Source organism: Acartia tonsa, chromosome 10 (genome assembly GCF_053477335.1).
Source record: "Acartia tonsa isolate MP-2025a chromosome 10, ASM5347733v1, whole genome shotgun sequence".
NCBI lineage: Eukaryota > Metazoa > Arthropoda > Copepoda > Calanoida > Acartiidae > Acartia > Acartia tonsa.
In genome coordinates, this window is record NC_137269.1 from 33,637,867 (window position 1) to 33,709,955 (window position 72,089).

General features: G+C 32.9%; 1 protein-coding gene across 1 annotated transcript; it reads right to left on the bottom strand.

Moving 5' to 3' along the window:
• Positions 1 to 3,998: 3,998 nt before the first annotated feature.
• LOC145330776 (protein amalgam-like) lies at positions 3,999 to 59,879 on the bottom strand. The gene is made up of 6 exons (XM_080175442.1): positions 59,814 to 59,879; positions 35,711 to 35,772; positions 20,606 to 20,655; positions 9,283 to 9,334; positions 8,081 to 8,143; positions 3,999 to 4,136 (listed from the first exon to the last, which is right to left on the bottom strand). Exons 1-6 carry the CDS (start codon positions 59,875 to 59,877, stop codon positions 3,999 to 4,001), a joined length of 429 nt encoding a protein of 142 aa, XP_080031568.1. The 5' UTR covers positions 59,878 to 59,879.
• Positions 59,880 to 72,089: the final 12,210 nt, after the last annotated feature.

Genomic DNA, 72,089 nt, shown 5'->3' on the forward strand with positions numbered 1-72,089 from the left:
TGCTTGAACTTTTTTGGTCTTAAAAGATCTGGAACCAAACGTAAAATTTTCATTAGAAGAAAATTGTGTATTTTACAGAAATCGGGTATGCTAAGAAAACCATCTACAATTACAACAAAAAATGGAGATTTGACTTCTTTTAAAGGCTAAACGTATAAATTATTACATACTGATTCCAAAATTATATAATACTTAAAAATAGCTTTAAAAATAAAGGGTCCAAGATGATTTGAAATGTAGTTTAGTTGACCTTAAAAATAGTTGTTTACAATGATGAAAAGGAACTTAATTCCATACCTCTGGTATAATTGCACATAAAATTCTTATTTTTCATAGTAAAAGCTAATCCTTTCGGCTATATTTCCAAAAACTTGTGTATATTACTAATCAATTGTTTAAAATTGTATTTTCCAAAATGTAAAAAACGATTTTTTGTCACTCATGGAACATAGTGCATAAGAGATAAAAAAGGAAACAATCACAATATCCAGTGGCGTGCGAAGCCCTTTGTCTAGGGGGGGGCGTTTTGAAGATTTTGTAAAATTTTGCCCCCCCCTAAATCAAAGTGCCCCGGGGGGGCACTTTGCTTTAGGGGGGGGCATTTTGATTATATATACTAATTTTAAATAAGGGCGTTTTAAGGGGTGGGATTATTTGATTATGGACCTTCTAGTCCTTATCCCTTCTTCCCCATCCCTTCCCCCCCCATCTCTTCTCCCCCATACCTTCTCCCCACCCTGCAATGACCAAAGGGAAGGGAGCTAGAAAGCATCTTTGAAAAAAAGTACAGAATATAATTTAACCTCCCCCCCCCCCCACCACAAAACATTTTTTATGGGTGGAAGGGGATGTTATAAAATCTCAGCAGGAAGGATGAATAACCCCATTAAAAAAATTTTATGGGGGGGGGGAGATAAAAACACTCATTGTGGAAATAATTTACCAAAAATTAACCTAATATGTAAAACTGATTTAAAATATTTCTTTATTGTATGACAACAAGGATGACAACATCTTTAAGTAGCAAAGCACAAAAAATCATTAATAAGAATACAGACAAGTAGATTTAAAGAGCATCTGTTGAAATAAATATATATTTTAGGTAGAAAAAGTCACAGATCCTTTTTCCTGCATATTTTGTGAAGACAGTCAAAGTAAATTACATACTGGATGCTCTAAACAGCGAGAAATTTTATTTTTTTTAATATTATAATCCAAAAAAAAATTTATCGTACCATAAAAACCAAAGATATAAAGAACTATGTAAAAAATAAGAAAAAATACTTGTCCTTTCATCTATAGATATAAAAATCTCTTAGAAATATGGAAAACTTTGGTGTATAGTCTCTTTTGTGGCAACACCTCTTACGGGTCATTTCCCCGCATGGTTAGGCAATTGGCCCCTCAGGAGCTATAAATAGGGGAAAAGCTACTGTGAAAATACGACGAAATGCACCTTAAGAGGCAATGTCACAAAAGGGAGTATACCCGAAATTTAAAAGATACAAAAATAGCCAAAAACGTCCTGAAAAGCAGTCTGACATCCATGAATTTTTCATAGTTAATTTTACTCCATAATGATAGGAATGTTAACATTAAGTTTTAGCCTTCACATTAAAAATCACATTTCCCCCTTAACATTACGTACTGACAGCCATAGTGAATTATATAGAAGCTAAAAAGTTATATCAACATATCCTACCCTCTTTAAATGGCACTTTAAAACTCTGTTAATTTTTCATTAAGTGGGAACACAGTAATAGTGTCTGACTGATTATGACGTAAAAAAAAAATTAGCCAATGAGAGGCCACTATAAATTTTACCATTGATCAATAACGGCCTCTCATTGGCTAATTTTTTTTGTTACGTCATAATCAGTCAGACACTATTACTGTGTTCATTAAGTGGTGTTTCCAAGGATTTATAAGGGCGGTGCGTGAATCGCTCCTAAAAATATTTACTCCCCCTTTGAACTAAAATCAATTAAAGACAACAAGAGTGGCGTATTTTATCAAGTTAGGAATATAGAGTGTAGTTAGTTTTAAGGGTTTTTAATGAAAATTCCCATAAAAAACATGTCTTTTTGTAAGGGTATGTAAACAAAAAAAATGATAAACTTATCCTGAAAATAATATGACATCATATATAGTTATTCATTTAGACAGACATACAGTGTTGAGAAAAAGGCTTAGATAAATATCAACGCTGTTTCTTTTTTATATAAAATAACTTTTTGATTAAATATTTGTTGTTTACAAATGTTACAAATATACAATACATGTGATAAAAAGCAGAAACCATTTGGAAGTGCGCGAAGCGCAATTTTTTTTCTTCAAAAATGCAGGGAAGGAGGGGTTTTTGGGCTATTTATTACACTAATCCCAAATAATTCATATAAAATTTTCTTATCTGTTGGCTCAACAACTTTGGGGACTTTAATGGAATTTTGATTGGTTGGTTCATTAAGTCGAGTTTCCATACATTTCATCCACTAATTGTAATCTATATAAGGGGTAATTTTGTGTATCATCATTGGGGATGTACAAAATTTCTTTGGTAAAAAGTTTATATTATACCAAATAAAATACTTCCTATTACCTGGTTTGTTATGTTCAGTGAAAAAAGATTATAACCTAATTTCTACACTAATTAAAAAATTTGGTAAGGTTAAATGAATAGTAACTGTCTGTTTGGCGCGAAGCTCAAAAATTTTTTATTTGAGTATTTCTTGATCTTTTTTTTGGAAACTGGGATAGTTTTGCTTTTTGTAGGGTAGGGGGCAAAAAGGGGCATTTTTGTTGATCAGGGGGGGGCAAAATGGGGCATTTTTCAACATTTAGTGGGGGGCAGGGGGGGCGGTGGCTAGGGGGGGGCAGGGGGGGGGCGTTTTGGTCGCTAGGGGGGGGCGATTGCCCCAAATGCCCCCTTCGGTTCGCACGCTACTGACAATATCAATTCAAATCAATAATAAGTTTTCATTTAAGCAATTACATTCTTTTCAAGTGAAAGTTACCTTATAAGTAACACCTTTATATATGTACATTTGTCAGCACTGTAAATTACCGAAGCAACAAAAAGTAACAATTGTATGCTCTATTCGTGGGATAAAGACACATAATTAACCTTTAACAGTTAGAGTAATAAGGTAGTGAACATTAACCCCCCCCCCCCCTCATGATGGGGGCCTACTGTTAGGATTGACGGACTAGATTTTCATATATCTCTTTAGTTTTTAATTTAAAATTTTTACTGAAAAATATATTGTAACTACTTTAATTACCTAAAAAGCTTAGTTATGGTTATTATCAGGTCTTAAGCTATTTACACAGATGGTAGGTAAAAACATCCCTAAGAGCCAAAGTCACTAATTCAAAAGTTTCAGCAAAACATTTATTGCAATGGTTTTTAGAAATAATTTTAGTAAAATCTTGACTATGTAATTTTTCACTTTTTTTGTAACTCTATTACTTTCCTTTTAATTCTAAATTGTTAAGGACGGAATTATTAATTAAAGTTTTTAACGCAAAGCCTCTTCTAATGTTATAGTGTGTACTTCATATTGATATGGTTTGTAAACAACTGATATAAACTTGCAATTCAAAGGGACAAATATTTAACAAATTTCTCACTAAACTACCTATTATCTTATTGGGGCGGGATTCTCCTTCGATTTAGGAAAATATCTGGAGAACCCAAGGGCATCATCTGCTTGTAATGGGATGTAATACTCTAATGCCCACTGGTGGATATTAGGTAAAGTAACATTTAACAGACAACCAACCCTTTGATTGCACGAACTTTGTCTGAGAAGTCCCAACAATTTATGGTAATGTGTTGCACCTGTTTATGGGTCAAGGTATTCTAGGCCTACTATAACTTTTTATGTCACTCACCTGACAAGCAGAGGAAGGGACAATTTTTAACGTCTTTAGTTAAGACACGGTGTCAGGCCAAGTTTCGAACCTATCGCCTCCCTGACGACGAACGGATGCTCTACTTATTGAGCCACGGTGCGAGTTATTTGACTACATACCTGGGGTGTATTTATGTTGATGTGAAATATCTTGGAAGATTTTGGAAAGGTACTGAGCTGACACTCGTATATACCACCATCATCTTCCCGCACTTTCTCTATCTAAAAAAAGGAGGATTATATCCATTTGTGGAATGGTTTGTAAAACGACATAATCAGGGATAAGGGATAGGAAACCTGGCCATAAATTAGGTCTCGACCTGGTTTTAAAGGGATCATGCAACTTTTACCATTTGCCTAATTTAATGACCTTACTGGCGGACGGCTCATATTGGCTACCGCTCTAAACCAATAGTGTTCTGTGATTTGGGCTTGTTTTGTATCAACCAATCACCAATTGGCGGAAATTTTAGAAGCAGACAATTCTAGAAAAAATAATGATTTGTCTGCTACGAAAAAATAAATATAAATGGTGTTAGATCACATTAGTTTAATTATTAAATCTGCTTAGAGTTAAACATTAAAAAAGGGCCATATAGAAAAAACAAAAATAACGGGATTATTTTTTTGGAAAGAAGGTAGCTACGAATTTTCATTTGGTAGTTTATAAATTAGATGTTGTATTTTGAATTTTAAAAATTTAATTTGGAATTGATACAACACCTTAACCCTAATTTTTGTACAATACAACACAGTACAGATATATCATTACATTATAGTATTAAGAACTTGATAGAATGTTACCCAAGTGCATATTTATTTATTTATTTTGAATTTTAATTAGCAATGAAATTTTCAAATAAAATTTTTACTCATTAATAAAAATGCAAATAATACAAACTAAAATCTGTCTGAGGGAAACCCAGCGATAGCTTTCTGGACAGTACAAATTACCAAAGTAAAAGATAAAAAAATTTTGGGAGAGAAAAAACTTCATTTTAACAAAAGCCATTAATATATAGGTTTATAAAAAGTTATGTTTTTTACTTTAAACTAGCTACCTGAATTTGATTCTATACTTTATCTACACACACACCCACACAGCTTTTTCATTAGCGTTTAGGACAAACCACTGCGCCATCCCAAAACTGGTTTATTAGGCCTAGGCTTGAAATAGGCCTGAAATAATATTTTCCTACGTTTCCCATCCCTCATCCCTGGACATAATGTACACAAAATCCTGATATGAAAGTAAGAGGATGTATGTCTCTCTGTGTGTCTTAATTAAAGGATCTAACAAGCCAATATAGCTTTCCAATTGAAGGTCAACTCTCCCTCTCCTTCCCTCAAATGCTCCAAGAAGCCCTAAGGAAGTAAAGCCGCTAGTTAATATAACCAAGAGTCCAATTTAAGGTCGAAACTTATCTATTAAAAAATAAGACTGTTATATTCCAAAATAAATTACCTATTTTGTATAACTTTCAATTTTTTCTTTTTATATAAGCTATATTTTTATCCTCCCTGAAGCAAAAAATACCCTATGTTCTAGTGGCGAATCTGATAGTATGATTTCATTTTAATTTAATGTGATGTTTTAATACTTTAGAATATTGAAAACATAAATTTTCGGATATATTTCCAATTTTTTCCCACCAAATATCCCCTTCTTACAAAAAAATAATAGATTTTACCAATCTAGATAAACAAAAATAGTTTAAAAACAAATTTTATCATCATTCACTCATAGAACAACTGAGATATTAAAGGATACGACAATGGACAATAATTTGATGTATACTAACATACGCCCTGTATATTAAAATAATGATTAATCAACCTAATTTGAAAGAAGCTTCATAAAATTGTTACTAATATAAAACAAATAGGGTAAGAGGGGTTCTTAGTAGTTAATTGACGCAAAAAGGGATTGTACCGAAAAATATTAATCTAATAGGCTCTGCTTTAGCAAATACTTAATAGAAATATTATTTCGGTTATTTGTAATAAAGTTTTCTTTTCTTTTGTTAAAAGAAGTTCAGCTACTCTACAACTATTTATGTAAGTTAGTAGTAACACTGTCAAAAACTTTCCTTTTGAATAACTTTATACAAACTACATTATAGGTTTATTCCCATAGATGATCAATCAAGTAAAATTATCCGTCTAACTTTACAAAGCTGACTTTTTTTATATTGTTCAATGGTCTTTCACACCAAAATGTGTAACTATTTTACGAATGAATTTGTTGGACAGTTCCTACATTGTATCCCTATTGGCATTATTAATGAATCAGTCATCTATACTTTGTAAATTTATTGATTGCATTCTGATCACAGCTTGTGTTAAAATAAAAAGTAGCTTATTTATTATGATTTTTCCTTCTCTATACGTCTACTTTTTGTTGCTGGTTGTTGTTGCTGCGCTTATAATGGAAAACAATTGTTCTTGTTTTGGATTCAATCAGATAGTTCTAAGAAGTTTAAACAAAGAGAAGGAAAAAATGTAAAATAATCGTATCTAATGCAGAAATAAAGAGATGCAGACAATCACAGAAAAATTGACAACATCACTTTTTTTAAAAACCTGCTGATCAACAAACAATTAGTATTTTCATGCTAGTATTTTGTTTTTGGTTAGGTTAAGTATGGGCCTAGGGAACCCTACCAGGTTTGATTCCTGCATGTTAGAGCTTCTTGTTTGGCTGATATTAAATTATATGTTTTTACCCTAAGGAGAGTAGTTTACACCTCCCCCACCCCAACCTCCCTTTAAAGTATATATTTAATTAGGGAGAGTAGAAAAACTCTACCCTTATAATGATAAAGATCTTTTTATCATCTTCAAGAAGAAAAAACTAATTTATCTAGCTGTTTGCAAGATCTTATTTGAACAAATAACAGACAGAGATACATTCCATATAAGGATTGAACTTTACTTTGAAAACTAATCCATTAACAACACTTTTTTCGTGTATTTTTTTTGTAAAGTTCTGTGTTAGCGTTTAGTCAAATCTGCTTATTAAGTCAAACTGTTCCCAAATTTGTCAATTTCAGTTATATGCATTTGGTCAAAATTAAGAACAGTTTGACTTAATAATAATTTAACTAAAATCTAAAATACGAGAAAAATATTTACATTTTAATCGCCCTTTATCCCTGTAATATTAAAAGTTACTATTTCACCAAGTTTAGTTAAAAACAGGAAACTGATAAATGCCTGTTTAGGGGAATTCCATAAATTTAGTTTTAAATATAAATAGAAGAAAGTAAAAAGAAAAATTGAAGATATTATATTGAATGTTTGGAATCTTCTATATTAGGGTGGGTCCATTTCCCCCTTTTTTAGATTTTACTGTTATCAAAAGTTTCAAAAGTGACTTGGCTCTTATGGCTGCCGGCGCGCGGGGGGTATAAAAAGTGCCCACCCCCTTATAAAACCAAGAATTTAAATTCCTTCAAACACAGGCATGTTGCATATCAAAATGACCGCATTGAAATGCTGATTACGAATTACGAAACCGTTTTGAAACATATTGCTCCTAGTTTGAATAAGATCTTATTAAGTACCTAAAAACAGCTGATTTAGTTAAAATTGTTAATTTTGGTAGGTTATTTGAAAATCATTTCAGACTGAATCAATATTTCTCAAAACGGTTTTCAGATCTGTAATCAGTATTTCAATGCAGTCATTTCAAGTTTCACAGGGTTCTATATTGGCCCAATAACCCTTGCTAATGTCTACTAATGTGAAATTCCAAAATCGACCCACTCTATTCTATATAAGGATTGTGTCTGTCAGTCTGATCTTGAATGTATACCCTAATTATTAAGTATATTCTATGTATGCAAAATTTAATATTCTTGAATCCAGGGAAGGATGGGACAATCCTTATAATAAAGTGACAGGATGTCTATGTCTGTTTGTATCGAAGGATCTCGTTCATCACTGAACCGATATGGTTCTCCTTTACAGGGTAGCTTCTCACAGGTATTTTTTTGGTTCAAACTTTTCAACTAATAATTTTAATCTATTGTTAGGAAATTTTATTTGTTATTATTGTGTATGCACTTAATTTTCTAGTTCATTATCCTATCCTTGAAGATATCTGTAAGAAGACATTCTTTAATAAAAGGCATAATACAGTAGCTTTGCTACTAAAGACTTACCCTTAGGATCCAAAGATTTTCTGAGGTATAAGACCTTATCCTTTTGTCCAATATGAATCTGTCCTGAAAAGAATAAACATGGATTTCTGTATATTTATACATGAAATTCTGTATATTTTGTATAAAATTTATTGATTTTTTCCTAATAATTATATTTCAAAATAAATTTGAAAGAGCATCATTATTAAAAGCGAAGCTTTTCTATAATCAGGGTCGGTCCGTCCGTACGTGCGTAACGGATAGCTTTTATCGTTAATTTAGGCATGTTAGAATTGTCCTCTAGATTTCAAATTTTGCATGGTGATTCCTTTAGTAGTTAGGTACGATTTAGAAAGCGTAGAAACTTTATAATCATTACCAAAATGTCCGTACGTCCATTTTAAACATGTTGATTTTTTTTACTTTTACATCAACAAATTTTTATGTGATCTAATCATCCGATTGATCTGATTTTTGGTATACTGATTCCTGGGACAACAAAGTATAATGTAATAAGCGAAGTAACTCTATAATCAAGTCCTTAAAATGTAAGTTTGTCCATAAACATTATCCTGTATCAAGCAGTTTTTCAACAAATTTACTTACAATTTTGCTTTGACACTTATACATTTATATTCTGATTATTCAGTTCTGACATTATACAAGTGTTAATGTCCATTTGTCCTACCGTTTCAGTGCTTCGCTTTTATGGATGTTGTCATCCTTGTTTTCGTGTAATTCTGTAGATTTGAGTATTGGGTTGTAGTCAAATGCTGTTATTAAGCCAAACTGTTCCTAATTATGGACAATTTTCATATATATATGGTTATGATTAAGAACACTTTGACCTAATAAGAGCATTTGACTACAACCCAACACACAACTTTATGGAATTACATGAAAAAATGACCTTCTTTATTGGTGTTGTGACTTTTTTACTTGACACCCCTCTTTGGCTGTTTTACAGGGGTGTATCAGGGGGTATTGAACTAGGAGCATTGGGCGTTGTATCCACACCACTTATTTTGCATTGGTGTTCCCAGTGCAGGGGGGGGGGGGAATTAATCTCCATGAATACAAAACACTTCTGCACGCTGATAACAACTCTTTTTGCGTAAATGAGTTCGAAGGAAGGGAGTACGGACTGAAGAACGACATACATACCCTACTTATAAAGAAGTTGCACTACTAAGAAATATAATCATGTAAATCTAAAATCTTACCTTATTTACAGTTAGAATCTTTGAATCCCGGGTTCTCACCCAAGACACGAATCTGAAACAAAAAATTTAAAAGTGAAAAACCCGGTAAATTTCATCGACATTCGGACAATTTGTCAGTCATATTTTTTGTATATATTGGTAAGTTTCTTTTGTCTAAGGCTCAAAATTTTAATAACTACTAAACCTATTGAGTTCTCCTATTTAGGAAAGCTAATATGGTTTGAGGCTATTTTCTGTCCTCTTTCTTACCTCCAAGAAAACAGATCTCCTAGTTCCAGTCAATAGTCTTACACATAAGATAGAAAAAATGATCAATCCGTAAATTGTTATTAAAAAAACCATTCTATTTGTTATGTTGGTCTATTCTATCCAGTGTGTTTTTATTCTGAATTGTATTTAGTAACTAACTATAATCAATTAATAGATTTTTTTTATTGAACCAACTTGTTTATTAAATATTTGTTTCATTTATTGCAAATTTACAGCAAAAAATTGCATTTTGTTTAAACACAATTTTTGCAGTTGTAAAAATTATGTCATCCAGTTTGAAATTAAGTGTGACAAGGAATGAAAAGTACCATTTCCATATTTGAGTAAACACAAGGATAATTTTGTTCATAACTAGGTAAATGCAAATACTTAAAAAGAATTTGCAAAATTTTTGATCAATAGGCTGGATGATATATAAAAAATAAGTATATTATAATATACTAGCGGCTTCGCCCCTAGCCTCTAGGGGCTTTGCCCTAAGAGATGATAAAAAAAGTTACGGTGAAATTCGTAAAAAAATAAGAAGGACCAAGGAAATCTTCTACAAAAAAAAAAAAAAAATTGGGGGGGGGATTTTTTTGTTTTTGGGGGGTTAACAGATAACAGAAAACAGAGATCTTAAGCTTCAGACGGACGGACGGACGGACAGACATCAATCTACTTTGTATTATAGATATATATATTTTGTTGAAGGTATTGTCAATTAGCGTTGTATATAGAATAACCATTAATAGGATTGGGTAATTTAACCCACTTACTTTTGACATAAATTAAAATTTTTTTTTCAATGGCTTAACAGAGGTTTTCTAACAGAATAAAATATTTTTGGTGTTATTTTGAATTTAAATGAATCATGATTTGAGTTTTAAAATCCATTAACACACAAGGAAGATATTTACATAATTTATTTTGATGTATGGGCAGAAGGACGTACTAACATACACAAAATAAAAAGTAGCTGCGCTACCAAAAATATATTCTAGGTATGTGTCTTATCATTCTACAGAAAACTTGTTAATTTTTGCACTAGAGTGGCCATGTTTAGAAATTTTTGCGATGCACAGAAAAAAATGGCATGTTCATTGTTCATGACAGAGAATATTGCATTCCATAGCATCAATATAATAAGAATAGTACATTCCATCCCCGTAATTATGGAATAACAAGACAATGTGTAAAATTATACCCAAATAACTATTTTTTGTTATGAATCATTTTATATGGAGGGGGGGGGGGGGCAATCACATGGTAGATAAAGGTTTTTACAGTAAAGCTTAATAGGCGTTTTTCTTTTAGAAATTTTTGATTTCAATTAGAACAATCCCCTCTTCCAACATCAACCGATCAGGGGGGGGGGGGAGGGGGATTGGGCCTGACAAACCTAGTAATAATGTATAACTTTTTATCTCTGCGACGTAACAAAAATCGAAAAGTGAGAGGGGAGGTGGGAAAGGAAACCCCTAAAAAAGAGATGGATTTTTGTTACGTCACAAAGATAAAAAGTTAGACACTATTATAAGGTTCGGCCTGACTCTTAAGGGTTAAAATTAAAAATAACCTAATAACTAAAAGATATGAAATATTTTCCTCACTCGTAATCCTTTACATCACCAATCAACTCGACAATATACAAACCCTTGAAAAGAATGTTTCTAAACTTTATCATATAAAATATCTAGTAGTGGTCAAGCATTGATTTGGATATTCTACTTTGTTCATATTTTTGTAATGGAATTTAAGGCATTTTGATTGCATGTACCAGGAAATACCTTATAAGATTACAGCGCCTTTAAAATGTATTAGAAATTTAATTTTCTCTTAAATTTTATTATTTGATTAAAAAACTTTAAACATTGTTACATTAGACTTAGATATTTGATTGCAGCAATCAGTTTCTGCCTTCCCATAAACCATTCATTTAAAGATAAAATATGAAAAAAAATATTTATGATGTTCAATTCAGGTAATATTATGTTAAGAAAAGGTTTAAACAGCACTGTAGTGAAAACAGGACTAGACAGGTTATTGTTATGGTATCAGAAGAGCCAAAAACATATTTTTTTTCTCAAAAATCTTAATCAACTAGATTGTTTTATTTGTTCCTACATGTTATAAACAATTGACTTCTCAATATGTTCCTTTTTTTTCAATTTGGAAAATTTGAGTACCCTCCCCCTCTTCTCAACAGAAGTATGACTCTGGCTGCAGTGCTTGGCCCCTTGGCCTGCCTAGCCGCACTGCTCAGACAAGCCACAGCACTCAGCCCCCTAGACTGCCAAGCCACGGGCGCTTAGCCCCCTAGCCATAACCTAACCTAACCTAAATTATTGTTCTCTACTAGAGTCATAGATCTGTCAGGAGAAGGGGGGGGATCAAAAATTTTGAAATTGAAAAAATTGATTCTAGGAGGAAAACACTGACTTCCCTTATTCATAATAAAATCAACCGTGTTTTTAAAACAGAAACTTTACATGTAAAACTGTTTGAGCACACTGTAGCTAGAAGGTATTCAGAGCTTTGGTATTCATGTGCAGGGTGCAGTGTTATGAGAAATAACAGGAAATGCATTCACATATTTTGCACCAGAAGTACATCAAATATTTCCTCATCTTTCCAGATTTATTATTAACTACCATATTTTCAGTGATACCATATGGCTTTTTTTTACAAATTAAAATACTGAGAGGGCAAAATAAATTTATCAGTTCTGCTAATTCTAACAAGAATAGAAAGCCATTTTAAGATTATTTAGATAGCCCTGGTCCTTACACTTATAGTTGTCTGAAATTAAACAGACACAAATAGAAAGACACCAGGCCGTTATTTTGTTCTTGTAAATCTGATATATTTTTTCTCGTATTCATTCGAATCCGGTGGATAGGAACCAGTTCTCATCCATACGAAAAAACTATGTCTAGCATCATATTATATCCAGCTTTCTATGAATATAAAAATGTACAATTATAAAATTAAAACTAGTTTTTTAGCCCCAAGGTGCCGTTTATAATACGATGCGAGAAATAACTATGATGAATCCTATACAATTTCAAAAGGGATTTTCATACTGTTTTGGCAGTTAGAAACTAAAGATTTTTACAAGGCAAATTCAGGTTATGATGGTTGATCATTGATATGATTCCCTTGTAATATTATAATTAACATTACTTGTTTTGTGCAGCCCTACATACCCTCATCTTATTTTTCAATTTAAGTTTGTGAAAAACGGAAAATAATGTCTTTCTATAATAACAGCTGTCAATGTTTACTATATATTACTACTACGCGGATACGCCTCCTGAAGCCTCTAGGGGCACTTAAAGTAGGAGGGGGAAAAGTTGACTTCATCCCATTTTAAATTTGAGTTTTAAGAGTAAAAATATATTTTTTTGGGAGGAGGGGGGTGAAGATACCCTCCCAAAAAATAGTTTAAAACTTTCCAAGGGCCTATAAGAAGCTTCACTGTAAAGAAAAACAATATCAATTCAGGGGTTAGCGAGATCCTTCGGGACAGACAAAAAACGCTTACTACTTTATATAATAGGATATACTAAATATTGAATAAGATTTTGAAATCAAGACCAAATCTAATACAATCCTGCAAAAAAAGTTGAAAAGGGCCAACCTAATATGCAAACATTATTATTTATGTATGCATTGCTAACTTCACTTAAGTTACAAGTTTTCTAAATATACTCAATAAATAGGATACACACAGAAAAAGAAAGAGAGACACTAGGCAGGCAGGTAGGGGAAATAGGGCTGTGTATTACACTAGTCTCCAAAAATTTATAATAACATTTTCTTAATGGTTAGCTTAACAACTTTAAATGAATTATGATTGTTTTTTTTTCATTTAGTTGAGTGTCATAACGTTTCAACCACTAATTATAATCTACAGAAGGGTAGTTTTGTGTATCATCATTAAGGATTTACATAATTTTATCGGCCATTGTCTTATCCCTTTAGATCCCTAGATGTTAGAACAATGATGTTCTAATACAGCGCAGCAAAAACAAACAAACAACATTTTAAAATAACAAGGTTGATATTTTAAGGACATTTTTAAAGAGATGTCTTGCTTATTATATAATACTTTTTAATTTATTCCAAAAATGAGATAAATAGGATAATTATACCATATAATTTTTTTTTTGAAAAATTAAAGATAAATTTGTTTTAAATGGACGCACAATTATAGATTATAGAGTTGCTACTCTTTCTAAATTGTACATTACATGAATCATCATCAAGTTTGAATTAGACAGGACAATAATAACCTTAAATTAGGTGTATGGTTTATTGAGACTATGGTAGCCTTGCTGTAAGCAAGAACGATATCACCCAATAGCATCTAACCGTTTATGCATAACAAGACTTGTTTGTTAATTATAGCTTCGGCAGTTTCAATTAAATTAAAACCAAGAGTATCTGTCCCCAAAGTAGCACAGCAATTGACATTGAATTATAATATGTAATGGTAGTATTGAGTAAGCTAAAGGCATAAGCACCAGGCAGCTACTTGAAAAACTTATTTCAAGGTTTGATGGTGAGAAGAGGAAAGTTTAAATTATTTGATTCACATTTACATATACAGGATAAGCGTGGATATTTGCATAACTATGGATCAGGGACAAAATACAAATATAGTTCTTCTTATCTTGTTATATAAAGTAGTAAGGATTTTTGTCTATAGCGTATGAGCTCGATAACTACTGAACCAATTTCTCCATTTAAAGAAACTTTGCATTTGACCCGTGATGGTTTTAGGCTATTTTACGCTTTCCCTAATCCGTTTTATGCAGAGCTCCTAGATGCTAGGGGCATAGTAGCTAGTATTCTATAAAATATCTTATGTATGTATGTCTGAAAAATCTCATAAATGGCTTGTCTAAAAAAACCTTCTTTAATTTTTTCTTCTCGATTACATATCCTCTAACTCAAAGATACAGATAGATTGATAATTATTAGGGTGAGTCGATTTTGGACATTTTTTTTCTGAGGCCAAAGCGGGGATCTGCACTCAATTTATATAGATATAATACACCTCTGGATGATTTAAAATTTATCCTAAGTCTTAAAACCGCTGACGACCAGACATTTAATTGTATAGCTATTTGTAAATGGGAGTCAAAAATTTATTGAATCAGAACTATGACTTCATGGTGCTCCCTGGAAATGCCTTGAGGAGCTAAGTCAGAAACTTTTGTCCGTTTCAAAAAATCTCGTTCCTAGCCTGAGAAATTCTAAAAAACCTCTACAAATTGGACAATTCTCAATAAACCTTAAAAATTTTTGGTTTTTTAGTGATTTCTAAGACTAGGAACGAGATATTTTGAAACGGACAAAAGTTCCTGATTTAGCTCCTCAAGGCCTTTCCAGGGAGCACCATGAAGCCAATTTTTTTTGAATGTCGTCTTTGCATACTAATAAGTAATGAATTATATTTTTAAGTGGTCGTGTTCTAAAACTCAATTTTTTTAAATTCTTTTTCAGTCAGAAATGTTTTTAAGGTTAATTTTATCTGTTGCATATCCCCGCTTTGTCTAATTCCGATATGAACCCACCCTAATAATTATGTACTTATACATTACATGGCTCAAGGATTAAGTTCAACAAAAAACAATTATGGTCACTAAGTAGCGTAATAATAAAAATCTTTCTCGTATTCATTCGAATCCGGTGGATAGGAACCGGTTCTCATCCATACGAAAAAACTGGGGTGCTGCCACTTTTACCACTAGCAAAAGTACAGCCACTGTGTTTTTGACAAATATTGGGTGTGTTTTTGTCAATTTAGTTTTTAGCTGTATTTTTGGCAAGATTTTTTTATCCACTGTCAAAATTACACCTTTCCGCTGTCATAAACACAGTTTTACTGTCAAGTTCACACCCATGAAATTCAAGTATGCTGTCAAATTCACAGTTTTGATGACAAAAATACACCTACTTTTAAATTAATATTAATTATAAATATTTTTACTAAGTTGTTAAAACTTATAACTATTAATAATAGTTAAATCAATCTACTAATTGTTTGGAACAAAGCCATGTTTAAATGAAAGATTAAATAGGTGAACAACAGGATCTATAATACTAGTCATAATTTCTTTTAAAAGTTTAGTAGAAATATTGTCAGGTCCACAACTTAGTTTAGGTTTTAGTTTATTGAAAGTAGAAAAAATTATTTGAGGGGTGATTTTTTGAAAGACAAAATTTCCATTGACTGGAACCCCAAGGTAGTCATTAAAATCATTTTTGCAAAATGGAATTTCATCTGCTAGACTGGGACCAACATTAATAAAAAAAATTGTTAAAAACTTCACAAATATCTTGAAGGTTTCATAAGATCTGTTATCACCAGTAAAAAGATTTGGGATAGAATGCGTTTTTTAATTCTTGTTAATAAGTTGATTAATTGTAGACCAAGTTTTTTTCATGTTAGACGAAAATTCATTGAATTTAGAAAAATAGTACTCTTTTTTGGCTTTCCTAACTGCAGATTTATAAATATTATTTGCAATGACAAATTTTCTATTGCTATCAACGGTTTTATCCTTAAATTTCTTTTTTCTTTCTTAGGTTTAGTAAAGCTGGTGACATCCAGGGATTTTGGGGGATAACTCTTTTGTTGGATTTTAAAGTTTTAAAAGGGAAAATTTTTCAAAGTTTTCATTGATAACATTAGAAAAGTTTTCAAACGCACTCTCTGGATTACTTGAAATTAATTCTATATTATCATCAAAGCCCTATAATAACAGATAAGTTTAAATTTTACTGTTAAAAAGTGCCAATTTGGAAAATTAATTTTATGAACACAGTATTAGTGTCTGACTGATTATGACGTAACAAAAAAAAATTAGCCAATGAGAGGCCGTTATTGACCAATGGTAAAATTTATAGTGGCCTCTCATTGGCAAATTTTTTTTTGTTACGTCATAATCAGTCAGACCAATGGTAAAATTTATAGTGGCCTCTCATTGGCTAATTTTTTTTGTTACGTCATAATCAGTCAGACACTATTACTGTGTTCATTTTTCTATATGTAATAGATGTATTAAATATTATGGATAAAAAAGTAGGTATAAATTTAATAGATGTATATTTGTCAATATGTAGGTGTATAATTGACAAATTATAAATTTAATAGATGTATATTTGTCAATATGTAGGTGTATAATTGACAAATTATAAATTTAATAGATGTATTTTTGTCAATATGTAGGTGTATAATTGACAGCAAAACTGTGAATATGCCAGTGCAATAACTGTATTTTGTCATACCCCCTAAAAACGCAGGTGTGAATTTGACAGTAAAACTGTGTTTATGACAGCAAATCACTGTGTTTATGACAGTAATATCGCTGTTTTTTTGCTAGTGGTAAATCTGCCATGTACCCGAAAAAACTATGTCTAGCATCGTTTTATATCCAGTTTTCTACGAATATAGAAATGTACAATCATAGGATTAAAACTAGTTTTAATCTTATAATTGTACATTCTATATCCGCGGAAAGCCGTTTATAATACGATACGAGAAATAACTATTAAATTGCTTTTAAACTCATTACAGTGGCGTAGCACTTATTGTACTGTACTTATTGTTATCAAAATAAATAGGCTAAAATAGATTCTATTTCTTGTATGACAAACCTTGACAATTGACATTATTATTTAAATTATTATGAATACAATACATACAGGCGCTTCGCATTATCATGCTCAGTGAGGACTACCAGACAAAGGTCCTTATATCAGTTATCTGGTAGTTTTGTGGCAATATCACGTACTATATAAGGATCCAGGTCAAACGCAGGTGAACAAACGTCAGAGTGGACAAATACAGAAGTGTCTAAAATATTAAGTTAATAAAGTATTTGTATTGAGGTTAGGTTAGGTTAAGATATGAATATACAAATAAACCCCCCGCATTTCTTAGGAATTTAAAAACCTATAGGATGGGTTAAAATAGGTTAAGTGTCCGCTCCGACATATGTCACCTAATAGAGTATCCTTTACTAAAGAGTTTTTTTAGGTTTTAAAAGCTAGAAAATAAATACTTCTAATGACTAAATATATTGTAAATTCATCATTGAATATATGTTTAACACATCCTTATTGAATTTTAGAATATCAGGGTTCATACAGTCGCAATCTTTTATCTTTCAATTAAAAGCATGGGTATTTCATAATATTGGATTTTATTTTGTTAAATGGCAAATAGTTAAAATATTTTGATGATCTTATTCCTTAAAATAATTTTGTAACAAATTCATATAAATAAAATTACGGAATAACTACATTAACTCTTAGCAGATGGGCCTCCCTTTAGATGTCAAGGAGGTGGGGTCTAACCTCCCCCCCTCTCTATTAGCCCAGCTTCTAAAGAAGCTAGAGATTTTTGTGTGGTATCCTATTTGATAAAACATTTCTGAGGTACTTCCGTTTTGGGAAACGGCTTCGAATTTTTATAATATATTTATTATATGTAGATATGAAATATACGCTATGGTTCTCAATTTTAAGTATCTAAGTAAAAATTGCAAAGCCATTTTGCTAGGGTCTTGGAGGATCATAAAATGAACCTTGAATTGGCCTAAACACCTATTTTTGATAATGTTTTTATCTAAAAGTATTTTGGCCATTTAGAGGCTTTGTTGAAGTCAAACAAATAATCTATGTGTCCAGTAAGATCCAGTTATTAGCCTATCAATTTCCAGAGAAGCTTTTGGTAATTTTTCATCTAAATATCCAAAATATCCTATGACATATTGCTCTGATAATAAAAATAGAAAAATATTTTCATTTCACAATGTTCATCAAAATATAAATAAATGTGAGGCAAAGCCGCAGAGTGTAGAAGCGCAGCCTCTATATTTGAAATAAAACTTTTATCCAATTGATCCAAAGATGGATTGATGATTACTTTTTCAATAGTTTGTTTGGAATAAGACAAACAAACATTATATAATTACACCTTTGTCGAGTTTTTAAAAGAATTGCACATTAATTAGATTTATTATACAGAAAATAGGAGAAAACCTTCCCAAGATTTAAATCTAAACCTAAACCATCCTGGATCCTCTGTGAAGCTACCCTAAATCGGTTCAGTAGTTCTGGAAATCTTACAAAATAACCCCAATACTTTATGAAATAACTAGGGGCTTCGCCCCTAGAGGCCTCTAGTGGCATTTCAATGTTTTTTTTTAAATATCTAATTTGATAAATAATTTGTCTATGTTATCAGCTGTCAAATTCATGTCTCTACGCAGCGCGACTACGCTATCGACACTATGCGGCGAAAATATTTCAATGTTTTTCGATTTTTTTGTGATTTCTCTTGGGAGGGTGGTGGTACCCTCCCCCAAAAATAGTTCTAAAACTTTCCGGGACCTTTAAGAAGCTACCCTGTTAAGAAGAACCCGATCGGTTCAGCGGTTAGCGAGATCCTTCGGTACAGACACACAGACAAACATCATGTTACTTTAGTATAAGGATACTACGCACCTACTACGGTAGTGGGGTGTTGAAATAAACACTTTAGTTTTAGTTTCAAAAAGAAAAAGTAAAAAGAAAAAGAGGGGTGGGTTTTATATTTTATTTTTTAAACTCATTTTTTGTTAATGTAGAGACACTCAGACAGCGATCCTGTTATTTTATTATAAGGATGGAAGTAATCATTCTTGTTCTAGAACAACAGTTCTTTTATTCAGTGAAGTATTGAAAAATCACGTAGGGAAGGATGAGACATTGTAATTGAAAACTAGAATTGTATCATAAATATTCTTATTCTATGGCTTAAAAACTTTGGGTACTTTTATTGAATTTCAATAAAATGTTCCAAACTAAAAATGCAATAATTTTTCAACCATTAATTTTATCTTCATAAGGAGTACTTTTATATTTTTTTCACTATGGATGTTTCAGCGTATCCCTTAAAATCCCTGTGAAAAATAAAAGACTAAAGTCATCATGCCAAGTTAAGTCTGGATAATGGAAATTATATAATTATGAACAAAGAATATTTTAGAAAATTGGTGCCCACCCTCAAAGTGCACTTACGACTGCAGGGGACCCTAATCATGCGGAGCCTATAACTTCGATGCCCAAACCCTGCTGGCCTAAACAATATCCAATATAATCTAACTTATCCTCTTTGCTAAACAATGTCCTTTGAGGGTAACTCCAAAACTTTTGTCATATTTTTTAGGATGATTAACAACTCCTTTTGCCGAACACCAACCCTTTGATTGTATAAACATTGTCTTAAAGTCTTTTATAAATGTAAAGCAATTATTTAGTTAATAATTTTCAGACAGCGGGAAATGTACCATTATTTACATACAGACATTACCAATAAATTATAAGGTAGCTGCGCAACTAAAAAAAGACTGTCTCCATATTTTAAAAATCTTTTGTCTATAGACTGACAAAAATGGTAACAAAACGTAAATAATAAATAGAATTATCTTTTTATTCTAATTCCTAAAATAGCAGATAAAAAGGTTTGTCTACTGTTTCCTGCTGATTTAGAAAGCATTTAAAAATATATTTAACAACAACATTTTATCATTATAGCCTAAGTATAGCCCAGGCTTTAAAAGTTGTTTCTTTTCCAACAAATAACTGAAAGCCAATTAATTTCTTATGTTAAATTCAAAATATTAGCACCAAAAATAACTTAATTATTAATTAATTATCGTTGTAGTTTTTTCGTCTTTTTTTAAAATTTAAATTTGGTTTTAAACATAATTGAACCTTTGGATCATGGAAAGAAAGCAAAGTTTTGGGTTTCGTCGCATTTTTACAGTAGCTTTTCTCCTTTTTCTAGTCCCTGCGGAGGGCTCTAACCCTGCGGGGCAATCATTAACACTTACCTAACCTAAAACTACCTTTCAAAAGCAACTGTGAAAATGCGACGAAACCTGCAACTTTGTTTTCTTTCCATGACCCGAAGCTTTTTGCAATTATATAAGGGGAAGGAGAGTTATACTCCCATACAATTTTAATTTGGTGGGGGGGGGGGGGGGGTGGCTTTATACAAAAATGGACTTACCTCTCTCCTAGATTATGAACAGAGCAAGTCAACTCCGCGGTTGAACCAACCTAAAAATAAAACAAGGATAACAAATTAGTAGCGAAGCACAAATAAATCATTAAATGGAGGCTCGGACAAAGTTATATCGTTATTGAGCCGATGTTCAATTGCCATAACAGAGAAAAAAAAGAGATAGAATAAGCAAAATCTCAATGAAAACCATGAACCTGTAGAAAATAGATGTGAAAGCAGATTTTTGGATGTTTTTTTGTGAAGCAGCTTATAGTGTCATACAATATGAATAACCAAAAATAGGCCAATATAATCTATAATCTATAAATTTTCAATTTAAAAAAAGATCTGGTCGATTTCCTAAGCAATGTCTGAGGATGAATGTACGTACAATGCAAAGTTTTAGAGAAGCTACGTAATTTAATAGATATTCATTGCCCCCCCCCCCCCCAATCGATTTAATAACAAAAGGTTTAATAGCTAAAGATAAGGAAAACCTAAAATATAACTTGAGACACAATTAGTCAAATATTTCAAAACCAAATATTAAACCTTACTTCATTTTAAAATTTATAATTTATTTTATTTTTCCATCAATTATTATTTCTATAGCTAACTTATGAATATTAGCATCATCCAACTAGTTTTAAACCTTTTACCCCTTCAGTATAGCATTACAATAGTTCAACTGCAAAATTTTAAGAAGGCCAGTAAGTAATTATTTTTAATTAGATGACCGAGGAAATCTTCTCAAAAAAAATCTGCCAACATCATATAACAACCAAAGAAATTACATTGTCATAAAGGTGAGACAAACAAACTAGCAGATAGGCCGACGGACACATAGACAGAAAGTTTTATTAAGTAACTTTGCTGCAAAAAAATGTAAAAATGTAACTTAAATTCTATATAAAATTTGTGATGTGTAATTCAAGGAAACTAATTATTTTACCTCCACACAACACACACGCACACCCACATACGCACTCACTCACACACACATACACAAACGCACACCTCCACCCATACAGACACAAACTCACTAACACACATAAACTAAAATTTGACATATTATTTTAGAATTTTAATTTAGAAATTTTAATTTTCATTCATACTAGGCAGATATAATACGTAGGGCTCGGCAGCTGCAGGTTTTAAAGAAAATTGCTGCAGCTAAACAAGCAGTTGAACATCTAGACTAACAGTTAGGTGCAGCTGGTACACTTGGTAAATTTGTTGCAAATTACTTAAAAACAGGATACTGCTTAAGAATAAACATTTTGATGATTAGCCTAAAAAATGTTACCTTATTTTCCTATAAATCATTATTCTAAAATTCAAATGAATATGATAATTCTATCAATCAAAAACGTATAAAATCAACTTGTTTTATATGAACTTTCAGACTTTCTAATGAAAATTATGGAGTTGCTACGCTTTCTAAATCATACCTAATTATTACAGGAATAATGTCAAATTTGAAAAGATAGGAAATTTTAAAGAAGCCTAAATTAACAATAAGAGCTTTCGGACGTATTAACGGACCAACCCTAAAAATAGAAACGCTTTGCTTTAAAAGGTAGTTTAAAATAGGGTTAAATTTAGAAAGCTTCGCAAAGGCGGATTTTATTTGTTAAAACAATGAGGGTTGGGGAGCTTATATGCATTGGTCCACCCAACCAAAGGAAGGATGACTTCTCTTTTTCAAAAGTTGTATAATCATTGAATTAATGGAATAATAATTAAAATATTTGAATAAAATGTGTGCAATCTGGAAATCCTATAGAAACTGTATGCTAATTAAGATATTATCAATTAATTAAATTTTATAAAAACGTTATTCATCCAGTATATAAAGGATATCTATATCCATAAGTATAAGTGATCACCTTCTGCATTTCAGCTATATAAAAAGAAGAAAAAATGTCTTTTTTGTGTAAATAATTCTTAATTTCTTTGGTTATAAGGTGTTACCACCCCCCTCCCCCCCTCCCCACACATTATATATATTAGGGTGGGTCGATTTTGGACATTTTTTTTCTGAGACCAAAGCGGGGAACTGCAAATGATTTTTATGAGTATAATACTGTGGTATCCGCCTAGGATAAATGGCAGACACCAGAGTTCAAATGACTACGGCAGTGTGAACAGACGTGGACACCTATACTATAGAGAAGCTACGCTTCTCTAGCAATCACTAAATAATAAACAGAGTCTATTCAGTTGTTCCTTTATTCAGGGTCTAAGGTTTACTAAAGTTATATACAACAAACAATAAATACACAGATAGGAATAAATAATCATAAACAGAATCAATATAATACATATACAATAGTCAGTTTGGGCAATAATGATCCCCCATCCCTGGAAAGGGTGGGGGGAATTAACAATACAGCTTAACCATAATAAGGCTGTCAGAATCTATCATTAATTTTAGGCATAGGGAGGGGGTCGGCAGACCCCTTCCCCAGGACTCGGGGGAGGGCCCTTGGCCCTTCCCCGAACCCAGGTCAGGGTTGCCATAGGCATGGCTCACGGTTGCCGAATACCACAACTCTCCCCTCGGGAGGCTGGGAGGGGGTCTCCCTGCCAGACTTCCGACAGTGGTTGAGGCCTTCGGCCCGCTCCTTAGGGCTAATTTATATACAAGCGATAATGATTCAATGGAATCCTAGTGGTGATTTTCAGGGCTGATGGGCTCCCAACGTGGGATAGAAGGTAGAGGCTGGCTTTTGTTGGACACGTAGCTCGGCGCCAGCAGGTGTCAGGTTGGCGTGGGGCACAGCCGCTGCGGGGCCGGTCAGTAGCGGGGCGTTCTGGTTGTTGTTGGCAGCGGCTGGGGCACTGGCTACCAGGTTGACCGTCTGAGCGACAGCCTGGCCTCCCGAGGGGCCGCGGGGCTTTCCAGGGTGTGGCCCAGGCCTGCCTGGGCGGTCATTCCCACTATCGGCTGATTGCATGGATACCATTTCCTCGGCTGCTTCCCAGCCGATAGGAATGGCATCCCAGTCTACTGAAAAGTCCCGGGACTTGGCATGGGTGAGCCTGGCTCTGGCCAAGGCCTTACGATACAAGGTTGGGTGGTACAGGAACACTTGTGACATCGCGTTCATGGCGGCCCGTACACCTCCTTGTGCGGCTGCCAGGGAAATGATGGTTAAGTCTCCCAGCAGCTTGAGAATCAACAACAGCAAACACAGTATGGCTGCGCCATCTCCCCACTCGTGAATAGCCTGTCTGAACCCAGCCCAGACATCCAGGGTTGCTTCTCCTTCCTCCGCCAGTCGGTCAATATCGTAGGACACGATCCCATGGTCTCCGGTGGCTGAACAGCTACCTTGCTGAACGCATGAGCCATACGACAGGCCGGTCAGCATGGCGGCCTTATACGCTGGGAACGCTAGCAGCTGCTGCCAGTCGTTCAGCTCAGCCTGCGAATACAAGCCTCCCGAACTAAAGTCATCCAAGGGCTCTGTCAGCAGCTGCTTGGGTGTATCCAGCGGGGGTGGCCTCTTCTTAGGTGCGGGGGTTAGCTCTATCCAGCCTTCCTCAGCGTGTACAGTTAGGGGGTAGGTGGAGGAGCAGGGAATTTTGGTGGCGTGGCCGCTATACACCTTTGTCACGGCATCTAAAAATCCTGTGGGCTCCACCGGCACCTTGTCCCAACATTCATTGCTCTCCCTGACAACATATTTATTGCGTTGGCAGGTAAGCTGGAGCAGTACATCTCCCCTCAGCACAGAGAACGTGCTCCCCTGGACACGCACCGGATGGGCCGGGTCTAGGTGCTGGAGCTTCCAGCAATTGGCCGCTACTTCTTCTGCTGCGGTGCTTCTCATTCGAGTTTCCAGGGTAAATCCGATGTAACCTGCATGTATCTGGGCCTGCAGGGGGACATCCACGTCCCTGGCCGATACTCTGGGCAGCGCTGCCGCGGCCGGGTCGGCTGCCACGAACAATGCTGGGTGGTTGGTGGCATGGGCCTCAAAGTCGCAGTTCACTATTGAGGTGGGGGTTGTCATGTTGATGAAGAATTGGGCTTGATGGTCAACCAGAAACGCATCCATCACCAGGCTAGGCTGGAGGCTGCGGATCAGCCTCAAGGGGCAATCTCTCCCCAGGTGGTCCCACACGTAGGTGGCCTCCCCAGTGATGCAGGACAGCTCAGAATGGGGACACTCTAGGGTCAGGTGGTCAGACTGGGACTCCACCCGTCCATTTTCGACTATATAGGTCTCTTCCTTGACCAGCAGCCGTCGCTCCTGGTGCACTAATTCATTGCGGTACAGCTGGCCCTCGAAATGGACGTCCTCCCCTTCACAACCCACCCCCTCGGAGCTGTTGACCAAGGCGCTCACCATATCGAGGGTGAAGAACAGGGGATGGTTCAGCTGAAACGTCAGTGGCTGGGTCTTGCCTGGCAGCGTGTAGACTCGGTTCCTGGCCAGGTCTCGGCACGTTTCTGGATCAATCTTGGTTGGCCGCATGAGGGTGGGGACCGAGGTCACCTTGAGGTGGCCCCATACTCCACACCTAAATGTCCACTGGGACACGGTGAGTTGACAGCTATATCCCGTTGTTTCCCTAATCTTGCTGCAGGACATGTACCTCATGGCCCAAGGGCACCTCCTGGTGTAGCGGCTCCGTGCTACACATCTTCTCCTTGTTGTAGGCTGTGACATGGGTGGGGTTGGCACAGTCCCACCCTACCAGGACGTAGCTAGTTGTAGGCCACACGGCTGCGAGCAGTAGTCCCCACAGAACCATCCACCAGTGTGAGAATCTACCAGACAGCCATTGACCTCGCGCACGCGTCTGGGGATCCTCGGCTCGGGCCACGGCTGCTTCTTGGGGCTGGACACTGCTAGGCTGCTCCTGGCTAGATATAAATTTCCATTGAGCGTTATCTTTGGGTGCCCGGGGCATCCCGATACCCTCCCCAATGACAGACTGGCAGGCGACTGGCGCCTGCCTGGGTGTCGGCTCCCCTAGCCCCAAGGGGTCCCTTCCCTTGTCCATGGCATGCCCAGTGGCATGGGGCTGGAGTGCGTGTGGCACAGGCTCGCCCTGTATTACGTCCCTCCCCTGCCCTAGGAACTCAGGTGCATGTGGCACAGGCAAGTCCTTATATCCCCAAATTTCAATCTCCCCAGCCTCTGGTGCGGGAGGCACAGGCAAGGCTGGAGGGTTACAATACTTTGGATACAATACATTTGTCAAATTTAACTTATCCTGGCTCGGTTGGGAATGGTGGGCAGCTGGGTTCCCTCGGCTGGCAGGGGGCGCTGGATGGTGTATGGCTGGGCTCTCCCTACGGGCTGGTGGCGCTGGCTGACTGGGGGTGACGGATGTCACCCCTCCCTCTGGGGCTGCTGGCTCGTTCCAGGATCCAGGTATCTCGGTGGCGGCGACGGTTGTCGCCCAGGCACCAGGGTGGGGGCGCTGGATAGCACCCCCCAGTCATCGCAGGTGGCGGCGGCGGTTGCCGCCCCAGACATCAGCTTGGGGGTGCGGGGGCGCACCTCTCGTCCTTCCCAGGTGGCGGCGCCGGATGGCTCCCCATACATCGACTCCGATGCGCTGGCTAGCGCCTCTTGCCTCTCTCGCTCAGCGGCCGCCAGGGCCTCCCCGTACACCGTCTCAGTGGCGCTGGGTAGCGCCCCTCCACTCTTGCTGGGTAGACTCGGTCTGGCAGGCCCCATCATGTTGAGGCTGAAGGGTTGAGGCCTCAGGACTTCTGGCTCTGCAATGTTGGTGGGCTGCACGAACTCCGGTCCCAGGTGATTGAGGCTGAAGCCCAGACCAACCCGGTTGGGTTCAGCCGCTCCTCCCAGCACATTGATCCTAGCTGGGACGGTTCCAAACTGCGGCATTCCGTTGGCTCGGCCCGCTGCGTTGGGGGCGGCTGCTTGCTGGAGTGTTGCTGGGGGCGCGCTCCCTTCCATGTTGGCTACTCTGCTGGGCTTTCCTGAGGGAGCGCCCTTGTCAGCGACGCATCTCCGGCCGGCTACCTGGTCCCAGTCAGCCTTGCACTCGGCCGCCGTATGGCCTGCGTAATGGCAACGGTCACATTTGGCAGGACGGTCACGGCGTGGCTGGGTGTGTCTCTCTTCTAGGCTGACCTCCATAGGCGTAGGACAGTCTCGGACTCGGTGGCCTTTCCCATGGCAGCGATAGCAGCGGCCTGGAATCTTGTCATCTGGGGCGACCTTCCCCATCTGGTGGAGACCCGGAGCCAAGGCGTTAATCTCCATTGGCTCCGACTCATCATTTTGGGGCAACTGGACGCTGGCTGATCCCGTGAGCCCGTCGGTGGCGTCCACTAGGCACACACCCTCCTTCAGCTGCTTGGTGATCATTGTGACGGTAAACATGGCTCGCCTCGTGTACTCAGGTACCGAGGCGATCTCATGACCCATCATTTCATGTTTCACATTAGCGTTACGAATGCCACGATTTAATTCGTCTATCAATAATTCAAGGTCCTCGTGGCTATAGGCCTCCCTATACAATGCACACTTTGTGGATATGTATGCTTGTATAGGTTCTGTCGAGTGTTGCCTATAATCTCTGAAGGCTTGCTTCAGGGTCTGAGATTCATAGGCTGGACGAAATAACATTTCACACTCGGCCTTGACTTGTTCGTATGTCAAGGCTTGGCCTGCCTTGCCAAACAGATGAGAGGCCATCTCCGCTGCTTGCCCCGCCAGGGATAGTAAAAGGGCGTTGCGGCGATTTAGTGTGTCATGGGGGGGCACACGGTAAGCCGCCCATGACATTTCGAGTCTCCGGATGTGGGAACTCCAGGATTGCTTGGGCGGTCCTCGATACTCCGGCAGGTTACTCAGCATCAGCTTGCGGTACTCGGCTGGAGCCGGCTGGGGATCATCCTGGAGCCATCCTTGGAGCTGGTCGCCTCCTGGCGCTTGTGGCTGCTCCATCGGGTCAAAGGTTCAGCGGCGGGACACGAAGTTTTAAGTCAATACTATAAATGGTTTACACTTGAGGCTTTCTAGCCTAGCAGCCAACACTGTTTATCACTAGGTTGGTAGTTTAACTACAAAGATTTAAATTAGGTGTACCTAAAGTACTTGTCACTAGTTTCTGAGTTGTAGAGTAGGCTGGTAGGTGTAGATAGCTGTTGAGGGTCTAAACTGTTGGATGCTATGGAGTAGCTCCGCTCCTGTGTGTGTGTGTGTGCGTGAAATATCCTTTCCTTGCAACGCGCTTACGCACCGTCAGATTCGCGCACACAGGTAAAACGCGCACCTATCCCTCAATCTGCTCTCTCATTGGTCCGCTTTGTCTTATTCGTCCGTTGAATTTTGTTGTGCGTCCCAAGCTCTACTGCGCGACCCGTAAATGGCGCTCTGTTCTCCCGGTCGCTATCTCCACACCGTGGGCGGACTTATTCAAGTGTGGGTAGGAAGGGGGAGCGCGTGAGGGGACGGGGTAAAACCGTCCGTTCCCCCCTATGGGGAGGGGGGGGGTCTGTAGGTTTGAAGTAACTGTGTGGTGAGGTAATTGTGCCCTTTCCTTAATCCTGAGCTTATTGTTATGTCACCTCGATTGTATTGGCTTCAATTGATGGTGGGCCCCTCCCCTTCCGTTGGGATAAGGGGTGTATTTGTTGTACTGAAGGCTTGGGGGGTTAGATTGTTTATCAATGCATTGTTATATTACATCTAGGTTCTATTTTTTGGCTTTGTCACAATACACAACAGATTTGCTTACCAAGCCTGTTCTATTTTTAGCTTTATCACAATACACAACAAATTTGTTTACCAAGCCTTGCTCATAAATCTATTGTTCAGCCTTCACACTAGGGTGGTAATCCCTAAAATGTGATATAATATCTGTTTTTCTAGATGGGTGGCTGCGCTGTAGCCTCTCAGGGTACTTGGAGTTAACGTAGTTTTTCTTCTGCTTGGTACACTACACTCGTATTTTCGCTCGCAGCTCGCAGCTATTTGGCTTGTTTCAGCCTGTCGGCGGCAGGGAATGTCCCGTCCTGCAGCGCCGTGTATCCGAATCCGGCTGCTGGCGGCAGGGAATGTCCCTTCCTGCAGCGCCGCTGGTTTGGATCCTGCTATCTCTTGCAGTAAATGTTGGCCTATTTTCAGCCGTTTGCACTTATTTGGCCTGTTTCAGCCCGTCTGCAGGCCTGTTTCAGCCCTTGAGCGCTCAATTCTCCGTTAGATGTCGGCGCTTCTCGCGGTTCTCCGTCAAGTTTCGCTGCTCTCCGCAGTCTCTTGTCCGATTTCGCTACTCTCCGCAGCTCGGGTTCGGCCACACTTAGTGGTCTTTAGCTAGGTTTCGCTTCCACAACTGCCGGATGCAGAGTTAGACCTTGCTATCCAGGGTGGGTAATTCAGGTTGCTTGTGTCAGTTTTGCCAGTTTCACTGCTGGGAGTACCTTAGCCTCAGCTGCGCGTCTGCTCTACACTTGTGGTTTGCCGTAATCTCACACAGCTGTCACCAAAAGTTGTGGTATCCGCCTAGGATAAATGGCAGACACCAGAGTTCAAATGACTACGGCAGTGTGAACAGACGTGGACACCTATACTATAGAGAAGCTACGCTTCTCTAGCAATCACTAAATAATAAACAGAGTCTATTCAGTTGTTCCTTTATTCAGGGTCTAAGGTTTACTAAAGTTATATACAACAAACAATAAATACACAGATAGGAATAAATAATCATAAACAGAATCAATATAATACATATACAATAGTCAGTTTGGGCAATAATGATCCCCCATCCCTGGAAAGGGTGGGGGAAATTAACAATACAGCTTAACCATAATAAGGCTGTCAGAATCTATCATTAATTTTAGGCATAGGGAGGGGGTCGGCAGACCCCTTCCCCAGGACTCGGGGGAGGGCCCTCGGCCCTTCCCCGAACCCAGGTCAGGGTTGCCATAGGCATGGCTCAAGGTTGCCGAATACCACAATACACCTCTGGATGATTTAAAATTTATCCTAAGTCTTGAAACTGCTGACGACCAGGCGTTCAATTGTATAGCTATTTGTAAATGGGTGTCAAAAATTTATTGAATCAGAACTATGGCTTCATTGTGCTCCCATGAAAGGCATTGAGGAGTAGAATCAGGAACTTTTGACCGTTTGAAAAAATCTTATTCCTAGCCTGAGAAAACCTCATAAAACCTCTACAAATTGGACAATTCTCAATAAACCTATGAAAATGGTGGTTTTTTAGTAATTTCTAAGGCTAGGAACGAGATATTTTGAAACGGACAAAAGTTCCTGATTCTACTACTCAATGCCTTTCCTGGGAGCACCATGAAGCCATAGTTCTGATTCAATAATTTTTTTACTCTCTTTTACAAATAGCTCTACAATTGTATTTCTGGTCGTTGATAAAAGATTGGTAAATAAAGGGTAAGGAAGCGAAATATGACTTTGACTGACTTATAGTCGGAAATCCATTATTAAACTGGGGAAATGCACAAAAATATTTAGCCTTCTAGCACTAATAGCAACTGAGATAACAAGTGGAAAGGACTTGAATGTCGTCTTTGTATATTATTTTATTAATGAAATACATTTTTACGTGGTCGCATTCTAAATCTCAATTTTTTAAGTTTCTTTTTCGGTCAGACATTTTATTTAAGTTAGTTTTATCTGTTGCACATCCCCTCTTTGTCTATTTCCGATATGAACTCGCCCTAATATATATTTGTGCGTAAATTGAAAATAATTTCTTTAAATACTATTTAACATCATAGATAACCCCCCCTCCCCGACTATGCCTTCTAATTATACTGTAATGAAAATATATGTATATGATAAACAATAATACAAGACGAACATAAAAAAGGGAATGTTAATTTTTGATGTAGCTTAATATTTTTAGATGAATTGAAGTTCAGGTAAATCATATTTATACAGTAACTGTTCTATTAACATGGATGACAACATCCATAAAAGCGAAGCTCTGAAACGGTGTGACAAACGAACAATAATTCTTGTAGAGTGTCAGAACTAAATATATACAAAATATAAATAAATAAGTTTTGACAAAATTATACGTAAATTTGTTGCAAAATTTCTTAAATTCCAAAAATCTGATCAATCGGTGATTATATGACATAAATTTTTTTGTAAAGAAAGTTAAAAATCAACATGTGTAAATTAGACGTACGGATATTCCGGTAACGATTATAAAGTTGGTGCGCTTTCTGAATCGTACCTAACTATTACAGGAATCATCATGCAAAGTTTGAAATCGATAGAACAATTCTAACATGCCTAAATTAACGAAGAAAGCTATCCATTACAGACGGACCGACCCTAATTATAGAAAAGCTTCGCTTTTAAAAACTATATAAGATATATATAATTATATATAGAGGAACTTTGACGTGTATTTGTATAATCTTGTATATTGTTCTAATTAATGAAAATATTTTGAATAATGATTTAATTATAAAATCATATTTTGTAGGTTTGACTTTAAGGAAGTGTTTAATAGAGGAGAAAAAAGTACCCAGAGTTTTATAACAACATTATCTTTCTGATAGCCAAAAACTTTTGATTAGTTGGTTTCAAACTACCAGTGTCTAAATCCATAATATATAATTTTAGGGAAGATTCACATAGGTCACTAGTAGGCTAGTAAATATATAAAGTTTACTCTTGATAAGGATTATTTTGCTGAATACTACCTTTCCCTTTAAAATACTTTAAGCCGTTAGTATAAACTAGGGTTGGGCCGGATACTTTTTTGGCCAGATACCGGATACTCGGCTAATTAATAATGCCGGATATCTGGCCAACGTTCGATATCCGGCAATTTACCGGATATCCGGCGTCAAAATCAGCCGGATATCATGTAACCGGATAGTTTTAATATCCGGTATCCGGCCAGATATTGAAAATGACCGGATATCCGGCCGATAACCGGCCAGACCGGATATCCGACCCAACCCTAGTATAAACATATGCTATACTCAAAAAACGCCTATTAAAAATTACTTAAATTATTATTCAAAGTAAGGATATTCTAAAAGGTAGAAGAAAAGTATTTTTAAATTTTTCCTAATATAATAAAACTTTAAATGCGTAGATTATACACGGAAAAGAATTAATCTACAATTACTGATTTTAAAACAGATAATAATAATAGGATTTGTACCACATAGAATTATAAAAATCTTAAAAATTCTCCATTTGATATATTTGGCAAAATTACGTTCTTTGATATGTTTAATTCTAAACCTTCCTAACTTTACTATCAGAGCAGATAAAGGAGGAAGGTTCAGACAGACAATCAGTTAGAAACACAATGAATGTAAAGAAGCTGCGCTCTTTAAAAGAAAATAGAATATTGGTTTATATTGTTTTCAGTAAAGTACTTTTTATTTTCCTTTTATCATTTTGAATACAGTTCATAGAAGTCTCCCTTTAGTGTATAAATTTGTGAGTATAGTCATTAATGTTAAGTTTGGAAAAATTCCTTTAGTAAATAAATGAGACCTCTGAAATTATGATTAAACCTGCCCATTAAAGGTAATTTACAAAATAGTGTTTTAATGATGCAGTAAAAAATAAGAAAAAGTTAGCGAGAATATGATCGTAAGGATTTCTCTTCAAAGCAAATCAATGAACTTACCAATTATTTTTGATTTACAAGGAATTTTGCTTTGTGGTTTGAGTTAGATTATTTTTTAACAAAAATAAAAATAGGATAAATGTACAAACAGCGATGCTAAAAAACAAAAAAAAATCGAAAATTTAGAAACTAATACTTATACAAATAGTTATTGTATTTTTATTGCTAATTTCATCATATTATATTTAGATATTTTATGTGAACATAGCCAAACAACTTCCATTAGTCAACTCACGATATTTTTTTGGCATGGGGAAAACGCTGCACTTTTCAAAATCAAATTTCTAAATTGTTTGGTGTGTTTCAGTCTGTTTATTAAAATGTAAGTTAATGTATACATTTTGTTTATATGCTAAATTCAATTTTAATTACATTTTAAAGGTTCTGTAAAATTTCTTTTTTTTATTATCAAATGGGCACAATTATCGTGTTCATGAAAAATACCCAGGAAATTATGGGGAGCTTCCTTAAATGGGAGAACCTATTATGGTTAGTGAGATATTGGAATAGACAAAAAAATCTCACTACTTTTTATAACACTAGCGGCTACGCCTTCCCACATTCAATTTTAGTTTTAAAAAGAAAAAATGGAAAAAAAATATATGGGCAATTTGTTTCTTATGGCGATTTCTCTGGGGAGAAAATACGATACCCTGCCAAAAAATAGTGAATAACCTTCCCCGGACCTATGATTCTTCGTTACAAACAAAGAGATAGACACACAGACATTTGGCATTTAGCCTAGCTATTACCTACTAGAGGACTCTAGTTTTCCGGGGGAGGGGGCTTAAGCTATAACAATCTTTACTCTGTAAAGGAGAATCATATTGTTCCAGCAAGATTTTTTTGCTACACACAGACATCCTGTTACTTTATTATAAAGATAATTTATGACATATGTATTTCTTTATTCTTGTAACTTTGACTTTATGAAAACAAATGTTGTAAGAAGAATCCAAAAATGCCTAGGCATATGCATAGTTAAAGGAAAATAAGGTGGCTTCAACATAAATTATCGGCAGAAAAGTGCATAAAAAGAATTAGGACACACACTGACATTAGCCTTTATCAAATTTAATTTTAAAATAAAAAGTTTCCTCTAGCAGTTGTTTTCATTTATGTCTAACAGTAATAATTAGGGCTCGGCCGCGACAAAGCTTTAAATTAAAATCTGTTGTAAACTTGTAATGCTTGGTTTTGTTTTTGAAAAGAGAGTTTGTCATATATGGATCATATTGACGCGCAGCTGGCAAGCCCTAGAAATGATAAGTCAAAGTTAAGAAAGGGAAACAAAATTTGCCTGCCTATAGAGTAATAAATATTCTTCTCTTATTATTTTACTAATAAAAACAATTTTTATTTTGGTTAACTTCTGCTAAACATGAGGACATGTAACAGGTAACTAGGTTTCTCTAAATGAAGATGGGGTTTGTAATTCAGCAGTTAACTAAGAACTTTGAGGGACACTCCCGAAAAAGCACAAATAAGAACAAAAAATCCAATGCAAGATATGGTGCTAAAAAAGAACTAAAATTCAAGAAGCGTAAGAATTAGGCTAAAATAGAATGAAAGAATTTGATTGATTTTGGAAAATAAAAATACTATGATTATACCAGATAAATCAGGGAACTTAAGGGATAAGACAATATGAAAACGTTATTATAAAATTTTGGGGACTAGTATGATAAACATTAGATTAACCTCCATAACACTAAGAGAAATGAACTTCTGGCATTTTTGACTTGTAAGGTATTTTTTCTACACAATCTTGAGCAGAATATCATTTTTATTAAATTACATAAATGTTTAATTTTTGCATTATTTTTCTTCTAAACAATTTTAAATTTTGTGACAGGCTAAATGTCATTCATAAATGCAAAACATTCATGTTTTTAATAGAGAGGCTTTGTTACTCATAGGGTCTGTATGTTCTTCTGTAATAGTTATCTTTGTTCTTCAAGCTAGCATTGATGTTATTGTCCTATAGATTCCAAACTTTGCATGTTAATTCATTTAATAATAAAGCAAAGCATCCCTTTAATTATTACCAGATAGCCTGTACACTCGTTTAACTATAATGGTTTTAAGCAATTTTTTTTATTAAATTTGTTCTCATTATCCTACCGATTTAAACAAAATATTCCTAGAACTAAAAGCACAATAACATAAGCAAGGCATCTCTATGACGAAGTATTTAAAATCAAGAAGTTCATGTCGAATGTTGTCATCCTTGTTTCTTTATAAAATAACACTAGCGGCTTCGCCCCTAGCCTCTAGGGGCTTTGCCTCAAGAGGTATAATTACATCTTCTATTACTTCCCCAGCAGAACGGATCGCAAATTTTCGCACCTACCCAGCAGGAAAACATTTTCTCGTTTAAATAACGAATTCGCAAAATTCGTAAAAAAATGGTCTAATGTGTTCTCAAGAAAATTACTACTGGTGCTGCACATAGTCTAATGTGTTCTCAAGAAAATTATTTTTTTTGGGGGGGGGGTAAATTTACATTTTTTGGGGGGTTGGGGGTGTCCCCACCCCCAAGAAAATAGCTTAAAACCACCACAGGACCGATAGGTATATACCCTGAAGAGTAAAATCCAATCGGTTCAGTGGTTACTGAGATCTTAAGCTTCAGACGGACGGACAGACATCAAGCTACTTTGTATTATAGATAAATTAATTATAGGGTTTCTTTTGTAACCACTTATTTTAAAACATCTGCATAAACCTATGTTTCACACACAAAAAATGACAGTTTTAGTATCAAAGCTACAATACAAATCACTTGTGTCTGCTGGTTCTTTTACGTTTTAATAGCCCTGATTTTATATAAAGAAAATTTAGATTCAGATAGATTGCAATCGCAAATTGAATTCAATTCTTGAGAAACCTATAAAAATGATATACAATATATGTGGATATTATAAAAAGGAGAAAATTTTTCGTCAATTATTAGTTATTTCGTTCATCTAGTAGGAGGGGAGGGACGGTAATGGGGATGGATAGGGGGGGGGGGGGGTCGTCATTTTAGTAAGCTACAAATTTCACTTTATTAGAGCACATGATAATCTAGTGTAAGAACCAAGTAATTATAAATCCATTGCTGTTCAGTATTTGCTTATAATCTGTCCACATTTATTTATCTTTTTGTTTTATGTTTAATTTGACACATAAAGGGATACTATTTGCATTTCAAAAATTGTACAACAGTATAATGTATAATTTTTATAATTATAATTTTAATGTATAATTTTATATTTTAAATTAGAATTTGGCCTATAATACATGGTTATCTTGATTAAAACAATTGCATACAGATTTTTTTCAGAATTTATCCAAAAACAAATACCTAAACGAATACACAATCAACGAATGAAAAGATTTTTATTCATACTCCATAGCCAAGTCTTCTATCTGTATTCTAATCTATATTTTCTTATCTTTGCTTTGATATTTTTAAAAATCTGAATGACCTACCTTCACAGTTATATTCTGTCCATGGTAGGGGTCCAAAAACGGCTGTATCAGATTTACATCGCCTAAAACAAAACATATAAAACATATTAATAAGAAAAATTTCCATATTATACTAGACGTGCATTCTGTCAACAATACTACCAGGACATCAGTGCCCCAGCCGGTGAGGATATGATTGTACCTGGATGTGCGTAAAATAGGACACCTGCCACAATATTATGATTAAGGTGTAATTTTATCCAGATAGAAACTATATAAATCAATCAACTAATAAGTAATATGATAAATAAAAACAAAACATCCATATGATGTTCATGTTATTTTACCATGTTATGTTATTCTATCGATTATTACCTATGACGGGAGTGTCCAAGATCAGGATTAATGAGATCTTTGGTTAATAAAGTGTTATTATAAAGTAGAAAGTTTTCCTTTTTAGAAAATCTTTATTTTTAGGCTATTTAATTTTATTAGGTAGGTCTAGGAATGATTTTGAGCTAATTTTCAACTCTTTCCTACCCCTTCGAATACAAAGCCCCAAGAAGCTAAGGTCGAAGCCGCTAGCGCCCTTTAAAGGTATCTGAGATGATCAATATGATCATTAATCATAGATCCTTTTTTAGGCGAAAACGTTTCGAACCATTAGTCATATTTTAAAATTTAGATTATTCCTCTATTTATCGTTTATGTTGACTGCCCGTTATTGCTGTTCTACATATGAACACAAGTCTCCTTGTTTGTATATAAAAGTGAGAAAATATGAAATTATTTGATAAGACCTCGCTTCTTTTAAACATCAAATTTATCTTCAAATTTTCGTCATCTTTTTACACATAATATAAATGTATAGAATATGTTATTTTGGGAAAAGCAAAGCTTTTCTGTTATAAGGTTGTCCGACAATGTTTTTTTTTATATAACGAATTTCTAGTAGAAATGTCATAGTTGTTCTTTGATTTGAAAACTTGCACTACTATTCATGTAATTATTTGATATAATTTTAAGATAAGGTATGTACGTCCAAGGATACTAATTACTTGAATAATCACGAACATTTTTAATACTTGATTTGTAAATTTAATGAATATTTTATTACACAAATATAAATTCATGACTTTTTGCTTGGTCATTTAAGAAATAATTCTAACATATAATTTTATGAAAATTACCCACAGTCATATATATGATCAATAATTTGATTTAATATATGTAGTAGACTTACGTCTTAAAATCATAACAGAAAATTTTATAGAATTCTTAGAACATATTTTTAGTTAAACTGTACACCAAAATTTAAAAGCAATTTTTAAAGTGGTTTGCTTAAATTTTAGGAGTTATATAAATGGTATGATTTGATAAAGTTGACAATTTCTTTTTTAATTCTTTGAATGCCAAATAACAAGTTTTCAAAAGAAAATATAATAGTAAAATATTATACAGAAAAAGGAAATGATTAGACACTGAATACATTTAGGTTGACACTATCTCTCCTCTTAAAAATATGTCACCGAATAGTTATTACTGAAAAAAAGTAACAGGATGTCTATATGTCAATAAATAGCTCGCAACCCGCTAAACCAATATGTTTCATCTTTACATTAAAGCTCTAATAGGTCTCGAGAAGGTTCTTAAATACATTGGGGTTGGGTGCTTTAACCCTCCTTGAAAAACTGCCCATTAAGTCTTCCTGTTATCAACTTCAAAAGGGAGGGGGGGGGGTGTTCGCCTTTAATCTTTCCTAGCGTAAGATAAAAATTACACCTTCCTTGGTATATATAAAAACATTTCTACGTAGAAAAATGATGAAAGTTTTTATACAGTAACACTACTAAGTTTTTAAAAAAATCTTTAAACATTTTGGGCATGTCGGTCAGTCATAACGTTCATTAAGGATAACTTATATTGTGGCATGCAAAATCTTTCACAGGGATTCCTGTAACAATTTGTTAAAAGTCTGGAAACATGACAAAAATGAAGTTTTTGTTTTTTAATGCCAAATTTTATACATGGGCCATAAACTTTAGGAATGATTAAAGAGTATAATCACTATGATTGAGTTTTAGACTGTATCATGGTTTAGGAATAAGTTTACGACATATTTTCTTTGAATTTCATTTATATATATTTCTTAATGTTTGTCAGTCATGTTATTTAATTTCTTGAGCTTTAATGGATGTTGTTGTCTTTGTTATACAGTAAATACAGCTAGCTAGATGAATCAAAGTTTGACAACAAACACCAAAAAGAATCAAATAATACACATTACACATATATGTTTGTTTGTCTGTTTGAAAGAAGCCAGGATATTCTTTCATTGTCCAACATACATATATGATTATTTTATCTCAAAGTTTACAAAATTACCTAATTAAATTTTTTTATAATAACTTTCAATAGATTGGGCTATTTCACCCATTTTGTGTCTTGACACAAAATAAACTTTTTGAAGAAAATAGAAATAATCCTATGTTTATTTTGGAACAAGGTTAGGTCAAGTGAAGAATATAGTCTCACCGCAGGCTAAGAATTAGATTTAAGAAAGAGCACCATGGATTTATAAAGGGTGAGCAAAAAAATGTCCGTACATAACGCAAGCCAAAAATTGTTGCATAACTTATATACATAAACATCCTTGTTGATGAAATACACAAGTGCACAGTAAGTTTGCTTATATTTGACTTGGTTCGACACCAGAAAATTTTGAATCGCAATGGCTGTAGCTACGGATTGGTGGCTGCATTATTTTACAAAGAATGATAGCGAAGCAGCAAATAGTTTGTAATAAAAAATGACATCATACAATACAAATGACCAATGATAGGCCAGGATATATTTATATTGACCAATGATAAAATATATGATGGCCTATCATTGGTCATTTGTATTGTATTACGTCATTTTTCATTATGCATTATTTGCTGCATCATAATAGCGGCTGCGACTACCGAGCCCTGATTTTGTCACATAAATGTGCATGTTAGTGTGTATTTGGGATCATATATTTCTTATGTATAGTTGTGTGTTTAGGAAATCAAGGACAAAAACTGTCAAAACTAAGGAAAGTAAAATTTAAAAAAGGTTTATCCTACATTAGATAGATGTATGTATGTGTCATGTAAGGTTTGGTAAATGGCTGGACCTATCAGTTTAAAAATTGCTTTCCTAATATCTATAGGGGGTAGGTCAACGTTCAAAAGAATATGTTATTAAAAAAATAATCGAGAGATGTTCTTCTCCCCTCTCTACCTACGGAGAGATTTACGTAAGTACATATCATATGTATAGAGTAGTTTGTACTTATGTAAAAAGTGAAAAGGCATTGAAATAATGTGAGCTAAGCCAGGGAAAGGGAGGGGATAATGACGGATTAATAAATCTACCATCCAAAATGTCCCTTATTACCAATAATTATACAGAGAAATTAGATTTCATTATTCAAGGAGATAAATTTAGCGTCCATTGTTCCATCCCCATATCCCGGGACTAGTGCACATTGCATTTCTTATTGAAAAGTATGTAACCAACCATATTCAATATTTTATTAAACTCATGTTCAAATGCACAGTGACATTTAAAAAAAAAATATATCATACGAAAGCTATAAAAAGCAAATGAAGAATTTGAATTCTAATAATTTTTCAACAAACGAACGCATAACAATAAATAAACATAATCAAATACGCATTAAATCAAAGAGCTAGAGATTTAATCCCATATAGGGAAGTAGATATTTATGGTAATTGAGTTTTTAAGTTCCGTGTAAGGTAGAGTTACACCATTTTCTAACTTTTCAAGTGACCCAAAAATTTAAAAGATGTTTAAAAATGTTTTTAAAAGCGAAGCTTTTCTATAATTAGGGTCGGTCCGTCCGTCCGTCCGTCCGTACGTCCGTCCGTCCGTCCGTCCGTCCGTCCGTCCGAGATAGATAGCTTTTATTCGTTAATTTAGGCATGTTAGAATTGTCCTATCGATTTCAAACTTTGCATGATGATTCCTGTAGTAGTTGGGTACGATTTAGAAAGCGTAGCAACTCTATAATCATTACCAGAATGTCCGTACGTCCATTTTAAACATGTTGATTTTCTACTTTTTTAACAACAAATTTTAAAGTGTTTTAATTATCCGTTTGATCTAATTTTTGGTATATTGATTCCTGGGACAACAAAGAACAATATTATAAGCGAAGCAACTCTATAATCAAGTCCAAAAATGTAAGTATGTCCATAAACATTATCCTGTTTTTAAGTAGTTTTTCAACAAATTTACCTACAATTTTGATTCGACATATTTACATTTATGTTCCGATTTTTCAGTTAAGATACTATACAAGTGTTAAGGTCCGTTTGTCCTACCGTTTCAGTGCTTCGCTTTTATGGATGTTGTCATCCTTGTTTTTTTATGATCTTGTATGCTTTAAACACAAGATTTTGTGTTTTACATCTATTGATGCTAACCTACTAACTCCGTGTACTGATACAAACAAGAAATCCTTTAGTTAACCAAAATCTGGAAAGTTTAACCAAGTCAGGGGAACAGGAACCTAGATTCTGACAAGCAATGCCTTAGGAAATTTTGCAGTACGTCAATCAAACCCTGGTTCAGTATTGTCTCCCATTAATTCACAATTACTCATTATTTCAGTACCTACCAATGTTTACCTCGATTTTATCACGTCATATTACTTAAATTTCAAAAGTATCAAGTTGATTTTATCACGTCATATTACTTAAATTTCAAAAGTATCAAGTTGATTTTATCACGTCATATTACTTAAATTTCAATAGTATCAAGTTGAATAAAATAGCTGAATGAAGCCCCCTTAACTAAATTAAGTTTTGTTGTAAGTAATGAATCATTTCAGGAAAAAATCATTGACATATTGTTAAAAGAAAATAAATTCAACAAGGACGTTTTTGTTTAATACATGATACATTCTTTAGAATAATTTGTTTCAGACTGTAAGGTTAATCAGAACCTCATTTTAGTAACCTTTTTTTTTTGTCTGTAGCGAAGGATCTCACTAATCTCTGAGCCATTGAATCTTCTTATAGATCCTGAGATGATTTTAGACTATTTTCTGCCCTTTTATAACCCTTCGAATATAGAGCTCCTAGATGCTTAGGGCGCAGCCGCTAGTTCATTTATATATTTTTTTAATAAAGTAAAGGTTCCTTATTCGTTAATTGGTTTTTAATAAAAATAAACGTAAAAGTCATATTATTCAGAGATCATTTGACAATGTATCAACAAAAATCGACTATAAAATATTGTTAGCTGAGCTACTTATGAGATCATGTATTACATTCAAAATGGTTTTAAAAAATAAATGTAATTATCTTTAATTTGCAATAACTTCTGCCAAAACTTGTTATGTCTGGTACTGCCAAGATGAAATAATGAATCATAATTCACACTTTTCTTTAATGAAATTAAGATATTCAAAAAGAAACTAAGAATCTAAACTACTTCTGAAGTATGATTAAGAATATCTTTTAAAATAGCAAATACTACACACTTTCAAAACAGATTTCTTATCTTCTATAACATCAAATGCTTTGCTAACATCAATGAATCACAATTAAAAATTACGAATTCATTTGGATTATCAGATATTTTTGGCAGAAAAAAAACGTGACATTTAGAAACTTAAAAAAGGATCAATATTTATTGTTCCATGCTTTTTGTGTGATAGCAGCTTGTAAATTACAAATTAATCTTAAACATTTTGGTGTTTTTAAATAATAATGTTAATGATAGTTATGAGGAAAGTGTTATTTCATGGTTATTTTCTGACGTTTAATAAAATCTTTATACATTCAGGTAAAGAGTGGAATAAGGGTAATTCAAGTTTGTTACTTGTTCAGTAACAAATTAGTTCCCCTTTAGGATTTGCAGATAGACTAATTAATCTTATGTAAAACACAGATAACAATTTCCATGTAAGCGAAGCTCATAAATAATGACGGTTTTGAGTCATATTACCATGCTTTCTACACCATGCTTTATCATTCTAGGAATCAATACTTTAATCTTAAATGAATTGGATAATTCTATAATGAAAATTAGGCTCCTAGATATTATTGGGTGCAAAGCTTAAAAGCTTTCTAGATAAATCTTCATATTTATAAAGTTAGCAATAAACAGGACGATTCTTGAGTGTAAAAAAGAACATTCTGTTACAGACAGACTGATAGACCCTACATTTTAAATGGCTTCACTGCGTAAAATTTAAGTAGAAGGAGAAACCTAATATGTAGATAGTACAGGTATATGGAAACTAAAGATTAATTATTTGCCCTCCAAATTTTCCTCGTGATTTGTGATGAAAACTTATGCATTACTTGTTGCTTCTTTAGTTTAGAAAAGAGAACAAATTTTGTGTGAGGGGGAAGGGGTGGGGTATAGTAGTAGGTTTATTTTTGTTTTAGTGGTTTATGCTAAAGTGATAATTTATCAGAGCAGTTACTGAATTAAATCCAAAACACAGAGAAACTGTGTCCTCTAGGAACTTGTAAACAGCTTATTTAATACTTATATTTGCGGGAACTTTTGTTTAATAAGATCTTCCAATTTCTAACATTTACAAAACAGCCTAACTTATTGCATCAAGATCCATGACAGATCTATATAGGAAATAAATGTCTATATATTAGCTCAAGTTTTCCAAGCGATAAATGTTTAAAACTCACAGTGCTCCAATAATCCGTAATAAACTCTCATTGACAAGAACGATAAGACCCATTATTTCACTGTATGAAGAATAAATTCATTTTTTTTATTTCATGTTGCTATTTGAATTATATTGAAGTATTAAATTTCTATCCATAAAACAGAAAATTTAAATTTATAATATAGTAAATAAAAGAAAACTTAGTTTTTAAATAATTTGATACTAGCGATACGTGCATAATGTGGTCAGATATTGAACTAAAATTTAACAGTTAATTAAATATTTTAACCCTTTCAGGACGATAATTTGAAAAAAAAATATTAAGATCCTAAAATAGTTTAAAGAAAGAAATCGTCAGGGAGAAGATAATGGAAGAATAGGGTTAATAGTCAGGATTCAGATAACCAAAAGAAAGTAAATAAAACATTGGATAAACCTAGCCAATAGCGAGATAATTATATCGAGCCCAACTCTAGTAAATAATACAAAAACTTTCATTGGGTTTTTTCCTTCTGATTAAAGACATCTCTGTTCCTGGGTTATATTAATATTCTGTAGCATGAATTTCAAATTTATTGTTCTGATATCTAATAGTAAAACCATACGACTATTAACTATATGTAAGGGGTAATATCTTAAAGGATAATACAATGGAAGAGAAAATTATGTATTCCAAAAAAATATCTCTTCTGTAGATGAATTTTACTGGTGGTAAAGTTTGCAAACTAGTCAAGATTTAAAATTCTAAAAGTATTTAAGCATTCAGATGATGTTTAATTGTTTAATTAGTTATTGCTTTCAGTAAAATTTACAGTGTAATGTAATGTTAAGAAATATTCCGTTAGTTTTTTGTTGCTCTTTGGAGTATTAATTTTACTCTAAAAACTTTATTTAAGATAATATCTTATCTATTACCTGTAGAACCTCTAGCTCTAATTCCGCCCTCCTAGGACAACGTAAAGTGTCTAAAAAAATGACGCCATACAATAAAAATGACCAATAAGAGGCCAGTATAAATTTTAACATTGGTCAATTACAATGAACATTGGTAAACTTTGTTGTATGACGTAATTTTTTGGTGTCACTTTGCGCTGTATCTCCCCACCTCCAATTTTGAACATTCGTAACAAATCCATATTTGAAATGTACCCAAGGTACATGTGAAAGAATTAATATTCTTATAGGGAATAATAGATCAATGCTTGTAGTAAAAAGTGTTTTGTATGTCTCAGGGATGTAGGGGTGGGACAATGGATTTAAATTTCATTTTTATTCAGCTATCTTTAACTTTTTGTTCATGAACCAATGCAACTCTACTTTTTGCTAAAAATAGAATGCCGCTAAAAAGTAATTCTCATAGCAGACAAAGATTACTGAGCATAATAAACACAAAAAACTAGCAGACAATAAATATCAATATAAAATTTGTTTGGTTCTAGAAAATTGATTTTTGAAAACAGAAACTCTACTGTGATAATTCTTTAATTGGTCATTTAAACAACTCCTTTTTAGTTTTATTTTGAACAAATTCTCAAGTTCCAAAGTCATGCTTTTCATGATCTATTACAGACAGCAATTTAAGGCTGGGAAACCTAAATTTATTTGAGTCTTTACTTATTATTGGTCATTGAAATCTTATAAAGTTCTCCTTATATAAATTGGATTGAAAATTAAATAAATTGCTTAATGTCCTATCCTTTATTCTCTGGTTTGCCTGAAATGGTGCAAATATTCAAATAATTTGTCAATACATTCTACACAATATCAAGTTTTCTCTTCCTAATCCCCCTTTTTATGCAGTGCAGTGGCGCTATGTGTGTAGAGAATTAATAGGAATGAGTTGTTCTTAAAACTTGTGTTTGGTGGTCATTGTTGCCTAATTAATCTACACTTTCTAAATCATTAGATTAAAAATGTTAGATAATTTTATTATTTTTTTATTGGTTTGGTCAAACTATTATTGTCCAAACTTTTAAACCAATAATTTCAATATAGGGAAGGGAATAATTTTGTTTATTGTCATTAAACATGTTATTAGTTTATTTTTGATTGTCTTATAGGTCTCAAGGTAAGTAGTAATAAATTATATTATTATCTAATTTTGCTTATTAAACACTCTATTGCGTATTAAATTGTTTGATGAATTTTATTTTTTGTTATATAAAATTAAACAGCTCCGAACCCCTGTTTCCTATATTCCTTTTGAATGATTGATTTCACAGTGTTGAGTAGATAGTGAATTCAGACATATCAACTTGAGATACAAACAAATATTTTTGAATTTCTTGATACAAACAAGAGGAGGGTATATCAAAAGGAAAAATTTAAGGAAGTGTATTTGATTGATTGATTGAAAACGTTCAACCTATAGCAATATCTTATATTCAGCCCAATGTAAACGACACAAAGTTTAGGTAAAACTATTCAAAATGGTTTAGTATACTGGAATGGAATAGAGTTTCCCATAAGAGGAAATGTTCAATTACCAAAAAAGACAATTAAGTTGAGAAGTATATAATGCAACATTTTATAAAAAGATTGGTATTAATACTGTATGTAGGAAAACGGGCGGGTAGGTTACAAAACTCTACCAAATAACTGTACAAGGTAGCATCTAAGATTCATATTAGGGATGGCAACCTTAACCAAGGGATGACTTAAAACTATTGGTTGTGAAAAGTTGTGTCACTGCTAGTTTTAACCAATTTAAGTTACTAATACAAACCGACAGTACAATACATTTTACCATATTTATAGGATAATTCTTTTGAAAATTTGTCTTAATATGATAATCTCCAATAGTTTGTGTTCTTTTAAAATGTATCCAGAATATCATTTTTCTGTTTTAAATATGTAAATTTTTAAAATACATGTGTAATATAGAATTTCATAATATTTATTGTTAAACTATTAATACAAAGACATTAATTAATTCTAATATTTCCCGTCAAAAAAGACCTCTCATTTTTATTGTGTGAAAGGGAGTTTGCAGACTTTTTAAATGGTACATAAATTCAAGTTTTAGTGGATTTTTTGAGCAATTGATCCTTGCGGCCACAAAGGCCATCCAATATCCAGATTTATTTTTAAAGGTGCTTTGAATTCCTAAATCACATTCTTTATGCCTTTTTTTGCTCCAAACACAAAATAATATTGAAACTCCTGGTAAACTTATATCTAACATATTGTTTATACTGTCAATAATACATCCATGACAAATATACATTCAACACTGGCATTCATACATTCATAAAATTTTCATATTTGTCATTTTATATTAAATTATTGCTTCTTTATGGGCTTTCATAAATCTATGCTACTTTTGAATGTTATTGTACTTGTTTTGATTTTTTGGTAGCCAAACCCGAATATATCTGAAAAGATTTTTTATATTTGTTGATAAAACACTGATGTTATAATTTTTAAATTGTTACAGAAATATAAACACCCTGTAAAAGGAATATATTTCAACAATCCTTACCTCAGGCAAGTTCAACAATAGCTATGCATTGTTATGCTTCAAGGAATATACATTTTTAAGAAAATTAAGATTATTTTCCAAATTATTCTTAGGTTAGTTAAATATTTTCATTTGTTCTCTTGATTTTTTTTCATTAATTGTTTTAACTTAAATTGAATAAATGCATTGCTAAACCATTATAAGAGAAAATTCAATTTTTTACATGTATGTGTGTATTTTCAGTAAAAATTAGATTTCACATCTTAATAAACAAAAATATGATATTTATGTTTACATTCCTAGAAGATATAGAGGGCGCTACTTAAACTCTAAATTTCTAATTTGTATATTTAGTTAAATGAGTAAGCCAGGGCTAATTAGTTTAAACTTATGTTATGAAGTTAGATGGAGGGATAAGTACAGATGTTTAGATTTTCATCACCCCTAGCCTTTAGGGGTATTGAAAAAGGGAATGTCAGAGGTTCCTTCTGAATATGATTTAGTTTTTAAATTAACAGACAGATTTTGAAAAGTAGTATTCAATCCCCCCCCCCCAGAAAAATAATATTAGGTATATTCCCTGAAATGGGCAGCGGTTACTGAGATCTTAAGCTTCATATATAGTCATGGTCAGAATGATCTACTTATTTATTATAGAATAAAATGACACAGTCAGAGAAGCTGTTTAGAGTTTAATAAAGATCTTGAATATCAAACCGAGGAACTTACTGACATTTTTATATTAATTTTGACTGAATTAGTATTTTTAGTATCTGTGTATACTTATTTAACAAGAAAGGTATATATATTTATATAACTAAAAATGTACTTACATATTAAGGGAATAACATGAAATGCCAAAACTTCTAAATGTATTATTTGTGTTTATGTAAATTAATTCTAAATTTAAATGAATGATAAAAAGTTTTCTTTATTTATGAATTACCTTCCATGTTACTTGTGAGAACATCCTATTTAAATTCTCACAGTAAAACAATTATTATAGCTTATGTTTTGGAATTTTCTTAAATTTAACATTATTGAACCTTAAATCATGTATTAACAATTTAAAACTATTATTTCCTTTCAAATTTATTGTACTTCTTGTGCTTGAATTAGAATTATTTGCAATAACCTAGCTGAAGAAAGTTGCAATTCTGAAACAATTTGTGTGTCCCAAATTGCCTTGTTCAAAACAAATTTTGATATCGACACCATGTCTCAAACACAACAGGGAGGTAGGAATAGTTCAATGGATGTAATCTTTAGCATTTTCTTGCCATCAAGGAAGTATAAATCTCACAAATCTATCAAGATGTTTGTTTTCCTCAAAGTGCATAGTCAAAGACAGTCCCCCATTGTATGAAAATAATATATAATCATGGGTTTTACCTTGATTAGGTTAGGTTGTATTGGGTACTGAGAAGTCACGCTGAGGTTATGCATAAAGTAAAAAAGTGCAACCTTAATTTTTCAATTTAAAAAATAAACATAAGGTGTTCTATGAAGGTAAGCTAACCCTTAAATGAACTAACCCAAGTCAGACAAAATGAGGAAAATTTTTACATCTGCTTTTGAGTTTTTGTCCAAATGAACTTGCAAACTGCAAAATCAAATTAATTGTCTTTTCTCCAAACCTTGAGAGTATTTATCCAAAGAATTATGCATGTTGTGTACCCATATTAAAAATTCTTATTTTTGTTGAGTAATATATATAAATCTCAGAGATTTATTTGATTAAATATTTTTTTTTTTTTTTTTGGGGGGGGGATTGAAATATCTCTCATCAAATGCATTTAATAAGCCCAGACTCAACATTGAAAATTAAAGATTTGCTTTCGCAAAATATTTATTTAATTCTGGTTTTCAGTTTGTTGAAAAAAAATTTGTATTAATATATGTCCTGACAATCCCTGTATCCCTTAGATAAAGTGACTTTACAATATTGCATTTGCAAAATCAAGCACAAATCTGCAAAAATGACAGATTAGACACTTTATATTTGGTATGATTTACCTAATTAAATATAGAAAAAAATACTATATATTTGAATAAAAGTAAATTATAACTTTAATATTTTATTTAGCTTTTGAAAAAATAAAACTTTAGTTAAACATGCTATAATTTAATTTTGAACTATTGTAATGATAAATCTGTAAAAATTAAGAAACTCTTTGTTTACCTGCTTAAAACTTTTCAGTTACAAAGTTAGAGTAATCTTAAAACAGAGAAAAATGTAAAATAGCCAAATTAATTGAATTCTTTTTCTATTTACTTTATATGTGTTTATATTTCCTTTCAGTGAGAGTTTTTAAAATTTTCTTTGGCCCACATGCTCTTGAGTGTAACCTATTACTAAAAACAAATATTCCTGTTTTTAACTCAGATTTTCAAACTTTTCTCTGAAATAAAAATCAATGTTAGGCTTTGCTTTGCTGATATAAAATTTGGCAGGGTAGGTACATAACAAAAGTTTTCCATACTTTTTCTTATTAGTTTATTCTTGTAAGACACATGTATCAACATTATGCTTAACTAGGCATGATTAAAGGATTTTCATTTTCCTAAAAACTGCAGAACACAAAACTTTAATGAACATTTATTTTTTTTTGTTCATTCAAACCTAGTTTGTTCCAAGTTGTCAAAGTTTTTTTAAGTTGTTTGGATCAGTTTAAAGAACAGAACTGGATCTTTAAATCATTTAGTGGTGAGCCGAGCCAGATCTGCCTTGAGGTGAGCCAGAGGTGAGCCACAGCTACTGCTAAAAAACATTGATCTTTAAAAGATTTACGGCTCAGTGTGGCCAGATCGTTAGCATCACTCAGATTTAAAGATCCAGCTCAGTTCTATGATAATTTTAAAAATGAATAATTATTAATTGGTTATGGCATCACCATAGATTATATACCTTTCATAATAAGATAAAACATTTATTAAAATAGATTTACTACTCATTAAAGAAAGTGATTTTATGTAAAAAAAAACTAAGATTAACATTATCTTATTTTAAGGATACTATCACCAGAGTTTATGGAATGCCTTAAAATCTTTAAATATCAAATTTACATAAAATAAGGTCATGATTGCATAGATTATGAAATAATTTATCTACAAATATTGTTAGGAGTAAATCTACTCTCCAGTCATATCTAATATCTAGTTTGTCAGTTGGACTAAAGCACTGATATTTTTTCAAACTTAGGTAGACTGGTATATCTGGGAATGGTCTTTAGAATGAAAAAAACTGATCAAGAGCGTAACTTTTTATTTTTCTTCTATATTTAGCCTTTCCGTTTATACATACCTTACCTTGTACCTTTACCTTTTTTAGATGTCCAATCCACAGTATCATATATTTATATAACTGCACTTCATACCTAGTCTGACTTTTTTTGTCCTTGTTTATTTGTTCTATGCTGGATTTGCATAGCCTAACATGTTTAGTTTACTTCTAGTAAATTGAAATTTTTCAGGTCATTGAGTTTTAGAAATTTTGCTTGGAAGTGAAATATTGACTTGTTTGGTAAATACAGCAGGTGTTCAATCATACATGCAAAGTAGTAAAGATGTCCTTTCGTACTTATTCATAAAAAACAATAACATAAAATGTGAATATTTACAGATGGAAGTAGGAATTTCTGACGTTTGTCAATTATGAAAAATTCAAATGTTGTGGCAAAGATTGCATAACCTAGTAATAAAGTTGATCAATTTAGCCTTGAGTTTCTAAAAAAGTCAATACTTGATTATCTATGGTTCCATCTATCTGTATTCATACATTCATATGTCTTTATTGCAAAAAATATTTCAACAAAAAGCCTATATCACCAGTTAGCAGAAAAATCATCTCTGATTTGTACTTAAGCATTCACAGACCACAGCTCTCTGTTCTAATAAAAATTTTGATATTATTTCGAGCTTTTTTAAAACTATTGATTCAAATCACAATTTTGTAAAACATTTTTCAACCTTTCCATATAGTGTCATTTATCTAGACATTGCATTGTGATAAGCTTAAAAGTTTAATCTTTTTATGACTTAAAGAAAAAAAAATATATTAGCATATCCAACTCAAATTTTGTTTTGGTAATTTCGATGCAGGTCCACTGACAGACATACTTACAACCTACTTCTTCTACATTAGGATATAAACAAACAAACAGAGAAACTCGCACATTCCACATAAATAGAAGCAGTAAGATATTGGCAGATTTTAGGCTAAATCGAGTGTAAAGAATTGAAAATACATTTAGAAGGTGTGTACAGTTACACTAATGTAAAGAGTGCTTGTTCCATTACTCAAATCTGTATTTCATTATAAATTCTAACTACAAGAACAAGTATAGCTATAAAAGCCACACTTTTATTTGAATTATTTCCAGAAAATCTAATTTTAAAATTGTATTGGTAACTTAACAATGACATAAAAATAATTGCTTAAACACTTAAAGTCAGTTATTGATTCATTAAAAATCCTTTTTTTGATATGTTGACTCCTGGAACGCTTAGATACTTAGCCTAGCTTCTCTTTAGTTATGTGTTTTACAGTTAAATAAGTTCAAATTAGACCTCTTACATTATAAAAAAAATTAAAATATTTTAATCATGAAATAAATTTTTTCACTATGCATATCTCTGTTAGAGATAAAGTATAGGCATCTGAAAAAACAAAATGAAGAAAGAATAACAAATTTTCCCTATATCTCTGTGAGAGAAAAAGTATAGGCATCTGAACAAACAACATGTAGAAATAATAACAAATTATCCCTATATCTCTGTGAGAGACAAAGTATAGGCATCTGAACAAACAATATGTAGAAAGAATAACAAATTATCCCTGTATCTCTGTAAGAGACAAAGTATAGGCATCTGAACAAACCATATGTAGAAAGGGTAACAAATTATCCCTATATCTCTGTGAGAGACAAAGTATAGGCATCTGAACAAACAATATGTAGAAAGGGTAACAAATTATCCCTATATCTCTGTGAGAGACAAAGTATAGGCATCTGAACAAACAATATGTAGAAAGAATAACAAATTATCCCTATATCTCTGTGAGAGACAAAGTATAGGCATCTGAACAAACAATATGTAGAAAGGGTAACAAATTATTCCTATATCCCTGTAAGAGACAAAGTATAGGCATCTGAACAAACAATATGTAGAAAGGGTAACAAATTATTCCTATATCCCTGTAAGAGACAAAGTATAGGCATCTGAACAAACAATATGTAGAAAGGGTAACAAATTGGAAACCATTTTCATACAACGTTACCCAGTAAACCAGGGATGTAGATGAATGGAATTGAATTAATATTGTATTTTACTAATTCTAAATTTTGTATCTTACCGTTATACAGAGAAAGAGAAATTTTGAAATTTTAACCTATTTCTATTTCAATTCTATTATCTTTTATTTAGTTTTGACTTAAATATCTACTTGACAAAAGGTTGTATTTTGAATAATTTACTTAACTTTCTGGTCTATATCTCAGATACTATTTGAATTAGACCTTCAATTTTTGTTAACATTTCTTTTACCAAAGAGTAAAACATGTTGGGAGTCAGAACTTTATTTGGCTGCTTTTAAATGTGAGAATTTTAAAAATATTTTATATTACCTGGACATCGACTATAATAACTATTCCTTTATTTGAAGAGTATTCTTATTTAAACCCCAGACACTTTTTCCTCCACATATATTAACATTTTGTTTAGAATAGATTTTCAAATATCCACTGACATACACAAGTTATACAAAAAATTCTATAAGTTTATCATGATAAACTGAACTACATATGCAATCTATATACCTAGCAAATATATAAATTTCTATCTAATCTCCATATGAATTGTTTTTCTGTCCTTCAAATCACACTTATGACAAACTTACACACACAAACAATAAGGGAATCAAAAATATTATCTTGTAAGAGTACAAAAACCAGACCATAGAAAATCAATCATAGAGTTTTAATCCTAAATTCAAGTAGTATGTTTTAAAGACAGCATGCCTTTTTTATGGGGGGGGGGGGGGTGTAAGTTTGCTCGAGAAGCACAAAGTAATTTTTTTTATCTCCGGAAGTAAAGCTCCCATAGAAGGTAAATTTAACATAGGCGGGATTTTTATCCCCACTAAAAGTTTATTTTAGGGAGAAACACCCCTTTAACAACTCCTCTTGACGACTCATAAGGACATGGATATATTTATAAAAGCTTAAAGTACAACATGTATCCTTAACCCATTAGTGCCGAACTTCCCCCCTGTCGTCAGAATCACTTGAAATTTTAAACACAGCTTCCTTAAGGGATTGTAAGACATTTGTATTTCTAGATTTTTTGATTTGTGGCATACCAAAGAAGTTTTTTTTTTGCGTCGTTTCCGACGCATTCGGACTAATCATTTTTCCCATGCGTCTATTATGTACCATATCGGACTAATCATCTTAGGCTTTTACTGTATAATCTATTAGTTGCTTCGCCCCTAACCTCTAGGGTGGGTGGGGAATGTCAGAAAAATAGCATTAAACCATCCCAAGATATTTATAAAGCTTTCCTGATAAGTAAAACCAATTCAGACCCGAAATTTCTATAATCTTTAGCTTCAGACAAAAACCTTACTACTTTATAGTATGGAACACTATACTAGCAGCGGCTTCGCCCCTAGAGGCAACCAGGGACCCTTGGGTTTGGGGGGAGTCAAACCCCCTCTTTCAATTACAGTTTTTAAAGAAAAATTTTTAAAAAATAATGAGAGGGGTTTATTATTTTCTAGGGGTGATTTCTCCTAGAGCGGTTGTGGTACTCTCCCCCAAAATAGTTATAAACCTTACTAGGTCCTATGAGAAGCTAAAATGTAAAGGAGAACCATATCAGTTCAGTGGTTAGTGGGATCCCTTAGTACACACAGACACATGTATGTAGAATGTATTTAGATCCTGTTACTTTATTAAGGATACATAACACAGATACTCTACAATCAGTGTCTGTCTGTACGTCCATTCGTCTGTATAAAACAATTCAGAATATAATTATTTGGTACTAGTGGCTACGCCCCTAGAGGCCTTTAGGGGCACTTGGGATGGGGAGAGGTCATTGAATTTTACAACAATATTTTTTATTTTAGATTTAAAAAGAATTAAATTCATTAAGTTCATTCTATTTTTTCTTGTGTTGGGGGTCTTTTTTAAGTGGCGATTTTCTTTGGAGGGTGGTGGTACTCTCCCCCAAAATATTTATAAACCTTACCAGGTTCTATGAGAAGCTACCATGTAAAGGAGAACCATATCGGTTCAGTGGTTAGTGAGATCCCTTGGTACACAACACACAGACACATGTAGAAAGTATACCCTGTTACTTTATTAAAAGGATACATAACACAGATACTCTACAATCAGTGTCGGTCTGTACGTCCATTCGTCTGTATGAAACAATTCAGAATAAAATTATTTAGTACTAGTGGCTACGCCCCTAGAGGCCTTTAGGAGCACTTGAGATGGGGAGAGGTCATTGAATTCAACAACAATATTTTTTTTTAAAGAATTAATTTTTTTCTTTTCTTGTGTTGGGGGGTCTTTTTCAAGGGGCGATTTCTCTTTGGAGGGTGGAGGTAACCTCCCCAAAAATAGTTGAAAACCTTCCTAGGACCTATGAGAAGCTACAAAGTAAAAAAAGAAGCATATCAGTTAAGCAGATACACAGATAGATACCCTTTCACTTTATTACAATGTTTAGCAAAAAAATATGATTTTATCGACAATTATATTGAACAACCCAATACATGACAACCCCTCACCCCCCCCCCCCTCAGCCCCTGTTAATCCTTTAAGTTTTATAATAACTTTTTCTTATTTGTTGTCTTACCAACAGTGGGGAATTGTATTTGTATTTTGATTGGTTGGTTTATTAAGTGTCCAAATGTTTCAACCACTAAATGTAATCTACAGAAAGATTTTATGGTATAATATCCCTGAGTAAGTACATTAATTTATCAGCCATTGACTTACTATTTTAGATCCCTAACCAATACATTTCTTAGTTGTAGCGTAGTTGTTAATTATTTGGATGCAATTATATATATACAGACGGACGGATGTACAGACAGACCATAATTGTAGAGTATTTGCGCTATTTTTATGAATATATTAACAGCTAGGCTGCAATAAAAATTACGGAAGTATAAACATATTTACAGTCTTTAATTGGCTGTAATTTTGGATATATAGACAGACATACATACATTCCCTAGTTGTAAGGTAGCTATTATTTATTTGGATGCAATTATGGAAATACAGACAGGTGGACGTACAGACAGACCCTAGTTGTAGATTATCTGCGCTACTACTTTTATATCCTTAAAATAAAGTAACATGTTATTGTATGTCTTTGTGTGTGTACCAAAGGACCTTGCTAACCACTGAACCTATATGGTGCTCCATTACATGGTAGCTTCTACTAGGTCCTGGTAAGGTTTATAACTATTTTGAAGGAGGGTACCACCACCATCCCTTAAGAGAAATCATCCCTAGAAAATAAAAAAAAAAATTTAAAAAAAAACTTTTTCTTTAAAAAATTGTAATTGAAAGAGGGGATTTGACTCCCCCTGCAATCTAAGGGGCCCTAGATGCCTCTAGGGGCGTAGCCGCTGCTTGTATTGTATTCCATACTATAAAGTAGTAAGGTTTTTTGGCTCAAGCCAAAGATTAGAGAAATTGAAGGTCTGAATTGGTTTTACTTATCAGGGAAGCTTTATAAATACCTTGGGATGGTTTTAAGCTATTTTCCTGACATCCCCCACACGTCCTAGAGGTTAGGGGCGTAGCAACTAGTAGATTATACAGTAAAATCCTAAAATGATTAGTCCTATAAGGTCAAAAAGGACGCAATGGCTAAAATGATTAGTCCGAATGCGTCGAATACGACGCACAACAATTTATCAAAAAAAAGTATGTAAACTAACTAAAATCAAAGAAAACTTAGCAGAAACTAAAAATATATAACAAATGCTATAATTAATTATAAATAAGTATGTTTTAATTCTTTAAAAGAAAAAAGTTAGACCTGGTGTGGAATTTTTTTCCTATTTTTTCCACTTCTGCCATGAAAATATGATTTCATCTGGTCATCGAATGAAGTGAGAGGCCAAGCAATGTAGAGGACAAAACTTGAAGCTCTATTCAGTTATTTACAAACATTTAAAAAGGACAGCATAAAAAAATAGAGTGATAGTATAGGTTTGAATTTGTGCGTCGTTTAAGACCCTATTGTCATTAATGGGTTAAGTTAAGTTTGAAACCAACTGTGAATATCATGAAAAAATGTGTATTTTTCACATAATATTTTATAGCTGTAAATGGTTTTGTCAGACTCTACAAAAATTGTAACTGGGCAAACACGAAATAGACTTTTAATACAAGATGCATTAAATCTTATTTCGGATGTCTAATTTTTGGTCCCGCTTCCGAACTCTAACAAGACAAAATTCATGGGTTCTATAACACACATAAAATTAGATGAGAATCCTTCTCCCTGTATGCCCCACAGAGAGACACTATATTAGGCTTTGTAAGATTTGTCTATCTTGACATTGATAAAGAAGAAGACCCACACAAATACACTCTAGAGATAGCCTAGAGTTATCAGCACATTGCTTTGGTTACCTGTATAGCTTCTCATTGGTCCATTTTTATTTGGGCTTTTTATAGCAAAAGCGCAGAAAATAAGAAGATAATTTTACCTTAATTATTTCCTAAAATTTTTTTTGGAAACAGAAATCAAGGTCAAGGATAACTTGAGTTGAAATAAAAATTTTCTTGCAAATATTTATTTTACAGATTTTCTGCCAATTAAAATATAATATTTCAAGAGAAATTAAAATTGGTAGGAATTCTAACCCAACCAAAAAATATTCAAGAAATCAAATAGTACCAATGAAGGTCCAAAATTTCCATACATTATCATGATGTTATTCAAAATTTAAACTTTATCATATCAGAATTTGTTTTTCAAACTTAAGATTTATAGAGAAATTGAAAATGAACTTGCTAAAGTATCTATTCTTGTTACCAGGTAGGTCTAACTTTTCTTCATTGTTGAGGAAACAAACATACAAGAAACTCACTTAATCACTTTTGATCAAATAAAAACCAATTTGTGTCCAAAGGTTGCTGACCCTTCTATTATTATTTAATGGGAATTTAATGTTTTGGATCTAGTTCAGTTGTTGATAAATTCAACCAGGTCATTACTTATGTTAGATTAGGTTAAGATAGGTTGGTTATAGTTCATGAAGTGGATATTTTCTGTAGACAGGGGAAGTGAAAATTCATATCTTCTTCAAATCTTAGTTCCTAAAATGTTTAAATTCTGCAACATTTTCTTTTAATGACTCATTTATCTTGATAGCAAAAGGAACCAAAATTCTAGGTACATTAACATGATGCCTTAAAAATGCTAAACATTCCTTTATGATACGAACTAAAGATAACTAATTTATTTCCATACAAAAAAATTCTCAAAAATGCTTCTGTCTTAATAAGATTTGTACCTAATATTAATACATTAACCCCAGACTTAGGCATGGATCACAAAAGCATATGCGGATGATTTTTTGTGTTGTCATTTCTTGGGCACCTGAACCCATCTCCCATACCCATAAAAATAACTACATTTCTAGCCACTGCTGGGCCCATATATGCGGGATCCTATTGTCCCTGCAGGCCTCATCCAACAATTACTGAATCTAATGTAAGCATCAAAAATAAGCTTTTTTCTTTCTTTTTATTTGTATGTATGTAAAATAAAGTTATTGTATGTTTATAATCAAGGGTCTCTTCCGCATTAGAATTTTTTTGTGGTTGCACTTAATCATTTGTCACCATGGTTCTGTCACAAATATAGGGAACGAACCAGCAAAATTAAAATAAAAACATAATCTAATTGTTATTAGGGAATAAACAGGTAAAAGCCTGTCAGCTGATATTACATAAAGATGCCCCTAAGATGATGCGCCCCTTTATAATACAAATAATTTTCTTCTCATTTTCTGTCTGCACAAAACTAAAATAGGGCTATAACTTAATTTTTTAAATAGGGGAAAACATACTTCTTGACTTAAACAAAACATTTAATATGGCAAAATATCATGTAGTAGTACAAAACAATATGAAGTATGACTCAAAGGTTTCTGGCAAACTTTGAGATTTAAAATCTTCTTGTCTATATGACATAAAGTGTCTTTGCAAGCTTCACAAAATTTTAAATATCTAGATCTAAAAATGCGGCCATTGGCGGCGTTAAAAGTTTCTTGGAAACTAGCAATATAATATCTGAATCCTTTAGTAGGCTTGAAAACATATAGATGGGTAAAGGTTTATAAAATTTTACACTAACCAATGAGCTTCTACTCTAAAACTAACTTAGTCCTTCGATTGAAATTCTCTTATAAACATTTATTTAAATTTTGCTTAATATCTTATGGATGTTGTCATGCTTATCAAAAGTTTTTTTTTGTATAAACTATCTCTCTTATTCTTGGTTTGCATTTGATTGTTGTTTGATCTGTACTTACAAACACTTTCCTCGGGAAGGAAAAGGACAATGGCAAATAATCGAACCTCTTTTTTTTCAAAACTTTGATTAGCTATCATATATTTAACTGCAGCATGTCTCTAAGGTTAAAAACCTCTGACCAATAGAATAATGTAGATACGGTATGTCGGCAAAACGGTTCCGAAACTTAGAATAGAAGAATAGAAGGCCTGATCAAGAGAACAGAATTTATAACTATTTAGAAAACTAAATGTTTCTTCCATTGTCCTATCCGTATATTCCTGCCTTTTGTTGGAACAATATATTATTATTTACTGTCATTTCATTTTCACTTTATGTAATTGTACTCTAAGAATTTTTAATAGCGAAGCTTTTCTACCAATAGTGCAGTTACGTCCGTAGAGGATAGTCTGTTTGGCAATTTATAGATGATATAACTGTCTTATGTTTTTTGAGGCAATAAAGTAAATTGTTCCTTCATTTTAAATATTTGTTTTTTCAGCTTTTTGAACATTGAACATTTTACATGATTAATTAGAATTTTTAATCCCCAAATGATTTTGAGGCTCTGTGATGTTAAAACAGTTTCTTTAAAGCAAAAAGCAAAAATAATTATATGTAGCCACTTTAAAAGAAACCTTATTAGAAAAATTCTTACGTCAGCAGACTCCTATCCTTACATAAAGTAACATGATATCTTTTTTTGTCTGTAGAAAAAAAATTTAATTACCGCTAAAGGCCACTGGGTATAGCTTATAAACCCCGAACCACTTCATTATGCAATCTACATTTTCCTGGATATTTTGTCTACGGTAGACCATAAGTGTAAATCTTTACAGTACATTGTTTCTATTTGTTAAAGCAACACATATGATAAAAGAAAAAGATTCTGTTTAAAGTAAAATGCTTATATTTCAATCAAAATCTATATTTTTGTATTTTTTACCGATCCACTTCATTATGCAAATCAAAAGAAAATCAATGAGAAAACGTTTGTTTTGCCCTTTTCTCCACTTTTTAAAATTAATTCTGATAAAATAACAATTTTTTAAGAGATTTATGCATTAATTATAATGAAAAACAGTTTAAGGTAGATTTTATTGATTTTTCTAAATAAGAAATAATTGAAAAAAAGAAATTCTATCCCTATCACTTTAGAGGACAGCTGCCGACCCCCAGTCTTATGGATGAAGCTAAATACATGTAAAAAATAAAAATTTGTCTGAAAAGTATACAAAAATGTTTTTTGATGTGTTAAAATAATCCATTTTAAAATCTTGATTTTGAGGATGATGGCCTTTAAGATGCTCTTACTGGTGGTGATGGTGAGCTAAATGTTATCAAAGTGCATGCCCTTGAAGAAAACTTATATATTGAACTATGGTCCAATTTTTGTAGTCATAGCAGCCTCCAGCCAAGCAATATTAAAAAAGAAAAAAATTGCAATTTTAATTACTAAAATTCATAAAGTAAATAATGTAGTTTTTAGATAATGGTTATATTTCATGTCGAGAGGCTCCACTGGAGGCTGCTATGACTACAAAAAATGGTACATAGGTTAATAGACAAGTTGTTGTAATGGTCATGTACTTAGATAACATTTAGCTCACCTTCACCACCAGTAAGAGCATCTTAAAGGCCATCATCCTCAAAATCAAGATTTTTAAATGGATTTTTTTAACACATCAAAAAACATTTTTGTATACTTTTCAGGGTAATTTTTATCTTTAACATGTATTTAGCTTCATCCATAAGACTGGGGGTCAGCAGCTGTCCTCTAAAGTGATAAGGATAGAATTTCTTTTTTTCAATTATTTCTTATTTAGAAAAATCATTAAAATCTACCTAAAACTGTTTTTCATTATAATTAATGCATAAATCCCTTAAAAAATTGTTATTTTATCAGAATCATTTTTTAAAAGTGGAGAAAAGTGCAAAACCAACGTTTTCTCATTGATTTTCTTTTGATTTGCATAATGACGTGGATCGGTAAAAAATAAAAAAATATAGATTTTGATTGAAATATAAGCATTTTACTTTAAAAAGAATCTTTTTCTTTTATCATACGTGTTGCTTTAACAAATAGAAACAATGTACTGTAAAGCTGTACACTTATGGACTACCATAGACAAAATATCCAGGAAAATGTAGATTGCATAATGAAGTGGTTCGGGGTTTAGTATAGAATAAATTATTATAATGATTTATTACATTAGCGGCTACACCCCTAATAAAATATATCAAAACCTCCCAACACTCAAATCTGAAAATAAAATAGCCTAAAACCTTCACAGGACCTACGTCAAGTTTACCTTAAATAGAGTTCCCAATCAGGTAATGAGTTATTGCAATCTAAAGCTTCAGATGAAAAACAATAGTACTACTTAATACTTAATTACTACATAATAAAAAATTCTCACCTTTTTTATCTGTCCCATCCGAAGTGACAGGTAGAATTAGGACAAACAGCATCCATAAAACCATTTTTTTCTGAAATTTAAAAATAATTATGACAAATATAGTAATAAATAAGGACCTCAAAGTTATTAATAAAACCTTTTTTATCTTGGTTAGGTTATGAAAGGTAGGGGCTACGAAACCCATTGATGTATCTTTTATGGATGAGTAAAAATTATAAAAAAAATTATATCAGTAAATAAAAATAATAAATTATAGTATTTGAACTCCAACTGGGAAAATTAATTTGTGATATATTTCTCAACAAAGTTATATATAAATTAACGTCAAACATTGCTTTAAGGATTCTTTATAGAATTTCTGCTTTAAAATTTAAAGTCATCTAATAATAGCGGGTACGCCCCTAGAGCCCTCCGTACAGATCTTGGGTACAGATTCCTAAATTTTTCTGACTTTCAAAAATAACAGTGCTATTACTCCAAGTGTTAGACTGTCTGGTTTTATCAGCTTCAAATTTATAAAAGATGTCATCCTTGTTTAATAATGAATTTATGTCTTTATTGTTTTTTACGCAAATATGAAAATAAATATGAAATAGGTGGACACATGTTTTCATATATTTATTGGCACCCATAAAGCAAAGCTAATAGCAGCCTTGGTTTGACGCAAATAGGCATAGTACTAATCTAAAACCATTTTTAAAATGGCAATTTTTAAAGAGATTTATTACCCTAAATGCTCAATAAGACACTATAATCTGTCTTTGAAGAAATTTTTAGATAAAGGTGATTTTTGTTGTGTAATGATTGAATACTATTATTCTGATGACGAAATTTTTGGACAAACTGAGCCTAGTTCTAAGAAATTGAACTACCTAGCTGACTTATTTCATGGATGAAATTAAAATGTTACCATTGGTCCACCAAAGGGATTATTTATTTATGTTGTATGTTTATCTAAGTAAATTGTGTGATGTGGTACACAAGTTCAGCATTGCCAACGTTATTTTAAAAAAAATATTGGTTAATTTATTTTGGAAATAAATATTAATCAGAGCGCTTTAGAAAAGAGTTTATTCAAACAAGTTAAAAATTTATAGCCCCTAATTTTTTTTATGTTTTATTGGGGTGTATCATGGGATGTAGACTATAGTCTAGTGTAGACTCTAGTCAAGATAGATGTGGTATGGTAAGGAGTTATAGTGGTAAGGGGTGGTTAAAAATTCCTCTATAATTTTTGCCTTAGGGATGGATATACTCTATAACACCATTTGGCAGTCTTCTGGCTAAAATGGCTAAAAATCATTTTTTTCCTCAATTTATAAAACAAGAAAATAAATTTTAATTTTTTACACAGTTTGAACACTAACCTCCAAATTTATTAAAAAATACTTCTAAAACAGAACAGAATTTTTGTATTAAAAAATATGTTGGGTATAAATAATAAGAAAAAGTATTAAAAAGTTGAAAAAAAATATATGTATTATTATAACTTTATTATAAGAAACTCAGCGGCGCTAATTTAGAAACTAAAAAGAAAAATTTAAAGAACAACAAAGTAAATAGGAAATAGGGCGGGCACATAACAGACTGACTGACGGACATTGTAAGTAATGATGCACAGCTGAGATAAATGCATTTCAGAGCATTACTGGCGGACCGTTAGTTAATATGATTTATAGAGTAGACGTGCATTGGTCAGCCAAAAATAATCGTAAATAGAAAAAGAAAATAATACATTTCCAATATAAAAATGATTTTTATAGCATTACCGATAGACAGACGGACAAAGTAAATTGTGTACTGGACGCTCATTATCATTATCAAATTATCTGCCAGTTCACCGCTACATAACGGCTTCTAAATACTGATTGACAACTGCCAGATTTAACTCCGAAAAATAAACGACAGGCGGCAATGATTCATTTTTTTTTCTTCCCAAGAAAATTTGCTTTACATAAGTGTTACTAATAAACGTAATAAACGTACTTTTCACCATAAATCTTAGTTTAAAATAAAATTGGTCTAGGATAATTTTATCACTTTGTAAAAAGAAATATTCTAAAATCAAATTTGAAAAAAAAATTCACAGCCTAACTTTGATTAATAATATAATAATGTAAATAATAGGCATCTTGTATTTCAGCAATTTTGGAATAGATTTGCAGTGAAGTTTTATTCAGACCTTTAAATTGCAGATGGAATTTCACTCATTATTTGTTAATTAATGTTCGTATGTATGACCATCTTGCATGATGAGCTTTGCTTTCAATAATTATGTCAACCTTGTTTTTGAGAAAAATAATATTTTCCACATTGAAAATATTGTCCGTACTTTAACGCATAATAAAACCAAAAACATCATAGATTTAGAGATAGGCTTGTAGAGGGATAAATAACTTCTTAGAAGCTCAACTTTTCTAAAAATAGGATATCATTATCAAAAACTTATTTTTTTCGTCATACTAAAATGATACTATTTAACAGTTCATGTTTTTTTTTTGTTTTCAAAAAGATGTTGATTTATCGTTGCTGAATTTGATATATAATTACTAGGATATTGTACGAGATTTTCGCCTACTTTAATAAAATGGATCTTTCAGTTGGCTAATATAAAGATACTCCCATCCACCCCTTTTACTCTATCTTCTTCCCTCTTACTGTAGGATTTAAATGAAGACTTTAGTAGCAACCAAATCAAATTGACAACAAGTGATTATAAATCGATTGTTTCTGCACTACTTGAAAACAAAATTGTCAACATTTTGGTCTAAAAGTTGAATTTTAGTAAAGATAAAATTATCGTCTATTGACTTATCCCTTTATTTAGCTAAGCATTAATCATGTGACATAAAAACATTCATGCACTCTTGACTACATGACAGCCACCGTTTAATCTTTTATATTTGTAGTTAATCTTGGACAAAATTAGGTATAATTATATGTCTAGGGAGCCTAGCGCCCGCGGCAGGCCAGGGGACCGTGCGCTGCGGCTATGCTCTTATTAACAGTTGAGGTTATTTTGTCCTAGATCCTATTTTTCTAAGATCCTTTGTGGTAGCACAAAAGCAATTACAAGACCGTACAAATTCAGTGAGGGAGGAAACTACACTGGTTGTTAAAGTTTTGAAACCGCGTTATCAATTAATTTTGATGGAATGCTTCCAATCTATCAGTGTCCAAACTTTTCAACGGATAACTTAAATCTACAAGAAATAATTTTATCATAATTGTGGATTTATATAAACTTATCGTACTAACTACACAACACATTTTTAACTTGATTTCAAACCTTAACTATCAAGAAAAAACTTGGTGATAAATCACTTCATGAAAAACCTAAAAAAGTTTTAAAGAAATAATTTTTTTTTCATACAGGCAAACAAACATACTTTAAAAAACAAATAAAAAACTTAACTTACTCAATATCTGTCTTAAATTTTGGACAAAAAAAAATTATAAAGATAATGTTTGCTACTATAAACTAACTGTATTAACATTATTATTTTAAGTCACTAAAATATGTGGCAATTTGTTTATATTACAAAAGCAATATTTCTTTTTTAACCTCAACCAAACTGTTAAAGTAAATTTATTTATTTTGACATACCACAATAAATAGTTAAGACATATATACTGAAAAAGAAGGATATTAAAGAGTAAGAGACAGGCATAACACCATCACTAAAATAAAATAGCATAAACCATGTGTGTGTGTGTGTGTAGCCATAGTTTCTTAGTGTTTGGACCTAAGTAGTCATGGAGTAGGAAGAGACACTTTTGTATGCTAGAACCATAAACCATGCAATGAAATTATGTAAAGCTTCCCTAAAATGGATAACTTTATCGGTTTTGTGGTTAAATCTTACACCTAATTACTCCAAGGGGCCTAACCTTGAACGGCTCATAACCGCGACGTCCTAACCTTACAGGCTTCCACAGTAACTAATAAAACCTAACTTAATCTGACCTACAGTAATAAATAAACAAATGAAATACAACCCACATAAAAATTTTCAAATTATTTCAAATTAGGGAGGGAAGGGGTTTGTGCTCGAACATGCACTTTGAGAAAAACTGCCAAAAATTTGATAATAACTATTGGCCTAAAAGTTAAAATCAAAGTTTTTTTTCTGTAAACATATCCCTGTTCCCAATTTAATATTCTTTGAGACAAATTGACACAGTGGCTGCCCAGCCCCATAATTAATAACACATTAAACAATTTTACATTTAAAGGAACAGTCATTGTGCATTTTTTATTCCAAGAATGTTGTTTTGACAAAAAGTTAATTTGAATAAAAAGCTCAGCAAAATTAGCATTTTTAGATGAAATAGAACAACGTACTGACAATTTTAGGGAAATAATAAAAAAAATGCATGTTAATGTGTGTGTTTTACTTTGATTCTGCTCTTTATCAAGTTATCAATCATAAATGTGGTATTATTTATATTAATGGTGCTAATATTTCCTACTACTTGAAAGCCAAGTTTCCTTATGCCACTAATATTAATAAATATAAATTATCCTAAAATAAGAATGAAAAAGATTTTTCCAAAAGTTTAATTGTAGTCCATATGCGGTATATGAGCATTGACATTTGTAAAGTAGCATCACAACTTTGAATTAAAAGATTTATGAGTGTCTTTTGTTAAGAAAAGCAATAGGGTATCAATATTTCATTAATTCGTGCAAAACCTCTGATAAGCACATTATTAATTGTTTCAAATTTCAACCTTTCTTGCTTGTATACAAAATCAAGGTTTCTTTCTATATATTTTTAATATTTATATTGTTTGCGGCTCTAACCTCTACTTTTCCATACTATATGACTCTTTTATGGAAAGGGGGAGTTTCATCCCACTTTAAATATCTAAATATCCCATAGATGCTTTGAACAGCTAGAAGGTTAACAAAATAAAGCTTATTTGGTTTAAATTTTGAAACTTTGCAATTAAAAACAGTTTGACTATAACAAAATGTTTAACATATTTATTCAATTTTCTAAATCTAAGCTTATCTGTAAATAAGTTGAAACGAATACGTAAGTAATAAGATAAATATCATAAATGTAAAAAGTCTCAGAAAAACTTGTATGAAAATTTCCTCCCCCCCCCCCAAAAAAAAAAAAATAGTAATATGAAAAGTAAAAGATTTGAAGCATCTAATTAAGATTTATAGAAGTTAATTTTTAGCTATTTGCCAAGAAAATGTTGCCTTTTGCTACATTTATATAAATTTAAAAAAAATGATTCTTAGGTAAAATAAGCATGATTGTATTCTATAACCCAATAAAATTCTGCTCTAATCCAATGCACCCTTTCACTCCAAGTTTTTTTCTTATCTCTGTATGGTTGAGGATGAATTATTATTGTCAAGTAAAAAGAGACTCAAAACTCATTTTTTTAGCATAGACACTCTATATGTATGTATATGCAGAGTAGCATAATTCTTATAAATTCACGAGTTGACCATATATTTGCACATTTTGGCATGTAGTACGTAGATGTGCACCTTAAAATAAAACTTTTTTGGGGGTCCGCCTTCTCCTTTTTTCACCCCCCAATAGTTTGCTCGCCACTGTTTGCCCCCCTTTAACATTTCTACCAACTTAAACTTTTTGAGAAGCCTGCTCAACCCAAGTCTGAAATTAACCAACAAACTAATGAAATCGTATTATCATATCATTACAGTGAAAAACTATTTTATTTTAAAAATTTCTGCACTGCTTTTGGTATTTGTGCATTTGTTCGATATTGAAAATTCTGCATATTGATATCATATTGAGCTTTAAGATCAAGTACATAGAAAAAGAATGATGACATTTTTCATGGATAGCGAAGAATATAAACACAAAACACTGACTGAATGTTCATTAGGAATGCATAGTTCACAAGACTATCGTTAATAGAAGCCAATAAAAAGTTTTTCTTTTAGTGTAAAAAATCTGCGGAAGAACGTGGGGGGCAGATTTTTTTTATGTGTTAATTCGAAAACAGTAAAAGTGTCTGAATATGACATCAGAAAAAATTACAACTAACCAATGAGAGGCCGCTATATATTTTACCATTGTGAATACTGGCTTCTCATTGGTTAATTGTTAATTTTTTCTGACGTCATAGTCAGACACTTTTACTGTGGCAGTTAATTCTGGTGCACTATGGGCAAATACTATATAACTCACTTAATCCTGCATTTAAAAGACGAAGAAAGTCCCTCAAAAAATCAGCATGTTACGTCATAAAAACAATGGATTATCCATCTTTTTTTAGGGGTTTTCTTTCCTTCTCTTCCTCTCCTTATCCCAAATTTTTATGACGTCATTAAAAAACTTTCGTCTTCCTGCATTTACGCTGTTTGCCCATTATTTTTATTTTTATATGCTTTGCTACCAATGGACGATGTCATCCTTGTTTGAAAAATAAAATTTGCAAGAGTAAATAATATTGTTCTAATTATTTTCTATTTAGGATAAAATATGGGTGAATCCTAAAATGGTGGGTCCGGCTCTCTGGCATATCTCAATTTTGGCGAACTTAAAATTTTGCAACGCCTTAGTAGAAACAAAATTAATTTATATTTAGAATATATACATTCTGTATTAAAAAGCAATTAAAATTATCAAGGAATTTAATTTTGTATAACAAAAATATCAATTTGATTTTAAAAATTAGCGATGACATCGCAGACAACTTCGTATGAAACTAATGTAAAAATTCGAGTTACTTCTAGGATGTCATGACACTTTTTTTTAGTAGCGAAGCTACTCTATTTCCAAAATGTCCATCTATACTTAACTTTGTCATAAATGGAGTAGGGGAAAGGTGATTTTCTCAGCTACTATTCAAGATAGACACCTGAAACTTCTTGACACCATTCATATAATCATTTTTGAAAACAATGGCAGTTGTAGGTAGCTTTACCCCTTCCGTTTTTGAGTGGGGAGGAGGGGGACGGGCATTGAACGCTTCCTTTAACCTTTTATATCATCCTCTATTACAGCAAGAAGGTTGTGTGCATATTCCCTGGTTGTTAAAAAATTTTCGACCGTAAGTCGTTACCTTGATAAAACAAACAAATAAACTATTAGGAAACCATTGTTCTAGAGTTCCTCAGATGTTTTCTATCTAATTTTATGTGTGAGAGTCCACATCTCCATCCTTGGGGTTACAGGATGCGAACAAACAAGGCAGGATCATGCAGGTGAAGAACAAAAATATTTTTTTTTACTTAAACAAAGCTTTTTACATTACCAATATATTAAAAGATCCTATAGTAGTCCATATCAATTTAAAATATAGGGTTTAAAGTCATTTTCAGGTTTTGGGTATGACCTGCATAAAACTTTAAATGGCTCCTATGAAAGCACTTTTAGACTAAGATAATTTTATTTTTAAACTCCAAGCTTAAACTAACATGTTAACATGACATATTAAAATGTCATAAAAATCTGCCGCTATTTTCACACCAACCGCCGCGCTTACTGCAGTGGCAGACAGCTTCCAAGTACACCACTGAAGTTTATATTTTGAGAATTCTAATACAAAATAAACTTTTTTTTTGGAAAAATTGCTCTTCTACCCTCAAAAATAAAGAAAACTACAGCAGCTTAAAATCTTTAAAAAGGGCCTAACAAGGATGACAACATCCATAAGTAGCGTGGCACAAAAATCGTGGATGAGAATACATACAAATAGAATGAAAGAGTAATCTTTAAAATCAAGAAAAGATTCACTGGAAAAAATAAACACAAAACCTTATTTTATTTTCTATAATGATTGACATACCAACGGCCAAAGTAAATTATATGCTGGATTTAATTTAGATATCAATAACTAAAAAAGATTTGAAAATCGGACCATAAACACCAAAGTTATGGTGAAAAATTTGAAAAATACAAATATAGCCTAAAACCTGCTAAAAAGCAGTCCGACCGCTATGAATGTGTTAAAGTTAATTATGCTCGTTAGTGTTGGGAATGTTGACAAAAAGTTTCAGCCTTCTATCTGTCATAGGAGCCGAGAAAATCACGTTCCCCCCACTTTGTCTCCAACCGAAATACGGACATTTTGAATTATAGAGTAGCTTCGATACTAAAGTAAAAGGGTAGGAAATACAGAAATTCTTTATAAAACAAACACTCTTTTAGACGGACTAAAAGACATTTTAAATTATAGAGTAAATTGCAAACAAATAAAAGATTTATTTTTCAGCTCAATTTGTTCCTGCAAACATTAAAAAAAAAGCCTTTCTATAATTTTGATCGGTCCCCCCGCCCGTACGTCCGTCCATACGAATTAGAAAGTGTAGCAACTCTACCAAGAAAGTCTGTACGTTCATTTAACCCTTAACGGTCGGAGAGGGGGGGGGGCGTTGAACGCCCCCCCATCCGGTTTTTTCTATCTCATTTTCTGCGTGTGAAAGATAAAGAGCCCATACTGCTTGACTTTTTAAGTGTGGGTATGACACATAACTGAGAGTTGGAATTTTTTGAATATCTCCATCCTGGCGGGCACAGGATGCCAGCAAACCTGGCAGAGTCATCCAGGTAAAGAACAAAAATATTTTTTTAATTAAACAAAGCATTTTATCTTACCAAAATACTAAAATATCCTTTAGTAGTACATCCTCATATTAAATACAGGTGTTCAAGTCAATTTCAGGTTCCAGGTATGATCCTGCAGGTCCTGATCCTCCAGGTCTCCAGAAATCTTTAAAAGGCTCCTGTGGCCGCAATTTTTGACTTAGAGACTTCAAACTTTAAACTTAAGCTTTTCTTACATGTCTACATAATGTATTAAAATTTCATAAAGATCCGCCGCCGTTTTCCCGCCGACCGCCGACTGCGGCGGCTGGCAGCTGCCAAATATAGCTGCTGCCGCTGAAATTTATGTTTTGATATTTCAAATATAAAATTTACATAAAAATAAACATTTTCTGCAAAAACATTTTCTTCTAGCTTCAAAAATAAAAAAATTACAGCCGTTTAAAATTTTTAAGTAAAAAAGGACCTAAAAACAAAGGTTGTTAAATAAAAGGGTGAAGGAAGCAAAAATTGACTTTGACTTACTTAAGGTCGGAAATTCATCATAACACAGGGGACTTGCACAAAAAAATTTAGCCCTCTAGCTTGTTAGGACAAAAACCGGTCCTAAATAAGGGCAGGACAAGAAAAATTGTAGAGAAGCTATGCACCTAACACAAAGAAAATTTTATTGCTAAACACTCCACATCACACACACACCCAGGGGAATATTTTCCTGGATAAATATACAGACAGAATTAGGTAAAGAAAAATCATAAGATAAAAATGTTTTTACAAAAACTGAAACCTATTTTTTTAGGATAAACACAGACATCCAACTACTACGCGAGAAAACAGAAAACAAATAAGAACACTGAAAAACAAGAAAAGAAAATCAAACATATATTCTACAATTGTATTACATAAGATATCTAGTGCTTTAAAAGCTTTTCATTTTATAGTTTTTTTACTATCATGACCTAAATTTAACCTGGATTTTACAAGCTAAAAGCTCTGATGTCATAGCCAAAATTTAGTATAAAAAGGGCAAATCTCAAGACTTTTGTATCAGTCTTGGGAAGATTGTTCACTACTCAGCTTCTAGCTCTAATCCAGGTTAGCACTATAATTTAGGTTCAATAAGGTTTTCTATTCAGTAGAGTGTAAAGGAGTTCTTAAGCAGATTTCATACTTTGCCATTTTCTTGCTTGAGTTTTCTTTAAATTTTCTAAGTGCCATATTTTTCTTCTATTGTTCCTGAAACTTAGAGAAATTTTAATATACATTTTTCCTTAAAGATTCTAAGTGTCAAAACACTTGTATTTATTTTTAGTTCATAATTTACTTTAAAGGTCTAAGAGTAAAAAGAACTTAGAAATATTTTATCTTACATTCTCCTTAAATATTCTAAGTATCAAAACACTTGTATTTATTTTTAGTTCATATTTTACTTTAAGCCCTAAGAATAAAAAGAACTTAGAAATATTTTAGATTACATTCTCCTTAAAGATTCTAAGTGTCAAAACACTTGTATTTATTTCCTAGCTTATACTTTACCTTAGAGTCTTAAGCATACATAAAAACTTCAATTTAAAATTTTCTTTAAGCCTAAAATACCAAAAGACTTGGTATAAATATAATATTCTAAATCTAAGGATATAGTCTTTAAGTAGTAATCATTTTATACAGTATATGCTCTGGTTATATTTACCAGGTATCTTATCCATTGTAATAATATTACTAATTAGTATACACTTGTGTGCTTGAATTTCTTATTTTTTTTTGTAATATATATTTTACTTTCTAATCAGATGTTTGCTTTGTATAACTGTAAGAAGTAAAATAAAAGAAAAGAAAACTTAATCAAATTTTACCTTTGTTGATTATTCATTTATTTCTTTGTCTCTACTAATACATAGTGGTACATTCTTGTATCTTCTTATCCACTTTAAACTTGGTAAAAACTTGAAATTTGCTTTGATCTGTTTGTTTGGTCTGTACTGCACCTCTCCCGTTTCCGAGCCGCCTTATTTAACACCTTAATAAAGAAAAAGAATATTAGAAAATTACAGTCTTAAAACTTTGGTGGCAGGGAAGTTTATTTACATCTAAGGACTTTTTTTTCTACTGCTCAGGGATAATACTCCACTGAACCAACGAGCTATTTACCCAATAATTAAAGTATAAAGAGAAATTATTTGACAACACCTTAACATAAATTTTTCTTTTTTCTCTGAGTAGAAATAAAATAGAATTTTCTCTATCTTGCTTGATAAAGGAACAAACCGTTTTTACATGTGGCGCACGTTTCCGGTATTGGAATAGAGATTGCATTTGACCTAACCTAACTTTTACTCTACAGAAAACCTGCTCTTTTCTTCCTGGCCAGTTGTAAAAGACACATTGAACCTAATATTTGTGTGTGTTATTTTGCTTTGCATGCTTTATATTTTCTTATTCTATTTAAGAACATTTTTCAGGATCCTGCTATCTACATCAACATTTCTACATTCTACCTGCTAGCTACATCAACCAACGTTTCTACATTTTACCTGCTAGCTATATCAAAACTTCTACATTCTACCTGCTAGCTACATCAACATTTCTACATTCTAAGAAGCATCAGGTTTTTGTCAATAGAAATTAATATTGATATAAAACTAAAGTTTAGTTTTCATTTCTAACTTAGAAGTTTTTTTTTCCCCCTTGAGACTAAACGCTTATACTTTAGTACAATACAGGTACTAATTTTCTGTTTTGAATATATTCACATTTTCTATAATAAGGACTATTTTATTCTTTGCGCAATTTTATTTTAAAGATCTGTCTATACTTATATAAAAATTTTATTTACCTTAGGCTTCTACCTTAAGTGTAAAAACATTTGAAATTTCTAACCGCCTTAAGCTTCTACCTTAAGTGCATAACCATTTGACATTTTTTATCTACCTTAAGCTTCTACCTTAAGTGTATGAATAATTTGAATATTTTATCTCCCTTAAGCTTCTACCTTAAGTATATGAGATTTTAACAAGTCACCTTTTATTTTAAACCTCAGTGTCTAATCTATATGTCTTTTCAGTCTTTTCTTTGAGTGTTTAACATTTTAACACATCTTATGCATTGAAGTTTTTTTTATAACAAAATAACCTAGTGTATTTACAGCTTTTATACTTAACTAGATTTACTTCAATCTTTTCTCTATATTTTGCATAAATTACTTTACCTTCCCATTTCTTGAGATATTAAAGTTTTTATACATATTTTAAATATTCACACAACAGATATTTTTATAAAGACATAAAATAACCTATCACTCTTCTTTATAAGACACATTTTCTAGACTTCTATTTTTGGATTTTTTTTGACGTCATTATAGTCCCGTTTTCTAAATACTATCGGGCAAAATCCTTTAGCGCTTATTTTTTGATTATATACAGGCCTTTTATATCACGTTTTAGGGACTTTAAACGTGCTTTATTGTTAATAAGGACTTTTAACCCTTATTTAATAATACTTACTTAATACAGATCTTATAGTCCGACTTTATTGCTTCTACCGATAAAGTTTATAATCCGCTTTTATTGCTTCTACCAATAAAGCTTATAGTCCGTCTTTATTGCTTCTACCAATAAAGATTTTATTGCTAGCATATTTTTTTTTATATACCTAACTTAGTTACTGTGCACAGTCATTTCTATTTTATAAATAATTATTTAGTTTAATACTTTGTCATTCCCTTATAGACACTTTC

What these genes read in the sequence shown, in the direction of transcription:
- LOC145330776 (XM_080175442.1), bottom strand. Translation starts at nt 59,877, where the DNA reads ATGGTTTTATGGATGCTGTTTGTCCTAATTCTACCTGTCACTTCGGAT. An exon ending in GACAGAATATAACTGTGAAG is followed by an intron (nt 20,656 to 35,710) that starts GTAGGTCATTCA and finishes TTTTATTTTTAG; the next exon opens with GTTGGTTCAACCGCGGAGTT. An exon ending in AGATTCTAACTGTAAATAAG is followed by an intron (nt 8,144 to 9,282) that starts GTAAGATTTTAG and finishes TATTCTTTTCAG; the next exon opens with GACAGATTCATATTGGACAA.